We start from the raw sequence: 72,089 nt of genomic DNA on the forward strand, positions 1-72,089 counted from the left end.
TATATTATTGTGCCAGAAAGTAAGGAAGTACTCAGAGTGGTAAGGGCACATCAAAACAGAAGCCAGCTTTAAGACAGCACACAATGGAAACATAGAACATTCAAGTACCAAAATAATGATAGTAATAGATTATATACCATTGAATAAAAGAGGAATGAGTCCATACAGATACAAACAATAAATGGGTGGGGGGAGGGGGAAGAATGCCAGAATATAGGAGTGCACTAATAAACGTAGAAGGAATTATTGAAATTGAAAATCATCCCTTGGCAACCATTATAATATTAATTAACTCAGGCAAGAAACATCAATAGATACTAAAACTAATGAGCAAATTTTTGACGAGAAATAGGATATTTACAAACGTTCAAAATATCTTGCCATTAAAGTACTTATGAAATACAAAGGGACAAAGAGCATCTTTCCACGGGAGAAGCCTGGCAGACACCACTTTCCTTAAGTGGTCAAAGTGGACATCACCAGTCATGGGACAAATTGACACCCTGTACCACCTCATGAGACACAGTGAGAAGAGCACAGCAGCACTTCTATATTTCTTCCATCAGTGCTCCTGTTTCTCAGGCCTTACACCAGTGAACCAGTGTTCTCCCATTTCCCTCCAATGACAGCACACTGTGGGACTCCAAGGCCTCCATAACCATGAGCCAATTCCCATAATAAACCTCTGTCTATCCAGCCACTCGCCCACCCATGCATCCATCCATCCTACTGGCTGTTTTTCCGGAGAACCCCGATTTACACAAAGCCCATGTAGAGAGCTAATAAAAGTGTAGGATAGAGCTTCTCAATCTTTTCATCATGGCAAACATACTTGTACAACACACTGGGGAAAACAGATGGGGAGTTTTGGGGTTATGGTTGAGGAAGACAGGTTCCCTCACTGCCCTGAAGACCACCACACAGGCTGGAGAAGGATCACTATCTCTGAACATCTATACCCATTGCAAGCTGAGTTGGGAAATTGTGAAATAGGAAAATGAGGAAGGCCTAGATCAAAGGCAACAAGAATGGAAAACTAAGTTTGTCTGAGACATAAGGCAAAAGTTTGGGATGACTGCTTTCTAATTTTTGCTTGTAGAAGACAAGTTAGATCATACCTGTTAAAGGATCCATTACTATTAAGATGGCCTCTTGTCACAGTATTTCAAGCTCAATGGCAGAGACCATTTTGGCATCTGTTGCACTACTCACATGAAGCAGCACTGCATGTAATGCAGTTTGTCATCACTGTTTCTTTGGTCCTTTCATCCTCCTCTCTATGGTGAAAACATTACTGAGGGGCCATTGCTTTCCAAATCTAACTACATCACGATAACTAACTACAACCAATTTGTCATTATCATTATCCTTGTAGTTCCCCAAACATTAAAAGTGCTGTATCTTTTTCCTAACATGTCAAGCTTTTAGTCCCTACCTCATCATTGTCCTTCCCGTCCTCCCATCCCCAAACAACACACACACAGTCCTGGAAACTACCCTGCCACCCAAACAAGTCCATCTGCTATCCTCCTCCCTCAAGGGTTCCACCCATTCTCTTCTTCCAGGCAGTGGTTAAAATGCTTCCTCTATCTGCCCCAACCTCCACCCCAGGGCCCAAAGATTCCCAGATGCATTCATCTGACTTCTGTTTTGGTTGATTTATCACTATGCTAGGTGCTTTTGACAGTGTGTGCAGTGCTGAATTCCATTTTCTTACTATCAGAACAAGAAAACAGCATAGCAACAGCTAAGAGAAATCTCAAAGTAGTCACTTAGACATCACTAGGCTAGCACACCAGGCAGACAATGTTCCTTCTTCTGTGAGTGGAGATACTGGGAGTGCTAACATTCCTCTGGAAAGAGCCTGTGACAGTCATACAGAAACCAAACTAAAGCTAAGACCTGAAGTTAAGAGTCTACGAATGACAAAACAGGACTAAAAAGCATCACATAACTTGTGATGGACTAGTCAGTTTAGGACAGTGGTGGCAAAATTTCTCTATTAAGGGCCATAGAATAGGTATTTAGGCTTTCCAGGTCATATAGCCTTTGTGTCAATAAATGTGAATCATAATTTTCACATGATAAATTTTTAAAAAATCCATTAACAAAAATGAAGATGATCTTTGCTCATGGACCATACTACAGGTTGTAAGCCAGACTTGGCTCATGAAATTGTAGTCTGCCAACCTCTCTGGCTTAGAAGAACAAAATGGAAAATGGACAGGAGAGGATAACTGAAAGAGCATGTGCCTGAACCTCATGGTTAGGGAATATGCCAAAATAGACTTGGTCAAGAAGTACTCATGCCCTGAAATTGCTTTTGGTTGAATTAATTTGTAGCAGCTTTATGCCCTGAAATTTACTTTGGGGTTGAATACTTTAGTGGCAGCTTTATGCTGGCTGCTAGAACACGCGCGCACGCGCACACACACACACACACACACAAATAGGAATTCTACTGTAATCTCTAAAAGCCATCATGACTTCTGACTTCCATCCCATCACCATTATGTGTTGGTTGAGAAAAGAACCAGGGTACCCAAGAAAAGCAATCTAGTGCCTGGTCTCTTATATGCTATATTCACCAATTACTAAAGAAAACAGAAGTATCAGTGATAAAGGCATTGTCAACTTTCAATCTAAGATTGTATGTGAGAGAATCACTTAAAAAATGAGAAATGCAATGTTGGATGTATTGAAAATATTTTATAATCAATTCTCTAGAATCCTAGCCATCTAGTACAGGAAAAATATGGTGGAACACTTCAGTATTTTTAAACAATGAAAAGAAATATTTAACTAAAGGATGGCATAAGAATTTTACAAATATGAATTTAGGTTTCCTCACATTTTCCATAGAGCAACTAAACAGTAAAAATATTTCAAGAAATAGATGACAGTATACCTCAAATGCAAAATTCCAAAGTCAAATTAGCCACTTACATTAAGAGTTTTACCAAAACTGTTTGTAAATTAAACAATAACAGCAAAAGGCACAAAAAGCCTATTTCTTTTATGGAGTCTTAGTTGATTCTTTAAGAAGCAGATAATCAGGGTACTGTAAAGAATGGTCAAAACTTGGTCTGAGCTGTCTTCTGGTAACTGTTATCCTACTATCTGTAGTTTTGTTGTCCAAGACAAGAGCTCCATGCCACCAACTTCTGCTGTCACCTTCTGGAGAAAAGAAGCGGCTGCTGCTGGGGTATTTTTGTTCTGTTTCCAGTTTTCACTATGCTCTGAGCAATAGGTAGCAGATAGAATGTCATAAATAAATGAGAGTATTCCATTATCCAACCAGAAAGCCACCCCTTTCCAACCCATTGCTCTGCCTTGAAAGATGAACATATTTACGAATTGTTATTTTATTCTCCTGAGACATTATGCATGATCCATTATAAAACATACAGATAATACAAAGTCCAAAAATCTGTCATTTTTATGAAATAAACATGAAAATTAAACATGATACATTGTGAGGGAAAATCATGGTTTCATTTATTTTTATAAGAGACAGGTCATGAGTGCATAACGAAAAAGCTTAAAAGTCATCACCAAACTGTGCTATGGATATTGCAAGAGATTATGCAGGGAGAAATCTGTGCAAATTCAACTTCTTATTCAGTATCAGATGATAAAAAATTTATCTTTAAATAGTCCTGCTTATATTAAGGAAAACAGATTTGAAAAACTGAACAAGTAGACATCTGCCCCCTCTTTATGATGACATAACAATGCCAATGAAGAAGACTGCAAAGAAAAAATTGAGACTAAAAAAAAAAAAAAAAATCCAAATAAAGGCCAACATTGCTATTAAGATTTTTCTTTTAATATGCCATGAGATATCTTGATTGTATATTTTCCAACGTACTTTTCCAGCCACATCTCCCAATCCATCCAAAAGATTTTGCCAGTCTTTCCAATGCAATAAAAGGTGCTGCATTATAGTTCTGTCCACTTTCTCTTTTTGGAAGCAATATAATACTAATGACTTTAATGGTAATACATTCTTAGCTAATAAAGAAAAACATTTACAAATATCAGAAACCCAGCTTTGAAACATTTGCAATAATTCTGAACCGAATCAGCATTTTGTGGGTTTTTAAAAATGCAGCAGTTTGACTCACGACTTGCTGATAAACACACTTCTGCTGAGGAAAGGGGAAGAGAGAGAAAGAGTGAATGCTGCATTTCTCCACTGGCCCCCAAAGTGCTAATTTTACAAAGGGATACATCAAAAGCAAACATGCAATGGTTGGTTTAACACTTTTACTGCAATATAACAATGAAGTAAACAGTAATTAGAAACCTACCGATTTTTCTTCAAAATAAACAAAAAAATGTAAACAGGAAAATAACTCTGCCTATGCTTGTATAGCTTCTCAAATCATGTTAGAAGGGTCTCACATTCAATGATCAAGAAATTTTAAAATAGCAGTATTTTCATTTTAAGAAAAGGTTCCCTTTCTCCCTCCCCCAACCCAAGTATTTAACATGAAAGAATGGGCTTCCTTACATATTAATTTTATGCTATGTAAAGCAGCAACAATAACCATCAATAATTTGGCATGTTTGTTTACAACTGCTCCAAAAGTTTTTTCAATTTCACAATGCCATTATCCAGTGTTGCCATGAAACAGAGACTGTAAATTTCTAGGTAGCAAAGATTCTTTCTGGAACCAATGTTAAGTCAAAGAAATATAAAGCAGGGCATTACACTAAATTTCTGGATCTAGTACACTAAAAAGAGTGAAACCTACGAAGTTACCTACTTTTTTATAGAAGAAATAAAGATCTGCAAAAGCTGATTTTTGGTTGTATAATATTTTACACACTGTGTGGATTTGCGGCATCTGCTAATTGAAGCAGACATGCACTGTATTTATCCCTGCCCTATGTCCTAGATCCCTCCCTCCCCACCCCCACCAATCTACTACCTTATACCAAGTATTGTGGATATGAGCCCAAGTCATCCCAGACAATCCAGTGAACAAAGTTAGTGTAATGCACTGGTGTGAAGTGTGAGATACAAAAAAGTCCCTTTCAATCTTCATCAAAGTTCTGCTGTAGAAGAAAATTGGCAGCCAAATTCTCATTCTTCTCACAAGCAAAATATGCTTGTATCACAAGTCCTTCAGGAAATCCTAATGCCTTTAACTGGAAGAAAAAAAGGTAAAAAAAAAAAAAATATATATATATATATATACATATATGTATATAAATTCAACCCAATTATGGCATATTTAATTTTATTTACATATTAAAGGTTAAAGCATAGCACTATTGACAGATAATTAAATGAAAACATACCACACAAAAAAGCTCTTCAGAATTTGACATAAATTCATCCCTATCTGAATATGGATTTATTGTCCAACCCAAGAGTCTAGATTCCATCTAGTCCCATTCCTTTTTTTTTTTAAAAAAGATGATTGGTAAGGGGATCTTAACCCTTGGCTTGGTGTTGTCAGCATGCTCAGCCAGTGAGCTAACCAGCCATCCCTATATAGGATCTGAACCCGTGGCCTTGGTCTTATGAGCACCGCACTCTTCCGAGTGAGCCACGGGCCGGCCCTAGTCCCATTCCTTTAACAGCCACCTAAAAAAAGTCTTTGTTCCTAGTTAAAGCTATTAGACTAACAGATACTATGCAAACAGTCTTTGGCATTTAACACTAAAAATTAGTTGCTCGCTGTCCTGGTTTAAAAAGAAATGAAACCTACAGAAATTTGTAAATCAAACAACTTTTAGTATATAAAGAGTGAAGATAAGGAGAACACCTGGGGAAGAGTTTGAGTACCTCACCTACTTATTTGTAACAGCAAATTATGTTTTATTTGTTAAAACAACTTGTGTCTTTCACTCGGATCAAACTTCACTCTCAATCTCCTTGCCTTATTCAATACTTCATACTAGGAAGACAGATGATCAATTATTAGCAACATTACATGATATATTTTGAAATCAAGACATAGTGTTCTATTTTTATCTTAACATTTATTGCATGTTTTCCAGTCCATAACACTGGGAGGACTGACTGGTTAGCTCAATTGGTCAGAGCATGGCGCTGATAACACCAAAGGTCAAAGGTTCAGATTCCCCTACAGGCCAACTGCTCCTCCCCCACAAAAGAAAAAAGGATGGTCACAACACTGGGGGAGAGAAATAGCATTTTAAATGGTGATACCAGCTATTTCATTTTCCTAGTCTATTAAAAAATAGTTTGTGACTCAATACTCACTACTTTTAAGTCTTTAAACACCAAGGTCAATTACCTAACTCACTAGATACTATCATTTGTCAGCCAAGTGTTATTTATGAATACACTCCTCAATTGTCTCAATCACCTTGTGGTTGACTCTATCTAGAAATGACCTTTGAAAACTGGGCAAAAACCCCAATTCAGAATGATAACTATTCATCTGTGAAAGGAGAAGTAAGAAACTAAAAAATGAGTTTGTTATCTAGGTCTTGTCCAGATTAAAGCTAGGCTAGCTGAAGTAAAAGACAGACAGACAGGGCACAACCCAACCACATGCTTCTTCTACAAGACACACTTTGGACTCAAAGACACAAATATGCTGAAGGTAAAAGGACAGAAAAAGATATATACCCTGCAAACAGCAACCAAAAGAGAGTTGAAGTAGTTACACTATATCAGACAAAATAACTTTTTAAGATTAAAAATTGTTACTAGAAACAAAAGATATTTTATGATAAAAAAGAGGAAGATAAAACAATTATAAACATGTTACAACAGAGCTCCAAAATACATGAAACAAAAACTGACAGAAATGAAGGAAGAAATTAACAACTCAACAATAACAGTGGAGACTTCAAGGGGGTACCCACTTTCAATAATAGACATAAAAGCCAGGCTGAAGACTGATAAGGAAATTAAAGACGTGAATAGCACTATAAACCAACTAGACCTAACAGAAATTATAAAACACTTAACAAAAGCAGATTATACATTCTTCTCAAATATACATGAGACATTCTTCAAGAAAGACCATGTTAGGCCATAAAACAAGCCTTAATAAATTTTAAAGTATTGAAATTATAGAGTATTTTCTCTGGAATGACGTTAGAAATAAACAGAAGAAAATTTGGGAAATTCATAAATATGTGGAAATCAACACAATCCTAAACTAACGGATCAAAGGAAAAAAATCACAAGGAAAATAAGAAAATAAGATGAATGAAAACAAAAGCACAACATATTAAAACTTATGCTGCTATAGCAGTGCTTAGAGGGAATTTTATAGCTGTAAAGATCTATATTAAGAAATTTCATCAACCAGCTACAAAAAAAAGATCTTTAATAATCTAATATTCCACGTTAACAAAGTAGGAAAAAAAAAGAGCAAACTAAATCCAAAGCAAGCAGTAGAAGGGAAATAATAAAGATTAGAGAGAAAATAAAATAAAGACTAAACAATAAAAACAACAGAATCAACAAAACTAAAAGTTGGTTCTTTTTAAAAAGCTTATGCCAAACAGCTTCACTGGTGAATTCTATCAACTGTTTAAAGAATTAACACCAGTTCCTAATAAATTATTCCAAACAGAAGAGGAGTAAATACCTTCCAACTCATTCTATAAGGCCAGTATTACCCTGATACCAAAATCAGACAAGGACATCACAAGGAAACTACAGACCAATATTCCTTATGAATACAGATGCAAAAATCCTCAACAAAATACTAGCAGACTGAATCCAGTAATGTATTAAAAGGATTATATATACCATGACTAGGAATACCTTGCCAGGAATGCGAGGTTGGTTCAACATACAAAAATCAATCAACATAATAAAGCATATTAAAAGAACTTTAAAATTAGACAATCATCTCACAGAAAAAGCATCTGGCAAAATACAACACTCAAACAAACTAGGAATAGAAGAGAACTTCTTCAACCTGATAAAGGGCATCCACAAAAACCCCATAGCTAACATCATGCTGAATGGTGAAAGACAATGCTTTTCCCCTGCTAAGATCAAGAACAAGACAAGGATATTGGCTGTTGCTACTTCTATAAAACAATATATTGGAGGCTCTAAACAGGGCAATTAGACAAGAAAAAGAAATAAAGGGCATTTATATTAGAAAAGTAAAAGTATCTCTATTTGCAGATGATATAATCTTGTTTATAGAAAATCCTAAGGAACACATAACTTATTTGAACTAATAAGTTCAGGAAGATTTTAAGACATAAGATCAATATACAAAATTGTATTTCTATATAACTAGCAGCAAACAATCCAAAAATGAAATTAAGAGAACAATTCCACTTATAAGAAGCATCAAAAAGAATAAAAATACTTAGGAATAAATACAATAAAAGAAGTGCAAAACTATTACCCTGGAAACTGAAGAACACTGTTGAAAGAAATTATAGAAAACCTAATAAAGAAAAAAAAAATTTTATGTTCATGTCTTGGTAAAACTTAATATTATTAACATGGCAATCCTTCCCCAAATTCATCTACAGAATAAGCACAATCTCTATAAAAATCTCAGCCAGCTTTTCTGCAGAAATCAAAGAAGTTGACCATAAAATTGGTACAGAAATACAAGGGGCTCCAGAATACCCCAAATCATCTTGAGCAACAAGAACAAAATTGGAACATGCAACACTTCCCAATTTAAAAACTTATTGGAAAGTCACAGTAATAAAGACAATGACGTATTGACATAAGGATAAACATACAGATCAATGGGACAGAACTGAGAGTCCAGAAATAAACACTCACATTTATGGTCAATTGATTTTCAACAGGGTGCTGAGATAATTTAATGAGGAAAGGGTAGTCTTTTCAACAAATGGTGCTGGGGCAACTGGATATCCACATGCAAACGCATTCTTTTGTATGCCAGACTCCTGCACCTCACACCATATACAAAAAAGTAACTCAAAATGGATCACAGACCTATATGTAAGAGATATAAACTCTTAGGAGAAAAGATAGGAGTAAACCACTTGACCTTGGATGAGGCAGTGTTGTCTTAGATATGACATCAAAAGCACAAGCAAAAATAGAAAAAATACCTCAAACACAGAGATCAGGAACTGATAACCTTAACCTCAAAAGAAAAAACAGTTGCTATAAAATAACTGAGGTGAGTGTTGTTCACTCATTTGTGTTAAGGGAGAAAAAACACCACCACAATATATAAAATATCTTTTAGGAAACATGTACATATAGTTCTCATATAATTCATATACATATTTACTTTACATTTTAGTGACAACAGTGAAGTAAAGTTTGAACTATAAATAAAAAATGAGTAATCTAGAATCGGGTATACACTTTACTACTGCCAGTCCTTGGTTTAACAAAGAACAAGATGGGGGAGAAGGGATAAGAAGAAACTGTCTTTACTGCAATCTCTAGGGCAATGCTCTGTTGGCTTTGCTCAACAGAACCACCACCAATAAATGGAAGAGCTCTTTATCTGCTCTATCCCATAGTAGCCACTAGCCCTATGTGACTATTGAGCATTTGAAATGTGGCTAGTGTGACCAAGGAACTGAATTTTTTGTTTTAAACTCACCCTTTCTATAGCTTCTTTTTCCTGAGGCGTTACTTGAATGTAGTTCATATGACCACTTCCAGCTTCTGCAATTCCTCCACTACCACCTCCACCCCCTCCTCCTCCTTGACCACCAGCTTCTTGAACCGGTTCATTTAACATCTGAATAAAATGCTCCTGATGCTGGCTAATTTGCTGTGGTGATTTGAAAGACAGAGGCAAACAATATATTGATATTAAATATCTTCATAGAAATAGGAATTTAAAATAAAAATAACAGAAAAAGCTTTAACTTTACAATTGGAATATTTCAGAGTGATTCTGGATTATTAATTCTTTGAAAGGATGGATTTCTTGTATATTATTAAAGATACAGTAAACAGTGAAGAAAACTCAAATTCTCTTTCATAAAGGCCCCCTGCTCCCAATCAATGTTAAGAAACTATTGTGGAACTATAAGAGATAGAATTTATTCTTTATATCTATCTATCTATCTATCTATCTATCTATCTATCTATCTATCTATCTATCTATCTATCTATCTATCTATCTATCATGTTTTAAACATCCACATTAATAGACAAAACAATGCTGTACAAAATTCACATACTTGGTGATCTGAGCATTAAATAAACCTACAGCTATGTTTTCTAAGAGGCAGTGCTCCAGTGGTAATAAGCTTGCAAAAAGTGATTTTAAAATTTTGTTAAGCAGTTTGTTAAATAACCTCTCAGATTCTTTAATATTCATGGGAAATCTCCAAGAAGGAAATATAAAGTGTTTCCAAAACATTATTTGACCAACTTATATTAATCTAACCTCTGCACCCCTACTCTTTTTTTCAGTACACCTATCTAGAGCATAACATTCTACTGAGTGTAACTTGGAAGAATGGTTTAACCATTCTCAAATAGAGTTGCAGGAGACTGGAAGAGGAATGAAAGTTCATGGACTTTTTCAATATGTGATATACACTGTAACCCCACTTTTGAAATTAACACTGATTAAAGAATTACCTGCAGTAACTGAGGATTCTCTCGACCTATCTGTTGTAGCAATGCTGGAAGCAGGGAAGGATTCTGTTGAATAATTTGTCTCATCTGTTGAAACTGAGGCTGATTCCGTAAAAATTCAAGGGGATGTCCTAAAATACACAAACATTTTTAAACAAAAGCAGTAAATAAATATACAAAGAGCTGGTTAAATCATACATTTAGACAGCAAACATTACCATGTAAAAAATGATTTGAGTTCTCAGATGTAATAAAGTGAAGTAAATAATGATGAACTCTTCAACCAACTTGCAAGTCTTATACTATAGAAATTACTCCTATTAGCAAAGGTGGAGAGTGCAGAACACTGTAAAAACCAAGCTTTCCTAAAACTGCCCTGGGCGCTCAGAATTAGTGAATAATACTAAAAACTTGTGCCCTGCATGTGTTCTATAATAATAAAAAGTACTCAAAGGTGTTCCTGTTGCTCAAAAGTTCCTAAGAAAAATATATACCAGGACTAACAAAACCAAAATACCCATTTACTTTATAATACAACCCCAAACCCTCAAAACCAGAATCTGAGCTTGAATTCTTGGGAAATGCTAAACCAAAGAAGTGGGAGAAAGATATTTAATACTTAAAAGTTAGAGTTGAAGTCTGCAGATCAGGAGGAGTTTTAATACAAACTTAATTACAATTAGAAGACGTTTGGTTATTATCATGATCTATAAAAACTTGAGACAAGCTTCAAGACAATTTAGTACTAATACATCTAGAATTCTTTAGTCTAAGATCCCTTCACAATAATAAATAATAAAACCAAATAAGGCACAAAATACAGAACATGTAACTTTTTGGGCATGCTGCTGCTTGTCTAGTTATGCTATAGGAAACTAAATATTATATACACTGGACAGATCATCTAGGCAACAAATCAACAGAGTGATCATTACTCTTTCAGAAGGAGAGAAGAAATCTAGGGTTATCAGCAGGGCTGGGGTGGGAGGGGGACAAGGAGAGATTGAACAAGAGGCACAAAAAATAAGGATGATTTGTAACAATATATATGCTAGTAAATATTGATTTGATCAACATATGTCAATGTTGAACCCCCAAAATATGTATAATCATTTATGATTCAATAAAAAAAAAAAAAAAAAAAAAGAATTTTGGGGCTGGCTGTTTAGCTCATTTGGTTAGACTACAGTATGACACCAAGGTCAAGGGTTTAGATCCCCATACTGGCCAGTCACCCTCAACCCCCACCCTCACCAAAAGAATTTTGTTTTGGGGGTTACTAATGAGTAATGAGAACTTTTAGATGTATGCTGTCATTTTCTACATTATTCAGGAAGACAAGTTTAAATTAAAGTGGCTATTTATTCTTCTATGCATAACTAGTTTTATAGATGAAGACAATGAGACTCAGAGACTAAGTTACCTAATAAGTGCAGAATGAAAGAGCACCCCAAACCTGAATCAGAGAGGTGACCTTTTCTTCCCACTACCATGCTGAATCTCAATAAACACAAAGCTTGTTCTCCAGAAGATTGTACACAAAGTGCTTAGGGATACCTGTCAACCAGAGCTGACTGCCATAATTAGGTCTAGAAAATGCATGAAAAATGGCCTCTGCAAAATTAACAGTTTAAATTACTTTATCAATATACACAAGAAAGAATGAAGGAGAACACTATGGAAAGAATAAAGGTGGACACTAAGGAAAGAATGAAAATGAACACTGTAATTCCTAGGCCTACAACGGGCTCCAGGCTTTGCTCTGTAGTCAGACCTATGGCAATGAAGTGTGGGTACTGACTAGCAAGGAGACCTGAATTCAAGCTTTGCTTTCCCCCACAAATACAAGATATTAAACCTCTCGGTTTCATTTCCTTGGTTGTATAACTACTAAGATCCTGCTGGCTCTGAAATCATACATATTTTATAACAGGGAAATAAAGAGATAAGGAGAGTAAATCATTCTGAATGGCTTCAAAATGTAACACTAAATGCAAACTGGAAAACATTTTTCCCTTAAAATAAACTAAAAAGAACATGCCCTTGTCAAAACTGCAGCAGTGATGTTTGATATAAACATCCACTTAGTAGAATTCCGATTGGTAGAATCCACTTTACACCCACTATGTAGAATTTCTTTTCTCTCTCACTAACATTAATAAATAAAGGACTTTAAAAGTTTTCCAAATGCTTTGGGAACAACCCTCACTCCTAAAGTATTTCAGATTAAATGATTTTACACTAAAAATTCAGGACCATTTCCTCCCCATCCAAAGATTCCACTTTACCTCCAGAACTTGTTGTTGTAGTCGTTGCTGTAGTAGTTGCTGCAGCTGCAGCCACTGCTGAAGACTGAGGAGCCCCAGTACTAGCTGCTTGAGGGGGGTCAACCACAGCCTGACTTTCTCTATCTCCAGGGATTCCCTATAACACAATTTCCAAGCTTTAAGATATCCCATTATACAAAATTAGTTAAATATTATACAGAGTAAAAGATTTATAGTATAATATCCTTGTCTAATTTCCAAAAGCATCAGACATCTGCTTCAATTAAAAGTAAAGGATTATTAAGCTGCATGGATTCAAATTAAATAAGATATAACCAGGGAGTGTAGAAGACCCCAATATGATATAAGGCAACAATGTCCAACAGAACTTTCCACGAGCATGGAAATGTTCTCTACCTGTGCTGGCCAATGACACCTACTAGCCACATCTAATTATTAAAATTTTTAAAATATTGATATATATCCTATTAAAATTAATTTTTCCAAATACATGAAATAGATATCAAAGAATTTCAAATAATTTAACTTCTAGGTTATGTTTTTTGTAAGTTTGTAACATTTATCTTCGGAAATTATTATAGCTTAAAACTGCACTAAGACTTTATAGACACCATATTTTGATGCATATGATTTATAGACTTACCCACAACTATTAAAAAAGTCTGTATCAAATCCTTCAAGAGTACGAAAGGAGGAGAATGAAGAAGGAAATATTACAATTCAGTAAGGGATGGTAAATGCTTCCATTTCCTAATAAACCAGAAGCCAAATGCATAAACATATAATGAATGAAGGGTAATGAGCAGCAGGGTAATAGCTGCCTGCATCAGATGTCACTCCAGACATTATACACAAATGTTTTTTGAGAGTTCACCAATTCAAATCCTTAGATGAAGAGTTATTAAATGCTAACAAACTACTACTGGATATACATATTTAGGGTCCAGAGCTTCCATGAAATTCTCAAACAGATTTGTTAAAATAAAAAGTTAATCATCACTGCTATAGATCTACCTATAATTCTCACATATGGTATATATAGCCTCTTATTAGATAAGTGACCAACGTTTTTCTTTCCATCCATTCACCTTCACTTATATGTTAACTAGTAACAGTTAAGGGTAGCCTTTTTTTTTTCTTCCCAGTTTATGAAACAAAGAGTAAATATGTCAAAAATACTTCAAACTATTTCATAAACTCATCTCTCATCTATTTATTTGCATGTGATGCTACATACCAGTTTTAAAATCCAGTAACTTGGGAAATAGTGATAATTTTTTTTAACTTAAAAATTTCACGTCCATTAAGTAAAAGTGTTTTATACTATTAAACTTATGCAGGATTCCAAATCAGGAATAAATTAAAACCATTCCATAAAAGGAAAGACAACACTTTTACAGAATCTGTTTGGGAGGAGGTACCCTCAAACAGGTCCAAAATCATCAATCCAATATGATTCCTCAATTCCAAACAAATTGAATAAAAAACTGCCAGCATATAAATGCAATATGTTATCCAATAGGATAACAGAAAAGTGAATTTGGAAAGAAAAAATGATATGCTAAGAAAAGGTTTTTTGTATCTCACATGCAAATGCACGGGTAAATAACTAGTGGAGGCAGAACACTTATCTGGCTTATAACTGTGACTCTCCTGAAACTAGCTAGCTACCTGAGAAGAATTTTCTAACAGAAGTACAACCTAGAAAAAAAAGAATGGCTTTAACTGTGAACTGTATTCCCCACAGCGTTAGGATTGTGGATCTAGGATGATGTTTAGGGCAATTCAGACTGTGACAATACTCCAAGACACCAAAGACAATCGTAGAATAAAATTTCAAGACTAAAAATAGGTTAATCCAATGTTATTCCAAAATTTTATGTGTTGTTTTAGCCTGTACCACATCTTTACAACTAGCAGACTTTCTCATCTTAATAAAATATCAGGGGTTTCAATGTCCACAACAGCCTATTTCTCAAAAACCTTTATTGTCAGTTAAAATCCAAACCAAAACAAAACAAAAATACCTTATTCAAAAGTTCAACTGCTTCTGACTATAAACAAGCTAACAAATGCCAACGAAACCAGGCAACGGAATCATACATTAAAGTAGCATCACAAATTAAATGCATGATGCTATGCCATGTAACAGAGTCTGAATGCGAGGACACGAAATTAGAGAGTCCACGATCTAAATAAAACCATTCCTTAACCCCATGCAAAAATCTGGAATCAAGTTGCTCAGATAGCCAGAATCTAAATTTTAATGTAAAATCTCCCAATTTTTTTAAGTTGTCAAATAATTACAAAATTTACACAGTCAAGCAAATAAAATTTGGCCTGGGCTCCCAGCTTGAAATTTTTGCTCTAAATAATTCACCCAGGATCATACTGGCAGTTAAAAGGCTACTAAAATGTCAGAACATTAAATTAAAAATTTGCCCAGATGACACAATTGGGATATAAGGAACTAATTTGACGGGATAGCGAATTTTACAACTCATTTAGCCATTCTATTTTCTAACTAAAACCATACCAGAATGTTTTAAGAAAAGGTTACATTTTATCAACACAAAACATTAACATACTAGGAAATTATCTAGCATACATTATTCTTCTCCCATGAAATGTTAACTTTTCCTTTAAAATCTTTGTTCCTTTGAGATTTTGGTTTTAAACAACTAGCATGAAGAAGAGTAAAATATGTTTCTCACCATTAAAAGATACTCCACTGCTCTGTCAGGGTTGTTGAAACTGGCTCTCAGGGCTGCAATTACTTGCTCTCGTTCATAGCCCATTGACATGATCTCAGTTACCATATTCTCGTAAGACTGACCTGTCACTAAAAAAGGGGAGAGGAGGAGAAAGAAAAGGAACATTTAATAAGAAAAAAATTCTCTACACATTTCTTGACTGTATGCATGTATACAATGTTTCAGGCACTACTGTGCTAGAAATACAAAGATGAATAACAGTATAGATTACAAAATGTAGCACACAGAATAATGGTCCTCTAAGATGCCATGTCCTAATCCCTTAAACCTATAAATCTATTAAATTACATGGCAAAGGAGTTTAATTTGAGATAGGGAACTCATCCTGGATTATCCAGGTGGGCTCAATGTAATCATAAAAATTTTTAAAAGTAGACAGGGGGGGGGGCAGATGAGAGGTTCAGAGAAACGGAGGACTAGAGAACAAAAACAGGATCAGAGATGCTATGCTGTTGCCTTTGAAGATGGAGAAAGGGGCCATGAGCCAAGGTGCGCAGCCTTTAGAAGCTGGAAGAAACAAGGAAAGAATTCTCCCCTAGGGTCCCCAGAAAGGAACACAGCTTACCCCTTGATTTTAGCCTGACCTACAGTGCTATAATAAATCTGTGTTTACATCACTAAGTCTGTGGAAATGTATTATAGTAATAACAGAAAACTAATGTGTCATAAGTACAATAGAAATAGGTAACTAATGTGAGAGAATGAGGAAGTCAGGGAAGGCAACCTGTAAGAAGAGACAAATGAAGTGAATTTTGGGAATTTCAAGCAATCAACTCTGATATAACAAGTCTGCAGTTTCCCTTTGACACTTTATATTATCAACAGTGGGGAAAAAGAAGTTAGGAGCTAGAAAGTTAGAATCTCACCAAAGCTGGTACGATGCCCTAAGTCACTTCCCACTGGCTCTTTCCAATCCTCCCTTCTCAGCTGAAGACTTAACTTTTCTTCATAGAAAGAGCAGAAAATACAAAACACTGATCGAATGAAAACTGCTTGCCTTCGATAAATTTTCCTCTCTTAAAATTGTCTTTTCTTCCACTTGTATTCTGGGTACCACTGCCTTTCTTGCCACCTCAAAGAACTGGATTTGGTTATCCTCTCTCTACTCCACCTTCCACCCTGCCCTCTCTACTTAATTATCCTGATCAGCAGCTATGTACCATATATCATCCCAAAACAAAAACAAATCTCCCTTGATCCCATCCCAGTCCCTTTTTCAGGAACTGGTTCATTTATCTGCCCTCTTCCCTTCACATCCATAGCTATCCATACGTGCTACATGGCCACTTCCTCACATTCCACGCACTCAACTACTTTCAATAAAGATTTCCTGTTCAAATGTGTCCCACCCTTATCTCTTTTCTCCCTTTCCATAAATGGCACCTCTATCCACCCAAGTGCTTGAACCAGAAACCTTGGTGATTTCAATACCTTTCCCCTGCCTTTTATATCTAATCTACCTTCCTATCTGGAAAGTACTATCTCTAAATTATATCCTAAGCCCATCTAGTTCTTTCTTTCTCCACTGCCATCACTCAAGACCAGCCCACCACAATCTCTGGTCTGGATTATACCCTGCTTCCACTCCTGCCCCCACACCTACGATCCATTCTGCAGTCAGTTGCAAATGTGAGCTTTTAAAAAAGAAAACCTCATTTCAGAACGCCAGCCTTCAACAATCTTTTACCCACCACACTATCTTCTTTGGGTTACTTCAATGAGTCACGCCTTTTCCTGGCCCAGAGCCTGTACACATGCTAGCCTTCTCTGTATGGCTCGTTCCTTCACATGCCCCAGTTCTAAATTTAAAAGTTACAGTCTCAGAGATGTATTGCCCGGCTATCCTAAGCAGCCTTCTGCTTTTCTTTATGGAAGCCCTTTGTATTCTTAATATCACTTATCATGACTTGCAATTTATGTTTATTTTTTTCTTTCCCCCACCTGAATGCAGATTTGACTGTTCAGAAGACCACACAACATGCTATTTTGCTATTTCCCTGATACACAGCTGATACTTAGTATCTGTTGAATAGTTTGTTTTGTAGAATTTTCAAAAATAAAGATATTTAATAACTAAAATACTCCAAAATATCACTGAGCAAATTAAGCATTTGATATCTTGCTAGAAGTAATAACCTTTCTTTTTCTATCCCATAAAACACTTTTTAATATTTTTAAATTATCCACTGATATAATTCTAGCACAAAGCCACTCAAATGGCAATATATACTTTAAGTAACCTAGTTCCCAAATACAGAAATCAGTATCAAAATAAACAAAAGCTGTAGAGGATAAGAACTATAGTATTTAAAAACAGTGTTTCTCATTTAGGTCTCACACAACAACCTTATGAGAAAAGTTTATTTTCATCTCCTTTTAAAAATGAAGAGGCTGAGGCTTAGAGAGATCAATAATTTGATCAAGGTATCAATTGCTGGTCAAGTCATAAGGCAGTGAAACACACATACAGGCTTGTCAGAGTTCAGAGTCTCCACACCTAATTATTATACATGTCTCCTAAAAAATCACATTTCTAATTAATCAAGTTGTAAAAACTAAAAAGAAATACCCATAAGCAGTTTGATCTTTTCAAATCTTATAAGTACGAGGGCAAATGACCTGTAGATAAACTAGAAAGGATGGACAAGAGACAGAGCTAATGGGGTTAAAGAGGTAGTGATGAAAAGCCTTATATATGTCATTGAGTTTTGAACTTATCTTCTAGGTCATGAGGAGCTATTAAAGGAACTAACGATGACCCCATTTATTTGCTTTTTGGAAATTATGCTCTGGCAGGGAAGGGACCAGATGGAAAATAATAATGTCAGAGTACAAGTGAGGTAAGGACCTGAACTATGGTAACTAAGTGCCAGTGGGAACAAATATTCTAGAGACTTTATGAAAGAGAATCAATCAGACTCTCTGGGCTAAGAGAGGCAGGGGGACAAGGATAATGCCAATGTCTAGGTAGAAGGTGGATGATCGAACAAGAAAGTAGGGGAACAAAAGAGAAGAACCAAATGGGGAGCAGGGATAAAAGATGAGTTGATTTAAAACTTAAGAAGTTTGTGGAGGTTGTAGGTTTTTCAGTTGGCAGTTTAGAAAAAATGAGTCTGGAAGCTTAGAGAGAGATATGTACAGGAGTTATAATTTGGGAAATTCTTACAGTCTATGCATTGTATTGGCCTTTCCTTTAAACTTTGAACTATGGCCTAGAGCAGAACCATAGATAACCCATATATACCTTTAGGGATCAGGTAAAATAAAAAGAATTAACTAGAAAGTCTGAGAAGGAATAGTATGAAGTATGGATAAGGAAAAGAGTGCTGTCACAGAAGCCAAAGGAGGAAGATTTAAAGAAGCAGGGAATCAACACACTCAGAGACTGGATAAATTAAAGAGTAAAGGGATCCAACCATAAAGTTGAGAATGGGGTGTTTTAGGAGACATAAAGATGTAAAAAGTAAGACATACTATCAGAGGTAGAGGTTTAGGAGTAGCAGCAGCAGCTACAGCCATGGACTCTTGGGCTCCTGCTCAGCAGTATCAATGCATTCCAACTGTCACAGCAGTGGTGACAGCCAGAGCCTTCAGCAGCATTAGAGGCAAATGCCAGGTGGCTCCAGCCCTGAGCCTCCAGGAACAGTTTACTCATCTCTAAGTAATCCTCTTCTCCAGTCTTTCCAATACCTTTGTAACAATTTCCTAAAATTAAACCTTTTCCTATTTGAAATAGCATGATTTCTGTTTTCCTGACTGGACACTAACTCATACAGTATTTGGCAGCAGACTGGTCCCAGGAAACAGTTCCTCAAAGATGAAAATCTGGATTTGGTCCAAATTCAGGCAATCTTAAGTTGATTATTTAAACAACTATTTTGCTACTACATGTCATTTTCCATGGCGATGAGGGCATTGTGGAGTTCAAGCCCAATTAGGTCAGAGGACCAACCCCAGATCCTAAGGGGTGCTACTGCTGTTGGAACCCTGATGCTGCAAAAGCTAAGCAGAAATCCAGAAACCCATACACCAATTAAGCTGCTGTTACAAGCCTTCTAACTCCCTACCATTTAAGTACCAAAGAGTAGGAATGGGTTGACTGCCAATAAACCAATAATTAGCAGGAACTGTACCAGAGATGTTGCAACAGAAGGAAAAATGCAGATCAATTTTGATAGATGAGGGGTGAAGGAAGATGGAAAAGACGTTATTCAATAGGTAAAATGAAAATTAGGATGAAAGGTCATTTTCACTGCAAGCCAGTTCAAGCAACAAGATGTAGATGGGAACCTATAAAGTCAACAAGATGTAATGAAGACAGGTGAATAAACATAAAGTGAGGCAGATCTAGGAAAATTTTATACCAATTTCAAAAATGCTTTACAATAAACCTGTATGCGAATCAAACCTTGTTAAGACCAAATTTAAAATTCACATTTGGAAAATGGAAAACTACTTGCTTTAAAGGAAAGGAGTATGCTTAACTCTAAGAGCGAATTTTAAAGGATTCAGTATATAAAATATTAAGTCTTTAGTAATACTATTAATTAAATAATCATCTAAGTCAATCGTTTTATAGCTCAATTATAAGCAACCATGAAAATTAACACATTATCATGATCTAGAAAAGTGAAACTTAAACCTCTTCCCTATCTCTTAGTTTATTTTACAAGGTAAAATAGATACTCACCAAGTGCACTTGTTGCATCTTCAAAAAGGTTTGACCGAGAAGAATCTCCTGATGTACTGTAAAAAGTTTTTAGAAAAATCACATTTCAAAAAGTATGTAAAATTTAATTTACATTAGTTTAGTAACTACATGATTTATAAGGAGATTCTTTGATTTTCATTAAAGTCTGGCTACAGTGTTTAAAGAGTCTCTTGTAGATTAAATCCAAAATTTATGGTTTTGGAAAAATTTCCGATCTGAATAAATACTACTGTTCTGAGAATCCCTCATTTTAAATGTCCAAAGACATAAGATAACATCCTTACAGACAGCTTACTATCTACCTAAGGAATACAAAAAAGATAATGTATAATTATTTTCCTGAAGAAATTTACTTGAGAAGTTAATCTATAAGTCAAGTCACAGCAGAAGAAATACCAAAAGCAGTGTGTGATAAAACAGCACACATAGAAATCAAATTAGGCTGGGATGTCTTTACATAGTGAGGTCTTACAGATTAAGTTTTGAACAAGGAAACTGAAAGAAGACGTTCAAGTCAAGAAATATAGCATATGCAAAAAAGGCAGAGGTGGGATAAATCCAAGTTCTAACCTAAAAGACACCAGTTTAAAAAGACTAAGTTTCTGTTCGGGAATTGAAAGTGATTCTGTGATTAAAAAACAAAGACAAGATTATGAAAGACCATGAAGAACAGTCCAAAGAAAAATAAACGGAAGTTTACAAAAGCGGTAAAGGTAGTAGTTAGAAGTTGAAATTAAAACACACACACAACACATACCTATGCCTCTATCCCAGTTTTAAAAACAAAAACATATTATACTCCAGTTCTGAGAAAGTCTTCTGCAGCACAGCCAGAGCGAAGGAACCCCAGTTTGAATTTATAAACTACTTAAACTTTCTAAGCCTCAGTTTCTCCATCAATACAATGAAGTCAACAATAGTATCATATACTCTAAAGTGCTGTGAGTAGAAGCTGGCATCAAAACACCTAATATGACTAATATGATTAAAATAATTCTTTGGTAAAAGTTTTTAAGTTTCTTCATCAATGAGATAGTAAAACTAACATGTGACAAAGGTAAAATTGTCAGAAAGAAAAATATATAAAAGCTAAATAATTTTCCTGCCCAAAACCCCACCCAGGGACAACCTCTACGAATAACAACTTGTGTCATGCTTTTTTTTTTTTAACTTAACAATTATTCCATGTCAGCACAATCAAATCTACCTCAATTTTTTTTCCCACAGACATACAGTATTCTACTTAACAGACCAATTCGAGCTCTTATTAAGGAATGTGTAGTTTGGTTTCCAATTTTAAAATTCTTTCTGTAGTCAAATTTATCAGTCTTTCCTTCTATGACTTTTTTGGGTTATCTTGCTTAGGAAGAACTTCCTCAAGTTAAGATTATTCTGACTTTTTCCCTTGTTCTCTACTAGTTTATGGCCTCACTTTTGCATTTTAACCATCTAGAATTTAGCTTGGATAGGGATCCACCCTTTTTCCCTCCAGATGGTGAAGCATTTACCCCAACAGTATTTTTCCCAATGGTCATCTGAAATTACATATTTATCTTACATGAAGTTCCTTTATCTATTTGGGTCTATTTCTAGACTACTGTCTATTTTATTGAGCAAGCTTTCTAATATTAAGCCATTCCAAACTTACTCATTGCTGTGTATAATACGTTTTAATATCTGCAGCACTAATTACCCTCAAAATAATTCACACTACTTTCACACATTGTTTTAAAAATTTTTATTTAAGCATTACAGATAAAACAGAGGCATACTTAAACCACCACTCTTCAATCTGGACTCTGCCTCACCACTTCTCCCCTCATCACAGAGGAAACCACTCATCAGTTAGTTTCACCCTTTACTACATTCCTACACATACATTAACACACATACCCACAGAAATGAACAAGGCTGTTTTATGCTTTTTGCTTAGGTTACAGTTGTTGCCTACGCTATTTCGTAATCTGCTTTTTTCATTCAATAACAAAGCTTTGAAACCACATTCACTTAATATGCTTATATACTACAGGCTTTAACTGTCTCTAATATATGGGTTTATCAAATTTGAGCAAGCCTAAAAACTCACAAGGAGAGCTTGTTAAAAATACAGATGTCTGGGATCTACCTCCAGAAAATTCTAATCGAGAGGACTGTGGTGGGGCCTAAGAAATCATTTCAAACAAACTCTTCAGTCATTCTGATGTTGCCTGTCGACTACCACACTTTGAGTAGTGTTGCTCTACAGTCTGAATAAACCACATGTCAAGCTGTTCCCTTACTGACAGGTACTTAGGTTGAATCCAATTTGTACTCGGCTACAAACAACAGTCTTTGTGCACAAGAGCAGTTTCTCTAAGGTAGATAACAAGTGAAATTCGTACTGTGATAGGTGGTTTTTAAAAACAAAACTGATCTAAAGAAACAGATCCTTAATAATAAAATGTCAGGCTAGTGGTGATGGACAAACTTTCTGACACCCCACAAATTCATACCAACATATTTCCTGATAATTATTCACTTAAGTTTTGAGCTTTGCAGGATATTCTATGTTTCAAAACAAAGATGAAGGGACTAAGGCATATTTAAGCAGCGTGTTTTCTGAGCTTCTCTCATCCTTCTCTTCCTGTGTTATCTTTCTCTGAGATGTATAATTTTGAGAAATAAGAATTAACTGGTGGACAAAGTCCAAATAAATAAAAGACTCTATCTTCTTTCCTGGATCACTGACCATCAACTCTTTAATGCAACCTCTGTAGGACTGAAAAGTCAGTAATCCTGACTCTTTAGAATAGGTAAATAAAACTGTACCCCTAGGAAGAAAAGAAAAAAAGAGATAATAAAGAAACATTTAAATTGATAATATTAGTACATCAAAATATATTGATCAATTTTCAAATTCTCACACTGTGAGCTTTTTTAAAAGCTTAAAGCATTTAGGAAAAAAAGATATACTGTACAGATTTAATTAGGCTTACAGTATCTAAATCGTTTGGGGAACCAATATCTTAAATTTGTAAGTTCCCTCTCACACACAGAATTGATCAACAGCCCTTTGATGTAATACCTTAACCTGACTGGGTGGTCTCCCACTAAGTAAGACAGTTTCCAGCTATATATGGGAGAGATGGATCAAGTTAGGCAATGGTGTCTCATAGAATGCCTAAATCAAAGAGTTCTAGGCAAGCACAGGGAAATATTTCATTACTTGAACCTGTGCTGTCTTCTCAGGTTAATCAATTTTTCGGAAAGAGACTGAGTGAGCGGTGAACCAAGTGACTAAGACTCCTCCACAAATGGTTGACTGTGTCAGACACAGAAAACACACTTAAACGCATAACACTAACATGAAAGATCATAACTGTATTCTCTCTGATCATTGTCATATCATAAACACACTGCCATGTCAGTAAATATTTCCAGTTACTGCACAATTTGTGTCTGGTTCTAATTCCAAGGATCATAAAACTACTGCCACCGAGGTCCTGAGCTGCACTAAGTCATAAAACACAAATAGCTCTAGTACAAGTGAAGGCAGGCCATAATATGACTCATGCTCTTAGATAAAGGTGGGATTCCCCTGTATAACTTCCAGCCAAGAGAACACCAATAAAGCATTTGCTTTGGTAATTTTATTGATCATTTGGGGAGAAAAAAATCTTTGTCATAAACTGCTCAATAATCCTACCTACCAACTTTCAGCAAGAAATTATTTCTTTCTCTCCAAACATCCCAGCAATTTTTTCCTTTTTTTCTAAAGATCTATACAAGTACACAAAGATATAGAAATAACAGTGAAAAATGGAAACAATCCATAGGTTCAATGAAAGATATGGAGTGAAATATCAACAACTGCTCATACTTCCTCAGTACTTACTGTGTATCATGTGCTATTTTATATCTCTGACACTTATTATTTCATTTAATCCTTACAACAACTTAATCAGACAGGTCCTATTGTCACCTACATTTTACAGATGACGGAAAAACCCAAAGATGTTAATTACTTTTCTAAGGTTACAAGAGCTAACAAATGTCAGAACCAAACACGACGCTATGCAGTGACTGGAAATATCTATGGACATGAAAGGATGCTTATGATATATATGACAATGATCAGAAATAACAGATATAGATCAAACACAGATAACAATGACTAGAGTAGTGACATCATGTTATTTTATAATCACTGTTCTTTTTGGTTATTTGTATCTCATAATGTCTCTATTCAAAATGAATAATGACTTTGACCCTCTCCCCCCGCTCCAAAAAATTAATGCAGAGTGTAGAAATCTGAATTATGGAAATTTGTACCTATATTCTCCTCAGTAAACTATCAAGATAGACACAAGGATATGTTTTAGAGTGCAAAGTTCAGAAAAAGCTTAACATAATAGATAGTCTGATCAAAACAATAACCAAAATAAACATATGCATGAAACTCTTGTTATACACATATTTTGAGATACAATTTCCTAGAATCCAGTTCACACCTGTCAGTTGATGTTGGGCTAGTAGCCACTGGTGTCTCTGCTGGCTTTTCTGCAGGCTTCTCTTGTTTAGTTGCACTAGCAGGTGCAGGTTCAGAAGATGCTGTCGTTGATGCTGGAGTGATGGATGCAGCTGTGGAAGTGGGAGCCAAAGCAGGGGTGGGGGCTGGGGCCTGAGCCACAGCTGTTGCTGTGGAAGAACTAACTGTGGTAGTGGTGGCAGAATTTGATTGCTGAGTTGTAGCTGGTGCTGTTGTTGTCACTGCTTTGGGCTAAACACATGAAAAAGCAAAATAATGAACTATGACAAAATACTACATTATATTACCTGATCTCTAATTAGGCTGTATTGTTACAGAATGCTACAAACAAATGTAACATCAATACAAACTTGTAATCTGAAAATAACTTGTAAATTGACATGACAAATGATTGATATTAGCAATCTTAATCACTTTATTGCTACTTGCAAAGTTCATGAGAACATATATGTTATCTTAATATCAACCTCATTTAGCTTTAGCCAACAATTCAGTCTTCATATCAAATTAACATAAAAAAGCAAAAGAAATCAATATTTAAAAATATACAGAATATGTATCTAAAAGAGGAACCACATAATTTTCCAAAAACAAACTTTATGTACCTTGGTTATAACTTTAAAGGGTCTACTGCCATTTAAAAGTATTAACAAAATAATTTTTTTGAAATGGAAGTATAAATAGAAGTGTGATTATTAATGAACAAAGCTAAGTATTCTGTTGCATTTTAGAAGCGGGAGGAATATCCCAATATTGACTATAAACCAACAGGTACAAGTATAAAGAGGCTAACAATATTCTGAGACCTATATGTAAATAGGAATAAAAAGTCCAAATAAAGTTATAAGCACATGCTCAGCACTACACAAAGATGAAGATTTAGGTTTTTAAGCACCAAAACTTTATAATAACCAATCTAGATTAAAATGTATTTTAAATGAATAACACCTTAATATTTTCCTTATTTGTGATCAATATAATATTGTAATGTACCATGTTTCCAAGGTCTCTATTGCCACAAAGAATTATTTCAGCCTTATTCTGAGTAGTACAGAGCCCCTCTGCTTTTTGAAGTTCTTCTTGCTTTTGATCTTCACAGGTTTTCCCTCTCTCTTTGTTATAAGGTCATTTCTCATTGCTTCCATAATGCCTAGCTGAAGCAGTCCTTTTCCCCTTCTAATAGTTGGTCTCTACTATTAACTTCAAAATAAAACCACCATGGGTATCATTAAAATCCTATATAAGAATAAACAGACTCCCAAGTATCTATTCCTCAAATAATGTACCTACTCTGAGAACTTTTCTGCTTATTTCTTAGTTATATTCTCAATAGTCAAAGTTACCATGATATTAAAGGAAAAAAGACCAACAACATCCAAATATGTGGCTACCACATTTTCCATTATTAACAATGTACGATAAAACTAGATGAGAAAACGAGCCAAACAATACTATATTTTCTCATCTAGTTTATTCAGCCCTAAAAATGAAGAAAATTCTGATACATGCTAAAACATATGAATCTTAAAGACATTATGCTAAGTGAAATAAGTCAATTACAAAAGGACAAATACTACGGGATTTCACTTATGTAAGTAATCTAGAGTAGTCAAATTCACAGAGACAGAAAGCAGAATGTTAGCTGCCAGGGGTTGGTGTGAAAAGGATGGAGAGTTGGTATTTAATGGGTATGGAGTTTCACTTTGGGAAGATGAAAAAGTTCTGAAGTTGAATGATGGTGATGGTTGCACAACAATGTGACTGTACTTAAGGCATTGTACTATACACATAAAAATGGTTAAACTGGTAAATTTCATATAATGCAAATTTTACAACTGGAAGAAAAAAACAAAAACAAAAACAAAAAGCCTCACATGACCCTGCTTCCTTATATTTAAAGTTTCATATTTACTAAGTACTTAAACATAGCAAAATCAATATGGTTCTTATTGGAATTAAAAAATGTTTAAGTCCGATACATATAAACTGTTTAGCTGGTTTTTGTTTCCCAGTACAAAAAGTACACAGTAATTAAAATTCATTGCTTCAACTCTATTTTCTACCACTATGAACTATTTTATGACTTTGAAAAAACCCCATATTTACTCCACTTCTGATATTTGATGAACTGGTTTTTATTACCTATTCAAACCTATTTTCAGTGCTACAAGTAATACTGTTCTTTCTCAGATTATGACAATTCAATCCTAAAAATTAATGACATGAGTACCAATCACCACTTCTCTATTTGTCTTAACTCTCCACTTCATGATTATGGACTAGGTGACTTCAAGATGTTCGTGGAAAACTGAAATTAAAAGATAATACAAATCTTAACAAGAACTTCATTTTGAAGATCTCTTGTATTTTTAAACAAGTATATAAATAAAGCAGTCTCTTAAAGACTACGTTCATTTTCTGCTTTAGAGAAAAATTTTTACTTTTATAAATCATCCCAAATATACTTCAATAAACCACAAAAAAGTTCCTATTTAAAACTTCATAAAAATCAATTCACCATTTCTTTAGTTGCTTTTCCTTTTTTTAGTTTCTAAAAATTTATTCCTTCACTAAGAAATATCACTGAAATAATAAGCTTACATGCCTTTTCTGCCTTGAGGAATTTGTCAGGTCTAGTACATAACTTAGAAAGTTCCCTTAAGGTGCGCTCATTAAAAACTACAGAATAAGAAATACTTATTTAATTTCTGAGCACGTTTTAAAATGATTACATAATTAGTGATTTTACCACCCCAGCAAAAACCATTTTGACATTTTATATTTCAATTATCTTAACTTACATGAAGGTAAAACTTCAAATGTTGACCCAAAGTTAATTCTTGAAATCTTTAGTAACAATCAAATGCATGTTGCTATGGATGTGTACAAACTGTGTGTCCACTGTGTGAACTTGGGATCATTGTCTTCAAAAAGAATCACATGTATAAAGATATACAGAATGAGACTGAAACTTACTTTTGTCACCATAACCACCACAAAGTTTTTCTCATCAATTTTATATTCTTTGAGAGCAGTATCATCATTGAGGATTTTGCCTAATACATTGAGAGAAACAAAATGCTATTAAAGGCACAGTATCTTTGACTTACACATAACTGAAGTTAAAACAACTTTTTATTAATTAAAGAAAAACATTAACCAATCAGCTAAGATAAAGATAAATGGAAAAGCCTTAGTTAAAAGGGCATAAGCATTTGACTAAAAGATGCTCAACATATATACGGTTATGTAATGCCAAGCAATTTTAAAAATGTATTACTTTATTTCATATATATATATATAAGATGTGCTGGACAAGGAAATATGAAATAGATCTTGAGAAAGGGAGATCATGAAGACAAAGTAAACTCAATACTGTGATTGCTGAGGGGTCTACTGAAGAATAACCTATATTCTTTCCTGATGGGAGGAACAAATTCCTGCTCCCCAAAATACCACACACATGACAAATGAGAAATGTTCCAATGCTATGAAAGTGAGACAGTACAAAGCACTTCAGAAAAATGATGTGGTATACAAGAAAAGGTAAGATAACATAGAACTCAGTACTGCACAAAAAAGTACACAAGACTATGGTCATGCTGAAGGCCAAATATTAGGACTCCTTGAGGTTTCCCTTTCCTTGACTTAGTTTTCCATTTTTAAAAGTTATTGAATCAAAATCTGTAAGCACTAAAAAAGAAAATCTACTCTGTGTGAGAATGAGAAAAGAGGCCAAGACTATAAGCCAGAAATTCAAATTTTATGTCAGCCTCTTTAGGCTTCGGAATCCTGACCTAGAAAAATGGTGGTGTTGGATCTCAAAGCCAGTGTTTCCTCTAAACTATCTCAGTCAAGGAAATACTACTAAATCTCTATTCAGGAGAAGATAAACCACAGGCAACCAAGGACCCACCTTACTGATATCTGCAGTGACAGTGTTCAATATTTCCTTTGCAGAACAAAGAAGAGAATTTTGTCTACTAATTTTGGATATTTATCAAGTCTTTTTTTTTTTTTTTTGGCAGCTGGCCGGTCTGGGGATCTGTCAAGTCTATTTTTAACATACATTTTCCTGGTTACTAATGAGGCTAGTTAAATTTGCAATTTCCTGTTCATATCCATTGCTGCTTTTTTATTGGATTACCCTTTCCTTATTGATTTCTAACACTTCATATACTCTGAATATTAATCATTTTTTCTTCTGTCATTTATTTATATTGTCTTTTGACAGGTAAGGTTTCCTGTATTCTTCTATCAATTTTGGTTAAAATTTAATTTTAAAGGAATGATTCCAAGTACATTAATAAACACAATCAGTATAAATGCTTTCAATTCAATAGATTAAAAAGATACTCAGATTAAAAACACAAAAGCCAATTACATGATGCTTACAAAAGATAGAACTAATAACATCATTGGGTGAAAAAATATATAGTCAGCCCTCAGTAACTGGGCATGATTGGTTTTAGTATCCTCCCCTCCCCAGCCCCATGGATACCAAAATCCCAAAATAGTACCTTATATAAAATGACGTCCTATACGCATATAACCCATGTACATCCCCCCATATACAGTACTTTCAATCATCTCTATACTTATAATACCTAATACAACGTAAACAGTTGTTATACTGTATGAATTCTACAAATACATATATAGGCAGCTGGCCAGTACAGGGATCCAAACCCTTGACCTTGGTGCTATCAAGATCATGCTCTAACCAACTGAGCTAACCGCCAGCCTGTATTACTATTATTTTTTTGTCTTTTTGTGGCCGGCCGCACCGCGCTCAGCCAGTGAGTGCACCGGCCATCCTTATATAGGATCTGAACCCGCGGTGGGAGCACTGCTGCGCTCCCAGCGCCGCACTCTCCCGAGTGCGCCACGGGGTCGGCCCTGTATTAATTTTTAAATATTTATTTTTTCCCCAAAACACATTTTTTTTGGCAACTGGCCGGTACAGGGATCTGAACCCTTGAACTTGGTGTTATAACACTGCATACTAACAAACTTAGCTAACCAGCCAGCCCTCCCCCAAATATTTTTGATCTATGGTTGTCTAATTCTGTGTATGCAGAACCCATGGATATGAAGGGCTAACTATATAGGGTAAATGTGAATAAAGAGAAGATTGAATATTAATATCATATTCAAATTGCTGCTCTTTCTCTACTTCTATCTGTATGACCATGTTTCTGATGGAATCAATGTGAATATACTACAATTTGTAAGATAACACTTCTAAAACTAAAAGAATATCACTGTAAGCAAGACATGGCATATTAATTTCAATATTTAATTCATACCTGCGTAAATTAATTTTTGACCTGCTACTGGAAAGGCATCTTTCCCCTTTTCAGATTCAATCTTCTCTTTCAGTGCTTTTACCTATAGGAAAAATTAAAAAAATTTTGAAAGACTAAACAAAAAATGACAATCCAGAATCTGAATGATGCAAGGTAAAATTTTTATACAATTATTAATGCTTCCAAAAACCCAAAGACCACGTCTTTCTAATATTATATCCAAAAAAGACTTATGACTGATCCACATTATTAGGTACAATAGGCATAAACTGTTTTAACACCATGTGTTACATACACATAGATTTTTAAAACTTTACTAACTTGATAAATTAATTTAAAATAAAGTTTTCAACATCAAAAAGTTTTGATTTGCATAGAGTTTATGGGCTTATTTCCCACTGAGTAAGTAAAGGAAAGCTCTCTAATCTAAAAGGGCTACGAAATAAAACACTTTCACCAACAATAATAATAATAATACTTCAGTGTTAAGGGCCAAAATGTAAATGTTAAAAGGCAAATGATTCATTTTAAGAGTGTGGTAATGTTTCACTATAATCACCCATCGGGGATTTACAAAGACCAATTAAAACAATCTGTGAGGGTGGGGCCTGAAAATCGGGATTAAAAAAAAAAAAAACAACTTTAAAGGTGGTTCCAAAGTTCAGCCAAGGCTAAGTACTATTGGACTACTTAAATTATCTTAAACAAGGAGCTTGGCTTCTCACAGCATCAGTCTCATCTATAAAGTAAGAGGGTTTGGAATAGATGACCTTCACAGTCTCTTCAATTCCTAAAATTATGCGACAACAGGCTCATTAGAAAGTACTCAGAAAAGGAGTCTAATCATCTCTATATTAAAAAAAAAAAAGGCCAGGAGACTTGGCTTTCCCATGCGCCCTAACGGAACTAACTTTTATTACTTTAAAGGCACAAGAATCAAGGGGGAAAATTCCATTTCCTTCAATTTCCCAGAATACTTCTGAAAATTGTCTAATTTGACTATTCTGAGCTTTACGTGAAAAACTGTGACAGAAAAGGATAGAAAGATAGGGTTCTTTTGTACAATTAAAGTGATAGTGTATCTTCTAAAATAAAAGAAGTATTTACTTAACGTTAAGTATATCAACACATACAATTTTACATAAACCTTAACTCTGAGACCAATGGAAATATCATCCAATTTGATAGATGAGGAAATGGAAATAAAGAGGTTAAATCACCTACCCCCAAACACACTGCTACTTAATGGCAGTGAGAACTGAAAACCATCTCTTATAATGCCAAGCTTTAGAGCAGAGTATTCTGCAAATACCACATAAATCACCCTTCTTACACTGATCTTCCTGAAATGGGTCAGTAACATCACTGCTATTCTGATGTTCCCCCAAGGCAGAAATCCATAAATCTCTATACACTATTTTCCACAGATCCAAATTTCAAAGGTAAAACTAACACAAGTAAAACTTCTTTAAAAAGAACTCAAAATCATCCCAACATCAGTAAACTCAGGACATAAATTACATGTCTTTATCCAATTCAGTATATTGCTTTTCCATTAGATGATAAGACTCTATGCTAACTATGGTTCAGAATAAAAGCACAGGGAGTACACAACTTCTTTTACAACTCTAGGATTCACCCTGTGGTAAGACCCTATCAGGTGATCTGAGAAGACAAAAGTCATTATTTGCTTTTTCACTCTCATTCTCTCAGGAGTATACAGTGCAGTTTTCCAGAGGCTTTATTTTATTTTATTTTTCTTCTTTTACTTCCAGAAGTTTTATGATATCACAAAAAACCTAATACAAAAGCACACGAGACTCCAGCTATCTCCTATTAAGCCAATCATATTTGCAAAAAATAAAATAAAATAAAACAATGTCAATCTTCTCACTACTTTGTTGTTGTTTCAGAAAATAGTTATTTTTCACAAAAAATTAATTATAACATTTAATAAATTCATTATTATTTTTCTTTTTTTTTTGGTGGCTGGCTGGTAACAGAGATCTGATTATTTTTAAATGAAGTTTAAAAAAATTACTCAGTTTTAATTTTCAATATGGTAAATATCAATAAATATAAGCACACAGACAAAAGTTATTTTGGTGTCCTCAATAATCTTTAGGTGTAAGAGTTTTGAAACCAAAACGTTTGAGAACTGCTTGTTATCATACATGCCCAAAGTCAATTAAGTGATGGCAGATCATGGGAGGAATGCTCTGCGGTGAATGGTAAATTTCTTTTCAAATTTGTTTATAGAGGGAGAAATAAGATGCAATATTTGAGAGTGTGATTACTTTGTGAAAACCACAAATGAATTACAGACCACATGTGTCACTATGAGTGAATCCAGTTTTCAGAACAGTAAATAGTGGATGCTCAATTTTCATGTGCTGAATGAATAAAGGAATATAGCACAGAAATATGTGAAGAAAAAATACATGAACAAAAAGTAAAAGATAAGAAAAATAAGCAGGAATCTCATTCTTGAAAGGTTAGAATGAACGCGGTAATTAAAACAGATTAAAATATATACATACAGTTCTCTATCCAAAAGAAATTATATTTTTGTTTCCAGCACTCACAGAATATTTATTTTTTAAATAAATATTTCAAGTATGTCTAATATTCTTAAATTTAGATGATTTGAAACATTTCACTATGTTTCAAAAAGCAGACATACTTCCTAGCTTTGTATACCAAACAGAAGGGAGAAGGGAACAACAAAATCCCTATAAGTTAGGAAAAATAGAACAACAACAACAAGATACCTCAACAGAAGACCTCCAGTCATTTATCACTAAATAACTTTTGCTTCAAAGATATGAAAACTGTGATTAAAAAATATTAAGAACATAACAATGAGAACTCTGCACAAACCAATAGTTTTATGATTTGGCTAAAGAAGTAATCATAGACTAACACTAAAAATGTTTATTATTAAACAAAGAAGAAAAATTAATAAGCAAAGCATGCAATTCAAATAGAAAAAACAAGACAAAAAAGCAAAATGCAAATAAACAAATTAGAAAAGAGAAAAGGTTCAAAATGGTTCTTGTGCCAATAAAAAAAATGGGCAAATGACAGGGGCAGGCAATTCACAATTACACAGTCAATAAACAGAATAGTTCAGCCTCATTAGTAACCAGAAACACAAATTTTGATGTTACACGTTATTAATCCAATACACTGACATACTGGAAAAAGACTGTTTTGAACAATTCTTGGTATTAACAAGTGTGAAGAGAAATTCTCAGGATGAGAGTATCAAATAATTACAAATTTTAAGGCCAATATGCCAAAACACCTCAACATTTTGAAGGGAGAGGACATTCGACCCAGCAATACCACGTATAATAATGTATTAAAGAAAATAACTGGACTAGACATTGAGCCGGGTCCAAAATTCTGGACATTGTTCCTTGTTCCTTAACTTCAACACAACCAATGATCTTTACTTCCAATCCATTTAAGTTATCTAGTCATGGGACACAGGATGAATTCTGTCATCCCAAAACTGTTCTATCTGTGCAATTATAAATGACCAATCCTCTATTCCTAGGAGCTCTCAGTAACTGTTCACTACACGTGGTCTTGAACCTCATTAAGACTGTGGTCCCTAAAGTTTCTACTTTAATTTCCATCTTCATCACCAGCTCTATGCAGCTTAGATGACACTGCCATCACTTCTATCACCTTCTTCCTAATATCACAAACTCCCTTGTCTTTTTGCTGCTCCTGCCAGGCAAAATTCCTTATTTGGACTAACACAACTGAATTTATTTCCGTCAATACTCAACCACTAAAATTTACTTCAACCATTCCGTGGTGTCAGTGTCCTACCTCACTTAGCCAACAAATCTTCCTCTTTTATCTATCTAACTGACTGCCTATCTACATTTATATCCAGTCTTCACCTGGAGAAAAGGAAAGATACATTCAATTTTTTGTTCCCCTTGGTTAGCCCTCTCCTCCATTCTCCGAAAGGATATTTCAAACTAGCACTCTCCTCTAAATCTGGTTCTTAGCACCCTCCCTCTCTCTGTAGACGACCGATTTCTACTTTACTCAAAAAATAAAAGACATCAGAGGAATTCATCTTCAACTTTGTTGCATCCAGATCCACCTACTTTCCTTCCTGCCTATTAATGAAAGAGGCATCCCTTTCAAACAATTCTTACCATCTATCCTCTGGTTTCCCCTGCCTATGTTCTCCAGTACCTTGCTAGATTCATTATGTTTTCTACCATCCCCCAGTATCCCTAGCTTTATTTTCATTCTCTCCCTCAAAACCAGCTCATCTCCATTCACACTTAAAAAGACCCAAATATCTATCTTCTTAAAAACAAAACAAAACCACTTCACAACTCCTTGTCTCCTCCTAGCTACACTCTTCTCTTTTATTCTCAAGCATTCTTCAAAAAACTAAATACATTGTCTTTACTTACCTGCAACCCCAAAACCTACTGTACAGAAGAGCTGACAAACAGAAACAGACTATATTCTCATTTTACTGCTTATTTTCTCCAGTAGTGCCTACTCCCAAAACTCCATTATTAAGACTGCTCTTACTAACATCACTGAATTTTACATCATGATCAGACACTTTTTCCTTCCCTACCTTACTGTCACACTGGACAGTACTGACCTGTCCCTGTTTCATACTGCCATCCCTTGACTTCCATAATGCCATACTTTTCTGGTTTTCCTCTCTCTCTGTTCATTCCTTTGTGAAATCCTCTTCCTTGGCTAGCCCTTCGAGTGTTACTTAGGGTTATACCCAAGGCTGCCTTTTCATCTACACAGATCTCCAGGATAATCCATCATATCTACTCCTACTTTAAATAACCATCCAGATGTCATCTGTATTTCTAGCCCACCTCTCTCGCCCTGACTTTCAGTTATGCATACACAACTCTCTACTGGACTATTTCACTGGAGGTCCCACAGACATTTCAACCATAATGCATATATAGATTAGTTTGTCTAAATCTTCTCTAACCCAACCAAATTGAACAAACTTTAAAACAGCTTAGAAAGAAAGGCCTTCTTCTTTCTGGATGCTTCACACAAGGAAGAAGTAACAACGCTGCACAAGGTTTCTCTGCAAAAGGCTATGGCCAGTAATGGATGCAATTATGATGTTGAGCCTCGTGCCAATGCTCCCATTCCCATAAGTCATCTGAACAGAATGGACATAAAACCCAGCACTAAAGTCCTAGTAAATAACCAGGGCTACTTTATCTAAGGCCGATAAACAAGAAACAAGGACTGAACTTTCATTTTGCTGCTTACTTCTCCCCTACATAAAGAATGTGACTGTATCATCAACTCAACTAGAGACAAAGCATGATTAACACTCCAGAAATCAAACTTTTTTCTAGACACACACTTCTCTCTTAAGAAATTGTGTATTTTAAAACAACACAGTTGGCATGGCTTTTATTTTTTCCCCTAAAGGGAGACAATCGTAATAGTCTATTTAAAAGTGTCAACACAAAGCTAAACTTAACATTTAATTATTTTCTAACGTGAACACAACAATGCATTTCCATTGGCACTACTCTAGTTCGGGCCAACAACCATTAAAAGTAGTCATTTCTGTTCAACAAATTTAGGCTGTATGTTTGAAACATCAAAATAATATCTTGTAAATGATAGTCCCATGACAGTAGTATGATGTGCTGCCATGTCACTCTTCTTACATAGCACTTTACATAAGACTTCTAGGGCTATTGCTTGTTGATCAGGCCAGCAACTGAATAGTCATATAAAAATTCAGCTTTCTCAATGTTACAGTATATTTTTCCTTATCACTTTTGTGACTATATTGCTCCTTATTACTGTTGTAACTATGTATAATAAAAATAGTGTAAGCTTTAATGAGAATATAGAGTCTGAATGAGTAACAGCTAATGTGTGCTGTGGACTTGCCATGTGCCAGGCAGTGTACTAAGAGCCTCACAACGATTAACTCTTAATCTGCACTACATCTCCATGAGGTTGTAATAGCCAGCCTCCAATATGGCCCCCAATGACCTCCTGGAATTCAAGCATTTGTATACACCCTTCCCATACTGAATTATGGTCAGTCCACAAGAACAATAAAATACTGCCGAAGTGAAAGTGTGTGACTTCCGAGGCAGGTTTATAATATAAAAGCCGTTGCTTCCATCCTGCTCTCTTGGGTCACTCACACTGAGAGAAGCGAGCCACCATATCATGAGGAAACTCAAGCAGCCTGGGGAGAGGCCCATATGGAGAAGAAGTGACGCCTCTAATTAACAACCAGAACCAAGTTAGCCATGCGAGGGAATCACTTTCCAGGGGAATCCTCCAGCTACAGTCAAGCTTTTAAACGACTGTAGCACTTATGCAACTTCACGAGAGATTCTGAATAAGAACTACAGAGCTAAGCTACGCCTGAATTTCTCACTCACAGAAACTATGAAATAGTAAAAATTCATTGTTGATTTAAACCACTAAGTTCTGACATAATTCATTACACAGTAACTAGTACATAGGTAAATACTATTATTATCCTCATCTTTTGATGGGATACTAGGTACATGAAACAGAAAGGTTAAGTACACAGGCTCTGGAGGCAGGATGCCAGAATTTGAATCCCGGCTAGTTATTCATATAGAAGTTGCTATCTGTGAACAAGAAATACTGTTAATATTTCTGAGCACTGATTCAGGCAATTTTAAGGCAATCTGCTAGACTTTGATCCAATAATTCCACATCTAGAAATCAATGCTAGAGAGATGCTCACATATTACTTCAAAGACAGATGTATAAAGTATGCACACTATACCACTGTTTTTAATACTAAAAACTGAAAACAACAATAAAAAAAGATAAAGAAAAAACCAAAAAAACAGAAAGCAACCCTAAACATCCATCAAGGCAAAATGGTAAAATAAATCAGATATATATATCATTTGAATACTATGCAATATAAACAAATGAATGAAATATTTACAATTATCTTTAAGGAGATAAGGTAGGTGCTAAACAATTCATTTTTAAAAAATAAACAGTGTAACTGTGTTTATGTATTATGTGTAGATGTATTTTTAAAAATGACTTGAAGGATTTACAGAATCTACAGTGATTACTTACAGCAGGGGCAAAAGCCTTTCACTTTTTACTTTATATACTTTATTCACTATAACAAGCCTGCACTATTTTAGTAATTTAAGGGGAAACTGGAGTTTAAAAGAAAAAAAAAATCTTATTGCATCCCCTGCACCAATGCTTACTAATATTATACAAGAATGTACCACAATTTTGAGAGATTTCATTCCCCCCCCCCCAAAAAAAAGTCTGAGGCAGTACTTACACTACATAGCCTAGTTAAATTAAAAAATAATAATAGCAATTAATTTTGGCAACTAACCAAAGCAAAGAGATTCTCAAAGCCAAATATGTTTACAAAAGGATTTCACAGATTTACAACAGAGGCAAAGCTTTTTCCTTTTTGGTTCTTTGGGTAGTATCCTTCCATTTGAGAAACAGGCACAAGGCACCAAGGAGCATTTCCTAAATTTCTCCCCCAATGTAGATCCTGCTGGTTCTAGAAACTGAATTGACTATAAAGATGTCAGCTGACTTCAACGCAAACTGGAAAAGTCTCCCCACTGGACCCAAAGAATGGAAGAACATAGTCCAAAAAAAAGGGGAGACTTCAAAAAATCAAAATAATAGAAAAAAGAAAAAAAATCGAAATAATAACTGATAGTATATTAATTATGTTAAGAAGAAACAGTAAACAAAGGTAATCCTCAAATTGGGGTATGACCCAAAAGGTTATTATTTTAAACACACAATTTAAAATCCAGAATCCATTTTTCCCACACAAACTATGTAAAATGGTATTTAGGCTCCTAAGCCAACCTACACATGCCAATTTAATCTATTCTAAAATACATTCCAAACAGTATGGTTTCAAGAAAACCAAAATAAACACAGGAATTGGAGACTGAGAAAGTATTACTCCCAAGATAGCTTTTAAAGTTTCTATACAAGCAAAGAATGAATCTCTCCAGTTCACTACAAAAAATAAGCTGCCTACCTAATTCAACCAGAACTGTGTGGGGGAGGAGGGGTGACAACAATTTTTATCTACCTGCTGAAACATCTAGGACCTGTTCGTGTATATTAGTTATTTCTTGCTGGGCTGACCTCCTACTAGGACAGGTTTATGTAACGTTTAAAGGGTTTCTAAAGTTCATTTAGTTGTAAAATTAGCTTTCTGAGACACTACACAAGGACTTTATCTAAACTTATAGGGAACAGATAGTGTAGTGTACTTTGGCAGGATTCACTGTGCAACAGCAGGCTTAAATTTAGCACATTTCTTTCAATTAGTAGAAATTTTAAAAGGTGAAAGATTTATGCGATCTGAAGAGAAAACATAGTATGGAATTTTACATATTATCTATCAAAACAACCTCAATTTTCAAGCCAAAATGGCAGGACCATGTTCACTATTCTTACACACTCAAAATTACTGATTATGTCAAGCTAGGAGAACAAGACTATCTCATTCACACAAACCTTTTTTAGAAAGGATAGTGAAAACATTAATCAAAATAAAGAAAAACTGATAAAAGCAGGATTTTTTAAAAAAAAATTTATAATTTCTTTTTTTTTGCATAATTTATTCCTAATTTCACAATTCACTAAATATTTTCAGGCCCGTGATCTCACCTGATCACATCAGCTCTAAGAAAGGCAAGTCAATTATTATTACTCCCATTTTACTAATGAAGAAAGAGATTTAAGTATTGTGCTTAAGGACACAGGACAAGTACAAAATGGAGGGGGAGAACTCCCCTCTAGTTAAGGAACAGCATGATGCATTTAATGAGAAAGATGTGGAAAAAAGTCAACAGAATTAAGAGATAGTTTTGCATGAACAGTAGCAAGGAAATAGGACAGCAGCTAAAGAGTGACGTGGAGACAAAGGAAAGTTTTGTTAAGATGGGGGGAAAAATGTCTGTATACTCTAGAAATGGAAAAATCAATGATGCAGAAGAGAAAAAGGGATCTGATAGAGTGGATGTCCTTCACAGATGACAGGGGATGTGATAGAAAAGAGGAGAGTCTGGCTCTAGATATATCACCATCCACAATAGACAGCAATCTACAGTAAGAGGCTAGTAGGTAGGTAGCTATGGTAGGAACCTGTAGAAGTTCTGTCCTGAGTGTTTCTAAATTATCAAAAGAATAAAAGCTAGGATCATCAATTGAAAATAAGGAGAGGAGATAATATGAAATCTTCCACGGACTAGTGAAATGTATGACTGTCAGGAAATACACACTGAGGACCCAATTAAGATTAACAGATTTAAGTGAGTCAAATCAATGTGGGTATGCATTTGTCTTTGGCTGCACAGGTGCAAGCACAAACATAGAGTTGAATTTAATCACACTTGGGGTTTTCCAGATAAGAACAATGGAGTGAGAATAGGACCTGTTGCCAAGCACTATTACTGTCCTAAACATTATATACATATTATCTCAAACTCATACAACTTTCAAAACTCTATGAAGTTAGTACTTTCAGTACTAGGATTCTCATTTTACAGATGAGGAAACAGGCGTATAACTGGGTACTTGCCCAAGGCCACAAAGCAAGTGGTACAGCCAGGAAACTCAGGCAGCCTGGCTCAAGTCATGCTATGATGACTCTTCCAAGAGAGTGACTATAATCATTGACCCTATTTTAGCTGCCCAAGGGTAGAAGTAGTAACACGACGGGAGTGAGGACCAGTAAAAGATTGGATCAAATGGATTATAGGTCTCATTAGAGTTGGAATCAGAGGAAATGTAGAGCGGGATGCTAAAAACAGATTACTGGGGATGGGGGAAAGCTACAGTTACTAGTAATGATAAGGGCTAGTTACTAGTCATGGGACTGAATTATTGAGGTAGAGTAAAGGAAGAAAAATCACTGGATAAGAGGTGATTAAGGAATAGAAGGCAAGGGTATAGGCAAGACCACCTTTCTTTCTGAAAGATATTAAAACTACCTGGGCGAGTTATAAGTCACCTTGGTTTTCATTTCTTCTTTTTAAAGCATACACTATTATATATTTTTCACAATATGTAGCATGGGTTTTTTTTTAAACAAGGCCTACCACATACTATGAAGCTCAGAACTATTGTGATCAATTTCATATTTTTATTCTACAGATAAGGGCAGCTGCAGCAGGAAAAAGGATAATGTCGAGGATAACTAACAAAATATGTCCACAGTTACTATCTCAATTTCCTCACTTCCCATGCATTCCTCAATCCACTTTCTATCTAGCTTTCTGGTCTCACCTATACTAGGAGACAGCTCTCATCAGGGTCACTAATGACCTCCAAGTTGCCAAAACCAAAGGTTATATCCGTTCTTCTTATTTTTAATTTCTCAAGCACTACACACATTTGACTGTTCCTTGCTTCTTGAAAACATTTTCTTTTCTAGGGTTCTTCCTACCTCAAAGGTTGCTCCTTGACTGGCCTTTGTTCAATCTTTACATGTTACGGCATCCCAGGATTCAGACCAGGGCTGCATTCTACTACGTAGCAACATTCTCACCAAGGTTCCACAATTACAGAAGCACAGAAGCTAATTAATTACATACAATAACTTAAACATTAGGGCTCAATTTTCTCAAGGAGCAGGAACTGAAAAAGACTACTAGATGATGTCATCTAGTCCCGTGGCTTGAAGTTAACCATATATGCAGGCTATTTTCATGTCTCTATCTCCAGCCCAAACTCCTCTCTGGAATCCAGACTCAACAAATCTCGTCATCTCCACTTGACTGTTTAATGTTTAATTAGCATCTTAAACCTAAGTCGTGAGTTCCCATCCAACCCTCAATCCTGCTCTTCTCTTAGCCTTCCACATCTCACAAAAGAACAAGTATTGACACATTTATGCAAGCAAAATCTAGGCATAATCTTTGATTCCTCAATTTCCCTCACTCCAACCTATCAAAAAATCCTCACAACTCTTATCTCCCCACACATATCCCAATTCCATCTACTTCTCTCCATCTCCATTCCTACTGTCCTGGTCCAAGCTGCAACTGCTTAAAACTACTGCACAAGCCTCCTAAACTGTCTCCCTGCTTTCACCACCCTATCCGTTCTCTGCAGAGCATCAAAGCAACCTTTTAAAATCATAAATGAGATATTTCTCCCCTCTTACAAAGGCTTCCATTTTACCTTGAAAAACCATAGCCTACAAAGCCTACAAGCCCTGGCCACTTGCCTAATTCTCTAATTTCTTCCTCCTCTTCCCCCTCACCTCAGCAATACAGGCCTTTTTTTGATTCCCAAAAACATACTCTTAAAGGTCTTTGCTCTAGCAGTTCCCTACAGAAAACTCTCTCGCCTCTGAACGCTCATTATTATTCAGATCTCAGCTTAAATGTCACCTTATTCAGAAAGGCCTTCTGTGAGTAGTCAATTTAAAAGCCACTCGGTCAAGCACTAATACATCACCTGACCACCTGACCCTATTTCAATTTTCTACATAGCACTTTCCATTACCTGGTTTTTTAAATTTGTTTTTTGGACTGTTTTATCCCACTAGAAAGTACGCACCATGACAGCAAGACCTGACATCCAGTGGATACTCAACAGATATCTATTAAATAAATAGACATGCACACACTACATTGAGGGATCACTGACTTAGCTCACCAAAATAATGTATTCAATTCACGCAAAAGATTAAATGCCTCCTGTGTGTCAGGTATCGAAAGAGCAAAAGTCTGGCAGAAACTATACAGGATTTCCCAGTTTCTTCCTGTATTTTGTTCTACCAAAATGCCAAGAACCCTTAATTTCACCTCTGTGATACAGTATTTTAATATACTTATTACTTAATGCTTCAATAATATAGGAAACTTCTATGATAAGACACTACTATTGCACATCTAGCATGATTATATTGAAAAGACAATAAACCACAATAGGAACAATTCATTAATAAATGATGGCTAGCAAATACTGCATACAGAACAAACACTAAAGCAGTATTTTATAACAATTACCAACATGACAGAGAAACTACGACATGAGGTACTTGTTTGCAGATTATTGTACAGCAAACTAAATATGCTGTCTATAGAAAATAAAACTACTGTACCTTACAATTCTCTGATCAAAAATATCCAATGTATATACACAGTTTTAATGTCCTTTAAAGTCTCATTTCAAATTCACTGTTTTTTGGGTTTTTTTTTTCCAGCTATTTATACCACATAACCAGTGTCAAGGGTTAGCAGATTGCAGGATTACTCTCTATACCACACTCTTTCTTGTCATCATTTCAGTGATGCAATAAAATACTGCACTGTACTGCAATTATCTCATAATTTTTATTCTTTAATTTGCCTGTTCTTAATTAATGGCTTTAAGCAACAGCAATACAAAAAACTAGGTGATTTTGGACCTGAGCTCTCTAAGTGTCCATCACACTACCAAACTTCAGAATTTAAAAAAATTTTATAGTAGGCCTATTAGGCGTCTCAGAATGCTTTAGTGTGTAGGCTACTTCAATTTTTCCCCACAATTTTTAAACAGTAAATCATCTATTTAAATAGAACACCACGCAATGAAGAAAATCTCTTTTAGTAATGGTATCCCCACCCCACATATACCACCATCTCGTTTTGTTTCTATACTGTTTGAATATTTTATAAGGGATACAATACTATAAAAATAAAAAGAGCTTTGTAAAAGTTAACACTAAAGGAAGTGCACAGTAATGGTCAAATGATACAAAATGGTTAAGAAGTATAAGAAAGTTTTGCTAGTTAAAAAAAAAAAGTGGAAGCGGGGAAATGACTTTCAACTTTCAAAAACTAGAGCAAAAAAAACCCCCCAAAACAAAAAAACACCTTAAATACAAATTCTCTTGCTTTTTCCACTTTATACATACCCTACTCTACAGCCACTAAGCCCCGACTAGGTCAATAAAGCTCCCAGAAGACGCAGACCACGTCCTACATGTCCCTGTACTCCTCTAGTCCTGCCAGCAAAGCTCACTAAACATTTAATTGTTCAACAAACAATCACTCCCAAGATTCCCTTTATCTCTCAGTCCTTTCTCTCATTTTTGCTCATTCTCATCTCAAGCTCACAAGAGTTTCCATACTGGCTACCTTAAGTTACTTAACTTTCTTAGTTCCTTCTACATAAAAATCAGAGACAAACCTTTGAGCAGCCAAAATACAGGTCTCAGAGGACAAGATTGGTTCACTGTAGATATCCCTATAGGTCTCACTAAAATCCTATCTTTTCTTTATTTTAGATGTATTTCTAATATCCTCGGTTACCTAGATCTCACAACAAATTAAAAACAGTACATTTAGAATTGCCCTAAATTAATATGATTTTCATTTTTAAAAAAATTAATTAAAGCCCAGTATAAAGATGGAATTAAAATAGTTACCTTGAAAAGCATTCCTGAAACTTAAACTTAAAGACACTAAAATAAAAACTGACAAGTCATTTTAATGTAAATGGTCCAAATATCATAAGCTATATGTTTTTTCTTTATGTAATTTCTTGCTCTGGAGCAACAGTATTAGTTTTTATATTTATATTAATATCAACAAAATTATATTTACATAAAAAGTAACAAAAATCTGAAGAAGCCACTCTCTGACAATGAACTTTTCGAAAATATATTTCTAAAAGTATAACTTATTACATTCCCTTGGAAATAAAACGGAGAGCAGCAAATGCAGTTAAGAATTTAAACAAATACAACACTGCCTTTAAGATAATTATGTGTAAAGTGCCTATTGAGCTTATCAAACCTTATAGAACAAATATTTCGTTGGAGCTGTGGAGTCACAGCATAACTGCAATAAACCCACAGATATTAAAAACAAAACAAAAAACCTCCTTTAAGTTTCAATAATTCTTGAATTAATTCTGAGTATTATAAGCTGATAAAGTTACATTTATTACCACAAGGAACCAAAATCAAATATGCATTTTATGTAGTTTTATCTGAAATTATTGAATAGATAACTGCATTTTAATTTTCTTCCTTTAACTTATTGTAAGTATATACTAAGCAGTAATGGAATATTCAAGAAGAGTTTGATTCTACTATCAGTCTATTCTAACATCAGTCCACAGGATGTTGTCAATTACTTCTGAGGACATTGAAAAGTTTCTCATATATAATTGGTATCTCCTGTACCTTTAGAATTTATCACACAGCAAACATCTACATATCCTGAAATCAAATCATTTTGTGTCACAATTCCAAAAAAGCTAATTGTTTCTTCAACAATTAGAGATGTAGAAAACTTCGTAAGACTAAATGAGATATATAAAACGTAACATAACTTCACTCAAAGGTAGCCATTTATAAGTGAATGTTTCCATTTGTTGACTACCAACTAAATACCATTTAATCCACACATCTCTGCAAGGCAGATATTATCCCCTTTGTACAGAGTGTGAAACGGAGAGTAATTTGCCCAAGATCACAGCGAATGAGTTACAGAGCGATAAGTGGAACTCAGGTCTACTTAACACCAAGACCCCCGAACTCCACCCAAAATAGAATCAGCTGTTTTTAAAAATATAGATGGGCAGAAAATTGCTAGTTTAAACTTAGCATTATGACAATCTTAACGGTGTATAGCATCACAATTACAGAACATAAGCAGTAACTTTACAATCCTGTCATTTTTAGAATCCCCACATAAAGTTATATTGACTTCAACATAGTGTCTCTTTTTGCAGTCACAAATACAGAAGATGGCATGAGAATTTACCACGTGGACTTCCGAAGCGTTTAAGATTTTAACTGCAGAAGAGACTCAAAGTTTTTACTTTCTCCCCCCCCCCCCGCCCTTGAAATGCTATTTGGAGGATCGGAGGAGGGTGCAGGATTCCAACTCCTATAATTCCAATACCCGTTAAATCTGGCGTTGAGTTTGAGCCTGGATTTTAAGAGTTCTAATGCAAAAATCTTCACCACCAAAGAAGCCTCAAAGTGCAATCTACATACGAGCTTGGGTTCGGTGGAGGGAGGACGGCAGCAATACGATTCAAGACATATGCAAATAAAAGGGTTAACAATTATTGGGGGTAGGGGGCAAAGAATTCATTTCCACCACCACCTCTCACTCGGCGGCAAACAGAACCTGATACTTTTTTTTTTTTTTAGGTTCATCATCTCGGGTTACCACCAACTCCTAGACCTTAGCGCCTAACCAGGTCTACGCAGGAGTAGTGGCGACACCTACATCTCCCTCCCCCACCAGCGCACCCACACCAGAAAGCCTGGCTGCACGGCCGAGGCTGCCTCGACCTCCCCTCCCCCTCCGGCCCCACTACCACGAGCTCCTAGGCCGAGGCCTCCTGTGCCCCGCGGGCGTGTGTGCTCCACGCCATCGGCCCCCATGCCTTCGGCGTCCGGCCACTGCTTCCCATTCCCCCTCCACAAAGCCCGGAAGGGCCGGTCCGCCGCACGCTGCTGGGGCTGGGACCCGAAGCCCTAACCGCGCCGGGGGCCCGAGCCAGGTGCCCCGGAGGCTTTCCCAGCTCAGGCGCGCCGCCGCCCCCAGCGCAGGCCCGGCGGGCCCCTGGCGCTCCCCGCAGCCCGCACGCGGCCGCCCCCGCCCCGGGCCCCGAGCGCCCCGCCGCTCGTACCGTCTCCTCGGGGTCGATGTCGATCTTGAAGGTCTGCTGCTGGAGGGTCTTCAGGGTGATCTGCATGATGCCGCCGCGCGACTCCACTGCCGGGTCTGCGCCGGGTGCTGGCCGCTGGGCGGGGTCTGTGGCCTGGCCGGGCCCTGGGGTCGCCCGCGCTCCTAGCGCTCTGGAGAGGGAGGCGGTGGGGGTGGGGGCTCGTCACATTCGCCCTGCCGAACGGCCTCTCCTCCAGCTCGGGCCCCGGGCCGCGCCGCTGCCTCCGCGACTGCGGCCTTCCCCGCGAGCTCTGGCCTCCGTGCTTCCTCACGCGCCTGCCGCCGGCCCCTGAGTCTGCAGGAGGTGCGAGGGGCTCTGCGAGACAGAATCCACCAGCTCACCACTGGACGGTGGCCGCCATCATCGTGACTCACCGAGACGTGCCCCCTCCCCCACTCAAAAAACCTGGGGGATGGGGCCGGGCTGGCGAAGCGCGCAGGCGTAGGGTGCGGCGAGGCTGTGCGCAAGCGCGGCTAACAACTCCGCCCCGGAATTGGGGGCGGGGCGGATCGCGGCTCTGGAATGTCGGCGGTCTGGATCGGGCGTGCGCAGGCGCACACGTGGGCGCCAGGGGTTCTCGGGGCTTCCTCGTCGCGTCTGCAGCCTGGGTATTCTCCCCGCCCGCAGCTGCTCATCCTTCGTCTAGACTCCGCCCCGAGGTGCGCCATCCATAGCCCTGGGAGCGCTACGTGGAGACCCTACTGGGTGGATGCTGAGCCCTGGTAGACTGGGTCGGAGTTTAAGTGGAAGGATCGCGGTAACCACAGTAATGGGCCGACACTTGCAGGGCGTTTGCTGCGGGTGAGCCTTTGTCGGGTCGCCTGATTTTTTTGATCATGAGAGCGCAGACTCCAGCGCCGGGCTGCCTGGGTTCAAATTTTGTCTTCTCTCATTAGCCTTGGGACCTTGGACCTAAACAGAAGGATCGATTTAAAACAGGTCAAGTTTTGTCACTCAGGGCCGAACTGTCCAGTGGTTTCCCGTCTCACCCAGAGTAAAAGTCAAAGTTCTCAGAGCTTGATCCATTGGCCCTCGCCTTTCCCTCGGCGTGCGGTCGTTGGTAATGTTAGGCGTGTGCTCCCGCCAACGGGCCTGTTTTTGCATTAGCTGTTCCGAATGCCCATCTTCCAATCTTTGCTCACATGTCACCTTCTCGGTGAGTTCTGCGCTGGCTACCCTACTTAGAGTTGTAACTTCTCTACCTCCGTGATCCTGCTCTATTTCTTCTGCAACATTTATCACCTAATTACCATATAATGTACATATGTGTTATGCTTATCATCTTCCTTCCTTTCCTCTAGACTACACATTCCTCTAGACTTCCTTCCTTTCCTCTAGACTCCGCAAAGGCAAAGATTTTGCTTTTTTCGCTGATGTTTCCCCAGTACCGAAGAAACGTGCCTGCCACGGAGCAGGCACATAATAAATATTTGTGGAATGGGTGAATGTGCTTCTAGTTCCTCAGCAGTAAAGTGGGGATAATAATGGCACTTAATTCATTGATGATTGGAGGGGGGAGCTGGATAATGTATGCTTAGTAACAGAAACATAAGCAGTCCATGAGTGATTAGCTATTAGTATGTCTATTTACAGATGAGAAAACTGAAGTACAGAGATGTTGAGTCACTGGGTGTCCTGAGTCACCCAGCTAGTAAGTAGCAGATCCAGAATCTGAACTCAAGCAGAATTATTCCAGAGCCTGGAATAATTATTATTTCTAGGTGCCAGGCTGTTCTGCCTCCTAATAGAGTTCTCTGTGGCATATCTGAGTTAAAGTGGTTCAAGTATAAAACACAGTTAGAGTCAGGGCCAGCATTCTTACTGATACAGTGTCACTGCTTGGTTTTCCATTGAATTCTAGAAGCTCAGATATAAATCGTTTCATGAAACTTTCCCTGAGCAACCTCCCTCTCCACTAATCTGGTATTTCCCCTTTCACAGCACATATCTCCCTGCACTGTAATGAAATATCGAATCCTCTGCCCTCTGTCTTCCTGTATGTCTCTACTCTTAGTCACCAGGTTTTCTCATCTTGGCCCTTGTTTTGAATTATCTCCAGCCTGGACCTCACCTCTTAGCTATAGATAGAGTTAGCCAATTGCCTAAGCAGTATCTTTACTTGAAATGTAACAAGACTTTGAAACTTAGCATGGCCAAACAGGACCATTGATTTTCCTTTGGATGTCCCTTTCCTCTGCAAACTGCTTCTCTCCCAGTGTTCCCCGCATTAGTTCATGGCACCACCATCTACCCCGATGCTAAGACAAAAATCTGGTCTTCACCCTTGATAAGTCTCTTTCATACCTCCCCCAACCACCACCACATCCAATCCATTATTAAGTTTTGTGAACTTTATTCTCCAAAATATATCCCCGATTTTGCCATTTTTCACCCTTTCTACTTCTATAATCCTAGGTTAATCCATCATCCTTCACCTGCCTCCCAACTGGTCTCTCCACTTCCACTCTTTTTCCCCAACAGCATTCACAGAAGCCAGAATGGTCTTTTTAAATCATAAATCAGATCATGTCACATCTATGCTTGATACCTAATTACACTTTAGAATAAAACTGAAACTCTGCCTGGCCTTGGCAAGCCCACATGATCTGACTCCTGCCAAACTCTCTGACCTCATCTCTTTACTTCTCTCTCCCTCTCACTCACTATCATCCCTCAAATAGGCTAAGCTGGTTCTAGTCTCAGGGCCTTTGCACTTGAAGTTTCCTCAACATGAAACTGTCTTCCCAGATCTTTGAGTGGCTAACTTTTCATCTTCAGGTTCCAAGTCAAATTTTACTTCCTAAGAGAGGCCTTCTCAAACAAATTTAACAATATATAATGAAAACATATTAAGCCTTTTCTCTAGTGGGAGGCACTTGCTTCTTCGGGAGAGGAACTCACTATTTTATTCAGGACCGTTTCCCCAGCATCCAGAACGGTGCCTGGAACATAGTCAGTGCTCAGCAGCCTATGTTGACTGACTCCCAACTCAATAGTAAGCTCCATGAGGCCGGGTGCTGTGTCAGTCCTGTTCATCACATTCTCTTCCGAGTTTAGCACAGTGTGGGAACCCCACATATGTTGGTCGAAAATATGTTGATATTACTTTAGTTATAATTTACAACAGTTGTAAGAAAACATAAAAATATTTTAAAAAGTGGAATATGCTGTACAAAGTTATAATATTAAAGTCTTCCTGCTACAACTACTATTGTCTGTCTGCAGAAACAAAGGACAGGGAGAAACGCCTTTCCATATATTAGTGGCAAGAGTAGATTTTAAGTGTCAGTTAATTAAAATGTTTATCCAATAACATTTTCCAATGTACAGTGTTAAGCTAAAATTGTTTTATTTTTTTCTGATTTCTAGAAAAACTGCACACCAGACATACCCATTTGACCTGAAAGCACAGATTGGACCAACCGTATGCCTCCTTGTAGGATAGAATTGCTTGACCCCAGAGTCCCAAAGTGTACATGCTAGATGATAGGACCCCACCTCTACTCCCCAGCACAAAGGCCAATAGGGTGAGGCGCTTGTCAGCAAGGCCTTGTATGATAGGCCTTGGGCCTCCTGTCTAGGGCTACTGGGCCAATATAAAATATGGGAAAGAGTCACTGATTCCAAGTGCTTGGCAACAAGCCGGGGAATTTTACCTGCATTTCTGGAAATCAGTCAAATGATTTCAGCAAAGAGGATGAGCAAGAGGAAATGCAACAGTTGCTGACTTAGAAAATAACACGGTAAAAATGCTAGACTTCAAACAATTCATTCATTCGACAAATAGTCCTTGAGACTCTCTCTGTGCCAGGAACTATTCTGGGTGCTTGGGATACAGTAGAGAACAAAACAAAGTCCCTACCCTAATGGAATTTATATTCTAGTGGGATAATAATAGATAAACAGATAATAAAGTAAAAATAAAAATTTATAATACCTCAGGTGATCGTGTGTATATATGTGTGTGTGTATGTGTATGCATGTGTGTATATGTATATATATATAGATATATATATACACACACACATGCATTTTTTTTTTTAGGAAAAAGAATGTTGTTGCAGAAAATGTGCCAGATATGTTTCATTCCCACCCTGCCTCATTGTTCTTTCTTATCCCTTCTTCCCCCAGCAATTAGTGCCAAAAAGGCTGACCTATATGGGCTACCTCAATTGGCCTCCTGGGGAATCTCAGCAGGAGAGTGAAGTTAGGGAATTTATTACTCTTTGTGGTTGGCAGTGCCCTTTATACCAGGTCATTGATTCTACAGGGTGGCTCCCCTCCAGGTGATTCTCTTCTTCTGGTTGCTAGTAACTGCTCCTACCTCACCCCTTCAGGCCTAGAGGACCCTTATTTCTCACTCCAAGATACTGGACTCTTTCTATAGTTTCCCTATACTCTCCCCACATCATTGTTAAGAGTCCCTTTCTTGAATCTTCCTGGAATATATATTAGTTTCCTAGGCTGCCGTAACAAAGTACCACAAACTGGGTGGCTTAAAACAACCAAAATTTATTGCCTCACAGTTCTGGTGACTAGAAGTCCAAAATCAAGGGGTTAGCAGGGCTGTGCTGTCTCTGAAATTCATCAGGAAGCATTCTTCCTTGTCTCTTCCTAGCTTCTGGTGGTGTTTTTGCAATCCTTGATGTTCCTTGGCTTACAGCTGCAGCATTTCAATCTCTGCCTCTGACATTATATAGTGTTCTACATTTGTATGTCTGTGCCCCTGTGTCTCTTCTTATGAGGACACCAGTCATATTGGATTAAGGGCTTACTCAACTGCAGTACAACTTCATCTAATTAATTGCATTTGCAATGGCCTCATTTCTAAGTAAGAGCACTTTCTGAGATTTGGAGTTTAGGTCTTCAACATATCTTTTTTGGGGGGGGGGGCAATTCAACCCATAAAAATAAATAATTTGAATATGACATCTGTTTTTCTGCTGGGACCCTGATTGATGTATGCGTTAATCAGGAAAAGTCTCCCTGATGGGGTGACATTAGAGTAGAGAGATGCAAAGCCAGCCATGCATATATCAGGGAAAAATCAAGGGAACCGAATAGAAGGAATAACAATAATAGCCATAAATGTTCATACTCACATAGCATTTATTATATGCAAATGCAAGGCCATGGGGTAGAAGCACCCTTGGCATACTGGAGGAATATCAAGGAGATTAGATGAAGGAGACAAGAAGCAAGGGGGATGATGTCAGAGATGTAAGGGAGGTGGGGCATTGGGCAGAAAGCCATTGTAAAGACTTTAGATTTTACTGGGTAGCAGGGAAAGTCATTGGAGAGTTTAAGGGAGAGAAGTGACAGGCTCTGACTTATATTTTGAAAGGATTGGTCTGATTGTTTAATGGAGAACTTCCTGGAGGGGGGGAAGGATGAATGCAAAGAGACCAGTTGGGAGGTTATTGCAATAATCCAGGAGAGAGTGGTGACTTTAATCAGGGTGGAAGTCCCACAAGTGGTAATAAGTGATTGGATTCTGGATTTATTGAAAGTAAAGCTGACAGGCTTTGTTGATGGAGTTGATGTGAGGTGTGAGAGAAAGAGGCTCATTGAATGTAAGTTCATGTTAGGAAACTTCTTAGGAATTCTCTGGTCCCTCTCACTCAAGAGTGTCTACCCTGACTGATGGTGTTCTGCAGGACACCAATCTACCCAGCAAATGTTCTCTGAACACCTTCTCTGTGCCAGGAATTGGGTTGGAAATACAATGATGGGCAAAGTTCCATTCTGGATCCTGTTCAGAAAAATAGCAGTGTTTCACCTAAACCCTTCTGTGGGCAAGACACATGCTGCCATAAATTTGTTTGATGTAGTTGCTGTCTTGGCATCCATTTTGAGGACTGACATAAGTTGTTTGAAACCCAGTTGTACCTCGTTATCTTTGGCGTAGCTAAAACTTCCCATCCCTAGGTGGTTGTTGGAGATTCATCCCTTTTGTTCCTCATCTCTTAAATCCAAAACCCAGTACATTCTGCAGCTGCTGACCATGATAAAACCTAATGGTCAACACCAGAATCATGTCAATAAGGTCCCTTCTTCACATGTGTTTTCTTTAAACTAGCCAATCCCCAACCCCCCTTGGGAAAGCCTGAGGGATAATGCCATGAACCTAAATAAAGGTGCAGGTCCAGTCTCCCTTCTTCCTCCACCCCTTTCCTCACCCCCTGGTTGAGGTCCCTGCCAACTTCAGACTTCTCATCAGCCCCCTCCTTGTCCTTGGCACTCCTAACCTCTCTGGGATCTGTAAGTAATAAATTTATTCTATTTTATGCATTTCGATTTCATTTCCTCATTGTATCTACCCTGTTGGACACATCTGAACCTAACTTTCCCGTGGTCAGGGCTCTCCTAAAGAGTGGCTGTCTTGGCATATTGTCACTCTCAAGAGAGAGAGACCTTAAGACCAAATTAGAAAGAAACCATAACAATAAAAATCACAACTCATGTCTATCCATTGAGCTATGGCTCCCTTCCCCATTGTTTATAAGTTGATTGGGGAATTATGACATAAATTTTATGTTCGTAGAGCCTCTTTCCAAATTCTAGACATTTGTGGTGTGGTGACATTTTGTTAAGTACAAAAATATTTCCTTATTGTAATACAGTTTTCAACTCATTATTAAAAGCATTTCAGCATACCACAACTAAAAAATACTTTTTAAAACAACTCTAGCCTGTACCAATTGAGCTTTAAAAATGTCTTTTGTCTTCTAGCTTAGACTTCTGGCTTCCTTAACCTCCATCCAGCTCCCCACACCCCAGGTTTCTCAGCCCTATGAATCTCTTATTCATTGGTCAGTCACTAGGTCCCTGGGAGCAGACTGTGAAATGGAGTTAGGAATCTGGGTTGTTTTTTCATTTTGTTTGTTTTGTTTTGTTGATGAGTATCAGCTGTGAAAAATAAAAGGGAGGACGCAGGATTTGGAAGAGAAAGATTCAGACTGTGATGCAGATCTGATAAAGTTTCATTCAACCCAGTGGGCAGCTCTGGAGCAAAGATTGCCCATTATAGCAGTCACTGTTTGGATGAAATTACTAGACTCTGGTCCCCCTGCCATGCGTAGTTAGTGGCTGCTCAGGAAGAGCTATCAGCTAACTGCACTTCTGACAAGTTCTCACAGGTAAGTTTTTCTTGAAGGTCAATATGAGCAGTTCACTTCCCTGGCTGCCACAGGCATCTCCTTGTACCATGCAAACTCAATCATCCATATACAGTTGGTTAACAGCTGCTCCATTGAGCCTCTTACTAAGAGGACATTTAGATGAGGGAGCATAGTGGGACAAACAACACACTCTGTATCAGCATTTGGTCTCAGTGTCCATACTAATACCCATCATTTCCCTCCTCCACAGTTTGTACTAAATTCCCCTTACTCTCGGCTGTCACCTCTGTTGGTCTTGGTGTACTACTTGGTGGCATGACCCAAACCTTTACTACTGAGGGGAATGAGCCTTTGATAATTACACTCTTCTCAGGCCACAGTTGCTACCCCCGTACATTCACAGTCACAACTGGGCAAGGGAGTAACAAGAGGTATCCAAGTGAATTCCACATATATTCCTTCTTGTCCTCTATGTGTAACAGTGGGCCTACCTCTTCCTGCTAAGAAGGATCAATTTCCTCTATCAAGTTCATGACTTTTCTTGCTGGCTGGTCCCTTGAATATAAAAGTGGCATCTGTAGTCTGTAGTTCGATGAAACCATTGCTATGTCCCCTGGAGAAGTGCAGCCCCATTGAGGACCAGGACTTTTAACTGTACAGGGCCTAGAATTGTGGGGAGAGAAAGTTCCCCAGTAGGTCACTGGGAGTGGTCAGTCTGTAGGGTTCTCTGATTCATGTGTACATAGCATCCTGGAGAATGAGACCCTGTTCTTGCACAGTATTGCCTCTGAGATGGGGTTTCAGCTGCGCCATCAGCAGGCTACTCCATCGCTCTCTTAGGCTGGCTGCTTCTGGTTGGAGTGGTATGTGATAAGACCAGTGAATTTCCTGATCATGGACTCACTCCCAAACCTCCTTTCCTGTGAAGTGGGTTCCCTGGTTGGATGAGATTCCATGCCTGTGGATCAGGCACTAACTCCTGTATAGTGGTACAGGCTGAAGCTCTGTGGGTGGGAAATGTAAACCTGTACCTGGAATTGATGTCTATTTCTGTAGAACAAATCGCTTGACCTTCCTGCATGCAAAGGGCACAATGCAGTCAGTCACCTAGCCATCAAGGGCCAGTTGATCCCTCAAAGAAGAGTGCCATATTGGGAATTTAGCATTGGTTTCTGTTTCTGGCAGGTTGGACATTTAGAGGTGATGGTAGGTATATCAGCATGGTGAGAGTGCATGCCGAGGGACCACACACAGTCTCCATCTCTGCCACCATGGTCACTCTGTTTATGGGCCCATCATACTTCTACTCTCACCTCTTTATAGTCTGTTCTAAACACAATAGCCAGACCCTTTTAAAACATAGATAAATTCACTTATCCAGTGGCCTAAAAGGTTCTACATGATTTGTTTTCCTCCCTCCTCCCCTTTCTTTTCTTACCTCATTAACTGCACATTTCCCCTAGGTCACTCAGCTTCAGTCGCTCTGGTCTCCTTGCTGTCTCTTGATCTGGCCAGGTCCACTCCCACCTAGGGCTTTTGTTCTCCCTTCCTGAAACACTCTTCTATAGCTATCTGCCCTATCCTTCACCTTCTCCAGTCTTCGCTCAAATCCCACCTTCTCAATGAACCCTACCCTGATCCTTTGACCACACTATTTAATATGACAAAATGCCCCAAACTTCCCAGTCCAGAATTCTCTAGTGTCTCTCATCCTGCTTTCCTTTGTGTGTGTGTGTGGGGGGGGGGGGGGGGTGCTGGCCATTGCAGGAATCTGAACCCTCAAGGTTGGTGTTATCAGCACCACGCTCTAAGTGAGCTAACCAGCCAGCTCCTGCTTTCCTTTTATCCCTGCTTTAAACTTACTATCTTCTAACACACTTCCTAATTTATTTATTTATTATTTATGGTTTAGTGTTGTCACCTCCGCTGGAAGACAAGGATCTTTGTCTATTTTGTTCACTCACATTCCTTAAACACCAGGAAGTATGCTTGGAACAAAGAAAGAGCTCAATTAATAATGAAAGGAAAAGTTAGCTACCCATCAAACAAAGTAAATTGAAACAAGATAATATTGTTATATATTAAAATTAAACGATTAAGACTTAATAACCTCCAATAATATCAAAAGTGGATAGGAATGATGTTTTCATAGTTTGCTGGTGAGTTTACATTTGTTACAATAGTTTGGAAAGCCATTTAGCCGTATAGGTGGTTCTTCTAGGATTTCAACTTTTGTACCAAAGCCTTGTCCATTCTACATGAATACTCCTAAAACTACTTTTCTTGGCTTAACTACCTAACTATGATTTGGGAAGTTGGTTTCATTGTACAGTCAGTGAGCTACTGGGTCAAAGACCTGGCATTCACATTTCTTAGGTTTAAACAGTACGATTTATGTAACTTAACATTCCTTTTTTTCATTTGAACTGATTTTCTCATTAGTTTTGCAAGAGAGAGTAGAAAAATTGTTAGCAATAAATTGTGAAATAGATCTTTTGCTAAACTTCAATGTGTTTAAACAGTTTCCCTCCAAATCAGGTATTCTCATTTTCAGCTAAAGCTGATTTCAAGGCATGACTTATTTCGAGTATACCTGGCTTATCTTTTGAGCTAAAAATCATAACTGGCCTTTTGTTGGAATCATGTTTATTTGTTAATTAATTTATTATTATTTATTCTCCAACTTTTATTGGGAAGTGGTTCCATCTCAGGCCCTATATTGTATGAGTCTCTGGACCTCTGCCCTGAGGAGTTTAGCAGGAGAAATAAACAAGTGAAATGTTTGTGTTATGTACTGGTATTGAGGAGTGTTCCAGAAAGCCCATGAGGCTTGATTGACTCTGGGTGGGGTAGGAGGTGGATAGGGGAACTCACCATCTTTTAACTCTCCCTATATTTGTCTTTCACAGCTGGTCATCTAACCTATGTATTGGCCAAATGTCCTGAAACTTGTATTAGAATATTATCTCGTAAAATAAATTCTGAATAAATTAATACAATTCTGTGGGATTCCTGGAAGAAACTTTATATAGAGCATTTAAAAAAATTTTTTTAACTTTAAATACAAGGTGTAGGTTCCTTTTTCATGTTTATTATTTGTAATTTTGCAGTACAAGCCTGTCTGTGTTTACTGTGTATTAATTAAGAAGAGCCCCAGGACCCAAAGTGTTTGAAGTTTAAATAGCAATTGTCCCACTGATACATCTTTTCTTGCATAAATTGGTTTTATAGTTTCTGGTTCCCATTGGTATTTCCAATCTGTCTCATTCTTTCATGAGTTACTTTCTGGAGTTCCAAGTTATTGTAAAGTAGATGTAACCTACATCATAATTTAATTAAAAATAAAATAAAACCAAAAAACACAGGGAGCTGTGAATGGATGTGCTCTTAAACATAGCAAAAATTGTACCTCTTACTTTTCCACTTAGCTTTCATGACAAAACCAATGTCTCTGAGAAAGTTAGAAATAAAGAAGACTCTGGTGGTCAGATTACAGATTTTGGGCAAAGGGAAAAAAATTGATTGTGCTGTTGCATTATATGTCATTTTTAAAAGTCTTCATATTCAACTACTTGTCAAAATTGTTATAAACTACTTCACGATGTATCACCCCCTTGGTATAAGAATAGAAATAAAAGAGTCAAAAACAGTAGCCTGAATGAGACCCATATATATATATTCATTTAACATAGGATTTGATGGTGCAATAAAACATTATCTAACAGTCTTTAATAGGGAAAAGTATGAGTACTAGAATAATTTGTTAGTTATTTAAAAACAGTTGAGTTGAATTGTGTCTCCTCAAAAGATACGTTCAAGTCCTAATCCTCAGTACCTGTGAATATGACTTTATTTGGAAATAGAGTCTTTGAAAATGTAATCAAGTTAAAGTAAGTTAATGCTGGATTGGGGGGAGGGGGGTGTCCCTAATCCAATTCCTGGTATCCTTATAAAAAAGAGAGAAATTTGGATACAGGGAAGAATACCATGTGAATGAAAGAGGCAGAGATTGGAGTGATGCCGCCACAACCCAAGGAACAACAAGAATTGTTAACAACTACCAGAAGGTAGAAAGAAGCAAGAAAGGATCTTCTTAGGAGAGCCTTCAGAAAGAGCTGACACCTTGATTTCAGCCTTCTGTCCTCCATAATTGTGAAACAATATATTTCTGTTGTTTTAGTCTACCCACCTTGTAGTAATTTTGTACAGCAGCCATAGGAAACAAACAAAAACTACCGATGTACACTGACGTAAATTCCAGACAGATTAGTAAATGTAAAAAGTCTGATAACAGAAATAGAAGAAATAAGAAGCACATGTTTGTCAAATTTCTGACTGGTGGTAGATATCCAAGTTTGGTGAATATCCATACTGGAATTTACTACGTAAATATTTTATCATCTCATTATCTAATAGGAGCATAAACAGAATAAAAAGCAAGTAACAAATTGAAAAAATATTTTCAACATATGACAAATTTAATACCTTTAATACTCACACAAATTGAAGCTAAAAGCATTAAGAGCCAATTAAGCAAAGTACAAAAGCTTTATACAGAAAATTCATGGACAAAGTACAATTAGCCAACATGTGGGCAAATGTTTATATAGTGCTTATTACATGCCAGGCTCTTCTCTAAATGCCTTATTATTAACTTTTTATTTTTTTTTGTCTTTTTGTGACCAGTAAGGGGATCACAACCCTTGGCGTGGTGTTGCCCACACCGCACTCAGCCAGTGAGCACACCAGCCATCCCTATATAGGATCCGAACCCGCGGCAGGAGCGCCGCTGTGCTCCCAAGCGCTGCACTCTCCCGAGTGCGCCACAGGGCCGGCCCTATTATTAACTTTTTATCCTCATGTTAATTATGAAGTGACCTTGGTCAAGTTGTTTGATCATTGTATGCCTCAGTTTCCCTCTTCTGTGCACATATCTAAGAATTTCTCCATGATACATACAAATAAGTGAGATTGCTGAGTCATAGAGAATGTGTACTTTAAATTTAATATATTCTACCAAAACTCTATCCAGATTGCTGTGTCAATGTTCATTCCTAGCAACACTATTTGAAAGTAGCCTTTTCCCCCAATCCAACACTTAATAGGTTCCATAATTTTTTTTCTAATCTGATAAGCAAATCACTCATGTCTCTCAAGAATTTAAATCCTATGCATCCTTAAAGATACACTCAAATTGTATTTGAAACATATTACATCCATGTGAACATTAATAAAGCTATCAGAAGATTTCCCAGCAGAAACCTTGCACATCAGGAAAGAATGGGATATGTTCAAAGTGATGAAAGAAAATTAAAAAAACAAAAACAAAAACAACAACAAAAAACTGCCAACCAAGAATACTTTACCTGGCAAAACCGTCTTTCAGGAAAGAGAGAGAAATAGTTTTCTAGATGAACAAAAACTAAGGGAGTTCATCACCACTAGACAAGCCTTATGAGAAATGCTAGAGAGAGTTCTTCAAGGTGAAATGAGAGGCCTCTAACTAGTAACATGAAAACATATGGAAGTATAAAACTCACTAGTAAAGGTAATATATAGTCAGATTCAGAATACTCTGATGCTGTAATGGTGGTGTGTAAATCACTTCCAACTTTAGTAATAAATGCTAAAGCACAAAAGTATTAAAAATAACTGTAGAGGGCTAGCTGGTTAGCTCATTTGGTTAGAATGTGCTGCTGATAACACCAAGGTCTATGATTCAATTCCTATACTGGCCAGCCACCAAAAAACCCAAAACCCCCAAAACAAAAAATTATAGCTACATTAACTTGTTAACAGATACATAATATAAAAAGATGTAAAGTGCAACATCAAAAATATAAAATATGATGGGGGAAGGTATAAGTGCAGAGATTTTGTATGTGATGAAAGCTAAGCTGTCAGTTTAAAATAAACTAGTGTAACTACAAGATATTTTATGTAAGCCTCATGGTAACCACAAACCAGAAACCTATAGTAGATACGCAAAAGAAAAAGAGAAAGGAATCAAAGCATGCCACTACAGAAAATCATCAAATCATGAAGGAAGATAGAAGAAGAAGAAGAAAGGAACAAAGAATCTACCAAACAACCAGAAAACAATGAACCCAATAGCCATGGTAAGTCTAGGTTCTCTTTGAAAATTTTCATTTTTTCTTCTTTCTTCTCATTTCATTTTATCCACTCATTCAAAAATATTTGTCGAACATTTGCTATGTGTTCTAGTCACTGAAAATAAAGCAATAAACAAATTAGGCAAAAAATTTCTACCTTTATTGAGCTTATATCCTAAGGAGGAATGCAGACAATAAAAATAAATAAATTTATAGAATATTAAATAATGATAAATGATAAGAAACAAAGCATATATGGGAAATAAGAAGTGTCACAGTGGGAAGAGGATTGAAATTTTAGACAAGGTGTCTGAGGGAGACCCTAGGGAAAAGAGTACTTGTGCCTTTTTTTAACAGCATTTATCAATTTCTATTCTAGGTATTTAAAAAAAATTTTATTGTAATAAAATATAAATAGCAAAATTTACCATTTTAATCATTTTTAAATGTAAAGTTCAGTGGCATTAAGTACATTTACACTATTGTGCCACCATCACCCACATGAATCTCCAGAATTTTTTCTTCATCTTAAACTGAAACTCCATATCCACTGGACAATAATTCCCTATTTTACCATCTCCTCAGCTCCAGTAAACACTGCTCTACTTTCTGTATATTTCTGTATATTTGACTACTATAGGTGCCTCATATAAATGAAATTATACAATATTTGTCCTTTTGTGTCTGCCTTATTTCATTTAGCATGTCTTCAGGTTTCTTTCATGTTGTGGCATGTATCAGAATTTCCTCCCTTTTTAAGGCTGAATGATATTCCACTGTGATGTATACCATGTTTTGTTTATCCATTCATTTGCTGGTGGACATTGGGTTGCTTCCACATTTTGGTTATTGTGAATAATGCTGCTGTGGATGTGGGTGTACAAATATCCATTCAAATCTCTGCTTTCAGTTTTTGTGTGTATATACCTAGAAGTGGTTGCTGTATCCAATAGTAATTCTATGTTTAATTTTTTGAAGAACTACCGTACTGTTTTCCATAGTGGCTGTACCATTTCACATTCTCACCAGCAATGCTGAAGGATTTTGATTTCTCCACATCCCTGCTGACTCTCGTTGCTTTCTGTTTTTGTTTGTTTGTTTTTGTTTGTTTTTTGATTATAGCCATCCTGATAGGTATGAGGTGGTATATCATTGTAGCTTTAATTTGCATTTCTCTAATGATTAGTACCGTTGAACATATTTTAGGTGCTTATTGTTCCTTTGGGGAAATCTATTCAAATCCTTAGCCCATTTTTGAATTGGTTATTTGTTTTTTTAAGTTTGAGGACTTCTCTATATTGTAGATGTTAATCCCTTGTCAGATATGTAATTTGCATATATTTTCTCCCATTCTTTGAGCCACCTTACTCTGGCGACAGTTCCTTTGATGCACAAATCTTTAACATTTTGATGAAGTTTATTTTGCCTGTTTTTTCTTTTGTGTCTGTGTTTTTGGTTCATATCTAAGAAATCATTTCCAAATCCAATGTCGTGAAGCTTTACCCTATGTTTTTGTCTAAAAGATTTTTAGTTTTAGATCTTCAGGTCTTTGATTCATTTGGAGTTAGTTTTTGTATATAATGTTAGGTAAGGGTCCAACTTCATTCTTTTACATGTGATTAATATGTGTTCATTTATGTTACAGTTGATAATTTTCCATATTACATGGCTTCTTGAGGACAGCACTGTGTCTTATAATCCTTTATATCCCTTACAATTCCATGCATTTAATAAGAGCTCAATATAACTTTTTTTTTTTAAAAGAATGCTTTGTGGTTACTGATCATTGAATTGAATTGAAAATATTAGTCTGTCTGAACCTTGATCATAGGACCCAGCACATAATAGGTATTTTAAAAGTATTTATTGAATTAAGGAATTGAATATATTCTTATTCTAAGGGATTTTATTTTCAAAGAAACAATATTTTTTAATTAATTGTTGACAGCACTGGAGAATGAGAAGATTACTGTAAATGTTGTATTACACAATACATATATGTAAAGAGAATGACACAAACACCAAAACATAATTTATTTAGCCATTTTCAAAACTGGACTTCCCCTTTAAGCTGATAAATTAAAACTAGGAATTCACCATTTTTTCTACTCTAAAATTTTTTGAAATGATTAAAAAACTAAAGAACCCAAAAAACAAAACAGGTCTTGAGCTCTAGAAACTAAAATAAAGTGATATGGTAGTTACACAAAAATAATCTTAATGAACCATGCTGGTTGGTACTTAGGCCTCTGTGTAGTCCCCTCCCATATTGAAGCTGGACTTTAACCAGTATAATACAGTGATGCTGTGTCATTTTGGATCTAAGCCTTCAAAAGCCATGGCACCATCCTCTTTTGCATTCTTGAAAGCAGACCACCATGTATGAAGTCCAACTATCATGCTGTAGAGAGAGGCCTTCTGTAGAGATTCTGGAGGATGAGATACCTCCAAAGGTATACCTGAGGTTGGGGAGAAAAGTCACGTGGAGAAGTACCAAGGTTCTAGACATGTGGAAGAAGTCATCTTAAAGTCCCCATGCAGTGGAGCCTCCAGAGGACTGCAGTCCTAGTGGCTATCTGACAGTAACTGCATGAGAAACCCAAAATGAGACCAGAAGAACTGCTCAGTTGAGCTCAATCAACACGTAGGATCATGAGATAATAATAAATTGTTGTTTTAAGTCAGTAAGTTTTTTGTGGATTGCTACTCAGCCATAGTTCTGGAAGATATAAAACATCTGGAAATGGATTGACAGAAAACACACACACACAGTAGATTTTCCTATATGAGTTCAAGTAAGAAAATTCCTCGCTCAGAGCTGAGGCACTGTTGTCAGGAGCCAGCCCCAAGGCAATCCACAGAGCTGGGAGGGGGAAGTAAACTAAAGGACTTCAGGAATTGCTAGCCTTTGCTTAGCTAGATGTACTTGCTAAGTAAAGGATTTGCCGCAGCCACCTTCAGAGTTGGATTGTAAGGAGTTTTGTGGGAGCAATGCCCCTTTAGGCTGCTATGATAAATTGAGCACGCCACCTCCACAGTTACTTCTTATATCATCCCTGGTATTCCAAGGACAGAGGCTGGAATGTTTGGCAATGTTGAGGGTGGGGTTCGGGGGAGACACATCAAAGCAAAGAATTTGGAGAACTCCATTTATCTTACTTGAGGGAGTTTCTGAACTGCCTCTAGGGAGGTGAGTAGCTGAAGATATTCAAAGAGCAAAGGTTGAGACTTACTAAGCCTGTTGTCCTCACCAAATAAAGGAAAAAGTGAAAACAAACAAAGACCATTAATAGGAGAAATCTTTTATCCAGTGCAATAATAATAGTTATCACTTATATGCCATTTACCATGTGCTAAAGGCCACAGTTTCAAATCACTCACAGCCTTAAAGAAAACTTTGCAAGGAGGTTTAGTGGTGTATAAGAAACAGCAGTCTGATCCCAGAATTTTCACTATTAACCGTTAGACCATAAAAACAGAACGTGATAAAAGTGTCATTTAAAATCCGTGTGAAAAGAAAAAAAATGCTCCAGTAATAGTAAGCTTCTAATGCGGAAATCAGGCCAGTTACAGATGGGGCCAATGCTCTAGCTAACTTTATTCATGAAAAAGGTAATTAAGAAGTAAAATGACAAAAATTAACGATGTATTATATTCATATCTCTAATTAATAGAAGGTGCTTACTAATCAGTAAGAAAAAATTGAGTGCTGTAATAGAAAACGTGCCAAATTATATGGACAGGCAACAAATAAAAAATACATGTGGTCAGTGTTCATACATTTAAAAAAAGTATTTCACTTCACTTTACTAGTATTCAAACTCAACACAAATGAAAACAACGTGAGATATTAGTTATCACATATGGAACTTCCCCCAAAATAAATAATTTGGGGTGACATGCCTCATTAAATATTTAAACTTAATATGAACTTTGAAGATGTCAAACAAAGTGATGCTGGGACTAAAATAGACAAAAGGATTAAGGAACAGATTTGAATGCTCCACAATAGACACTTCCATATTAAAAAAAAGTGTGATCAAAGTGATAACCCAAATAAAGAAAAGGAAGATTACTCAATTAAATTATCTTGGTACTATTAATTAACAAAAAAGAAAAAATAAAGTTAAGATTTATATGTCATACCATAGACTAAAATATATTCCAAATAGATGAAGGGATTATATGTGAAAAATGAAACATTTAAGCAATTGACAAGAAAGAGAGGTGAATATTTATCTTATCATAAGATGGGGAATGGTTTTCTGAGCACAAAAATAATCGAACAAATTACAAGGTAAAAGACTTAATAGCATCAAAATCTATAATGTGTCTATTTTTAAAAAGCCACAAACAAAATTAAAAAGCAAATAATAACATGAGAAAAAGTAGTTGCAATAATCTTTGATATATAACATATAATAAGATAATATCCTTAATTTTTATCTTATTAAGCAGTTCAGACATCAAAGGAATACAATTTTTGACATTTAATTATCCAGATTTTTTTTTTTTAAATCGCTATACTCCATGTTAGCAAAAATGCAGAGATAGAGATTTTCCTACACTGCTTATAGACATATTAATTGGCAGTATTTCTGGAAAGTTATTTGGCAATATATAAAAAAGTCTTAAAAAGTTTTATAATTTTTGACATAATTACTTCTAGAAATTATTTCTAAGGAAATATTCAGAAATACAAACTCCTTGTTATAAACAAAATTTATACATTGTCATTAATCATAATAGCAAAAATTCAAAGGTGGAAATAGCCCAACTATTCAACAGTAGAAGAATGGTTAAGCAAAATATGTCACATTCATTTGACAGAGTTGCTTACTCATTGTAAATCGTGATTCTGAAGCATATTTACTCACACAATGTAATGCCATTCATTTATTTGTTCCTGTACTGGTGACTAGCATATACCAGGCACTGTTATAGGTGCTGGTTTTCATACTGACAGTCCTGTTCTCCTGGAATACACTTTCTTGAGAGGACAGGAAATAAATAAGCAAGCATATATATTATGTCAGATGTTGATAAGTGCTAAGAAGGAAAATGAAATTAGATCAGAGGAGACCTAATACTGTTAACATATGATACAATGATACCATGTTAGGATATACTTATGGCATAATCCCAGCCCTGTTAAGAAAAAAACCACTACTGTCACGACTGTCACAATAAATACAGGTACATAAAGACATAGAAAAATGACTTGAAGAAAAAAAAATCAGAATGTTAATCATAGTTAGCCCAAGGTAGTAAAATGGTGATTTTTTAATACATTCCCATTTTTCTGAAATTCCAATAATGAACATTTATTTTTCTAGAGTAAACCACAATGCAAATTATTTAAAATTTTATTGAATTAGGTTTAAAATGAAGATATTGTATTTATACATGTTCGTTGTTAAATTCAATGGCTTAAAAGAATATAATAGCTATTATGATGCTGGTATGGGGATCTGAACCCTTGACCTTGGTGTTACAAGGCTGTGCTCTAACCCACTGAACTAACCAATTGGCTTCCCAGACATGGAATTTCTTTATTTTGGAAATATTCTTTATCTTGGCATATTAGTTTATTTTTATTGCTTGTAACAAAATACCCGGAACAGGGTAATTTATAAACAAATGAAATTTATATCTTGCAGTTTTGGAGGCTAGGAAGTCCAAAGTACAGGGAATACCTTCCTCCTGGAGGGGTGATACTCTACAGCAACTCAGGGTAACACATGGTGAGAATGGGCTGAGCAAGAGTGTTAACCTTCTTAGTTGCTCTCCTTATAAGGCCATTAGAACCACATCTGTAACTCTATGAAGTATCAATCCATTCATTAGGGCACAGTCCTCATAATCTAATCACCTCTTAAAGGCCCCACCTTTCAAATACCATAATTGGATTTTCCACCCTCTTAACACTGTTACAATGGAGATCAAGTTTCCAATACATTAACTGTTAGGGGACACATTTGATCCACAGTACTTGGTAAATTTGGCACAAAATCATGTTTCTGTCCTTCGAATGTTCAGAAACATGATTTTTCAGTATCACATGGTAAGCACAGCCATCTGTCAGAGGTGAACCAATATTTAGCAAGCTCATCAGACTGAGACATAAAGCCAGTGCTTGTTTATTATTTAGAATGAGAAAGATTGTTGTCACATGGGCTGGCATACGAGTTGATATAAGCAACATATTTTCTCTATGAAGTCATGGAAAAAGGCTTTGTTATCAGAAAGTTGCTAGGAGAGCCTGAAATTAGAGCAAGTAGGAGCTAGTTTTGTGATTTGATTGTCTAATAAAGTGTTTCTCAAAGTGTAGGTTCATAGGCCACCTACATCAATCTTATCAAGGATGAAATTTAATGAATATTAAAATGCAGAGTTCTAGACACTAACCCAGTTCTTCTGTATCAGAATCTCCAGGTATGGACCCAGAATCTGCATTTACCAAGTACCCAAGGTGATATTTATATGCACGAATGTTTGAAAACCACTGGTACTTGGTTCCAGTGGAACAAGGATAGATAGCAGCGATGCACTGTCTCTGCAATATGAAAGACTTTGCCAATAGGAAATCAGCAACCTGAGGATGTTGGTAAAACTTATATATTCTTGAATCTACTTGGAGAGCACTGCTGATTTCAAACTCTGAGATTCTGCTTTTTTCTGATTTCTCAACTATTTATGTTAGCTTCATTTACTTACTGTAAGTCATGGGAGAAAAAGTCATTCTTTTTCTTTCATATCTCTGTGCAGATTTATACACTTATTATGTATTTTACAGCAGTATAGTTATATACAGTGACAGTTTGATGAGTTTTGACAAATGCATACACACATGTAACCAATACCAGAATTGAAAAATAGAGTATGACATTATCCTAGGAAGTTCACTAGTGTCCCTTTCCATTCTGTCACTGCCCCTATATATCTCTACAACCACTATTATGATTTCTGTCCTCATGGATTAGTTTTGCCTGTTCTTGAACTTCATAAAATGGTGTATTCATTATGGGATAACTCCATAATGATAAAAGACAAAGCCACAATTTTTCCAAGTTCTTTCAATACGAACCACTTTAGACAACTCTTAAGAAACTCTAACACATTGCAATTTACTTTCTGTGAAGACAGAATACCTCAATTAACATTTTTTTTTTTTTTCGCCTAGAGATATAAACAGGATCCTGCTGAGGACTTTGGAAACTGTCCTTCTGCAGCTAATTAGCTAGTTTTATGCCTTTGACTAGATGTATTCAATTTTAAAATTCTGATAATAAAAGAGAATGTGCAGGTGATCCAAATGGAATCAATTCTTCTGATCCAAACGAATTATACCCTTAAATTCCTGCAAGAAGAATTTGAAGACCAACTTGCTGAAATGCTATTGTTAATACTTAGGAATAAGAAAGAAAGTTTGGAGATAGGCAAATGTATGCCACTTGATTCTCAGACTGTGGACCAGAAACTTTGATCCCAGACTAGACTCCAAAGAGGATCAGTAACATCTTCCCCAAACTTGGATTTCAAGTTTCTTGTCCACTTTTGTTCTACCTTTTCACCCTTCAATTGCAGGCCTTGTCAGAGCCTAAGGGAATGAAACATCATTTGAGAAATAGTACATCCTTTCTACCATCCATTATCATAAACCCCTAAGTCCTGTAACACTTTCTCTCGTCCTTCCCACTTTTGTATGCTTTGATTCTTCTTGAATCTTAACATTCTTGCAATTACTTGTGTTGCTTTTTGCTGCTCTCTCAGAATTATCATTTGCCTCCATTTTTTGAGTGTTCAGTCTATATCCTATCTAAAAAGGCTCCAGGTTGTCACTCTAGTTTCTTTAAGAGTCTCTCCACCCCTTTTCTCCTCATTGGAATTGCCTGAAGTCATGCTTCGGAGCATTTCCTATACTATCTTCTTTTTTGGAGACTTGTGGAATTATGCCATATTTTCTTAAAATATTTTGAAGTCTAGCTTCCTGAAGTCCTGTGTCCACCTTTGATCCGGCTCAACCTTGTCCTCCCCTGAAGATGAGGCCACATTCTCTAGGTTCTCATCCCTTCCACTCTGCCAAGTGGCTCCTTCGCATTGATCAGAATCAGAGTACAGTTATTTTTATTCTTTTATGTACCTTCTAGGACATGAAATTAGGAAGGCAAGTGTAAAACACTGCTTTTATCTGAATGAAGTATCCAGAATATGATCCTAACTGTGTGTGTTGTGCCAATGTTGTGGACTACCTCCATGTGGCCCAGCTCTGCTTCCACAAAAACATCACTTCTGTTCCTCTCTCCTTTCATCTTCAGCCAAGTGTTCAGGGATTCCTCTGAATCCATTGTCATCACAGCTACGGTGCCACTTCACCTCCTCCCAGCAGGTCTTCTGTGCACAGCACAGCCTTCTGTTGCTGTGTTCCCATGGATCTATTCCACCCCGCCAGCTCAGGGCTATCTATGAGGTCTAGTTTGTCACCCTGTGCTAGTCTCAAGGTTGCTATGTTGCTCTTGCTCTGTGCATGATATCTGGACATCTGCTGCCTATGCTTGTTTCTGATGTCCTTCCCCATTGTTTCCTCATTGAATTACTCGGCACCTCCCTCACTATTGAAATTCTTCCCAGGCCCTCCTTAATGTCATCCCTAGAAACTCATCTCAATTTTATCAAGGTATTTTTTTCTCCCTTCCCATCTGTTTTCCATTACAGCCCTTGTGGCCAGAGGAGTTGCTCTCTGACTAAACACATTCTTTTTCAGTCTTTAAAATATGCTCTCCATTCTTAGCCAAATACCCATCATTCCTACATTTGAAGTTATAGCCTTGAAATAAAAAACAGCACCAAGTGTGTACCTAGTCATTCATTTTTCATATATTTTTATTCTCGATATTTGTGCCCCTAAGTCTTTTATTTTCTGTCCCAAATTTCACAGTATCTCGACATGCTTCCATACTCTGTTTTGATGGGTTTTTATTTCCCTAAAACTTGACAGTTGATGTCTTTGATCAGGCTCAGCAGGTTCTGACACATGCTAGATTCATAGTCCCTGAAGATAACAGCCCTTCTTGCGTGGCTAGGTTGTGTCCGTTCACAACCACTATCATATCCCTCACAAGAGAGTCCCCAAGTCCCAGTGTGTGACTTTTCTTCCATAGCTTTACCATTTCATATATCTTCCTCCTTCATGGGAAAGTAATCTTAAAGAGGTGGTGGTTCTGATATATACTTCTGAGTAGCTAAAGCAGACAAATAACTAAGCAGACTCCGTGAGCCTCAGCTTCTTTATCAAGTGGGGCATAACACTGACCCTGCAGGGTTATTACGATGATTTAATAAGATACTAAACATGCAACTGCTTTGTACACTGAGTACTACAAACATAGGTTTTAAAAATAATCATTGGGTATATAGTTTTCCACAAACCTGCAGAGCACACGCACACACATGAAGAGTTGTCCAGCATTTTCCCCAGCTCCACATTAATTCATTTATAGAGCATGTCCTTTTTCCAGAGAATTATAGCGGGCATTGTGACAGTGTGTGCACTGCCCACAAACATCTGTGCCATGCCCTGTTCTTTGGATTTCAACACTGTGTGCACAGGTGTTTCTGGGCATTCTAGAGGTCATCCCAGTGCTGTGAAGAATCTGCTTATTTTCTAGAACCTTGGCCAGTTTGGACCTCTAGCACAGACAGGATCAACTACATGCTAATTTCATCTGTGAACTTGCCACAGAACACCCTTCTCCACCATAACCATGATGGGATGGCTTGGTTTCTCTAGTTAGGTGCAGGACAATCATCATAACTACTAACCATGATAATTGCAATTACAATTCTCATGTATTGAATATCTACTGTGTCATGTACCTCTTTATATACATCGATGTTTCTCAACCATTTATAAAAATTATTGCTCCTCTAAGAATCCTTTTTAGACTCCTTTTAGCCTATGTTATTCTTAATCACTCCCTCCACGAAATTTTAATACCGGAGATATACTGCGTATTTGTTTGAGTACTATATGTATATCTGCGCTCTATATATGATGGGTTTTCAAAAAATTCATGGAAAGATTCATATTTTAATTCTATTTTTTCCATGAACATTTTCAAGTACCCTTGTATAAAAAGATAAGGGGTTTTTTTAACCCTCTCCCCCAATAACTAATTTTCATCCCCTTGGGGGCAGTACTACCCCTGTTGAACATGCATGATATATCTATATCTCTCTATTTCTATTTTGTTCTTCTCTTAATCATTTCCCAAGTAATTGCTAAACTGTTTGCTCAGTCCCTGAACTTATTACACAACTACTGACCCCAGAGAAAGGAACCTTGATTCAGAGGTGAGGCCACACACGCCTTTTGAGGAAAGGCGGCATTTTCCATGCAGGTAGAGCCCAGCCGCTGGTCAAGCCTGGGCAGACCCCAGCTTGAAGTCCTGCGGCCTTTCTCTGGGCACACTAGTTTCTTTGTGACCCCCTCCCCCAGGACCATGAATGAGATGCTGGACATTCCTTCCTAGAAACCTGAGAAGGATGCTAAAAAGACAGCCACAGTTTTTCTACTGTCTGCTGCCAGGTTTCGTGGGGGCCCAGATGTTAGGGGAAGATTTTGTAGATTTGTTTTATGTTTTGAACTTTCTGAGATTTCAAATGCTTCCTTAGTTTTCTGTAGTGTCAAAGGGCTAGAAAGTGGAAATGAGGGAAAGTAGTGGTAGAGGGGTGGGTGAAAGAGAGAGAGAGAGGAGGAGGAAATGGAAGATGGGAGGAATGGAGGTGGGAGGAGAGAGAAAGAAGAGAAGAGAGAGAAAGGGTAATGGAAAGGGCAAGGGCCTGGGAATCCGACAACTGGCTTGGTTGCTTTGTGACCTCGGCGAGTTACTCAAACACCCGAGGTCATAATTTCCTCCTCTGTGAAGAAAGACAATAGTAATTGTTTTTCAAGGTCCATATGTATAATATCTGATACATATGTGCTCAGTTGTGTAAGCATTATGATTATCACAGGCCCTTATTGAGAATAAAAGGGATTATAATAAAATAAAATTGCCAGTCAGGTTTTCACATCTTAAATAGGGCTTATGTGTACCAATAGGTATGAGTGCAGCCACAGGGCATTCTGGGACCTCAGAAGCAAAGGCTGATGGCAGAAGACCATTTTGGAGTATCTAAGAGTCCCAATAAAGAGCACTCCTTTCCTGCATCCAATTGTTGAGCCAATTGAGAAATAAAGGAGTGAGTCAGCAGATGGAGGCCAATATGTGGTGCCTATTGCTGATCAATTCTACTTTGGAGAGTAGCTTCTGCCTTTGAACAAGTGCAGTTTCTGACAACTGAACTCCAGGATTTGGCCAACTTATGCATCAGCCTCGGGGAACAACAGAACAGGGCAGGCTTTCCTTCTGGAGAAACAAACCCTTCCTGTGGGTAGCTCCTAAGAAAAGAAAAAGAAAAAGAAAAGAACTAGGTTCTTCATGACCCATTTCCCCTTCCACACTCACCATTTACACTCACCAACCGGGTAAGTCAGTTTACCTTTTGAAGGAGAAATACAGGAGGAAAGCAGAAGAAGCCAGGTGTTATGCTAATGCACATCCATCTACATGGACAAGATGAATCAAGAGTAGGTTGGGTAGGAGCCTCCCACTCTCCAACAGTCTGAAAGTCAGTACGGGAAGTGAGCAGAACTGAGACTGTAGAACTGGCCCTAGAGTGGGAGGTATGATGGGAAATGTTTAACAGTTGGCTCTCTGGGAAAAAAAAAATAGATCAACTTATAAATTTTGTCGATCAAAGTATGTGTAGATACAATTTATAAATAATAATAAAATATACAATACCCTTTTTCTTAAAAAAAAAAGATGACCAGTAAGAGGATCTCTACCCTTGGTTTGGTGTTGTCAGCACCACAGTCAGCCAGTGAGCAAACCGGCCATCCCTGTATAGGATGCAAACCCATGACCTTGGTGTTAGCAGAACCACACTCTCCCGAGTAAGCCACAGGCCGGCCCTTACAATACCCTTTATTTTAAGTTCTGAATGGCCAATTTATTCTCTCAGAATGCTTTCATTGATTTTTGCTGAACTCTTGTCTCCATAGCCAACTTATAGTTGCAATTCAACCATGATTTGACAAGTGAAGTAAGTAATTTCCACCGTACAGATAACAAAAGATGTAAATAACCCTTGAGCATAGCCAATAGTAAAATGTAGTGTGATAATTAAGAAGTGATGAGTTTTGGATATTTAGGACCTTTGTTTTTAATGTAAGTTAATTGTTTATATAATTTAAATTTTAATAATGGCTGTGTTTGACATTAACAGTCCAACTTGCAAAAATCCTGAAAATTTATCAGTGGGCTCCTGTTTCAGCACACCACTGAAGAATACCTGATGGTCTTAATTATATTTTTTAAAGGTGAAGCAAATAGCAAATTACAATTCAGTCCCGTCCCAAGGAAATCTTTGGGTGCCCCACGTGGAGGGAGGGAGGGGCAGGCAGGCTGCCTACAGGAATCTCACAGCAGGAGGAATGGCATCCAGCAGGGGGCAGTGTGGTTCCAGGTGGTCTCATTAAGGAGCCAGACCTCAGCCAGTGGTTATTGGAGGAAGAAGGAAAGGGGTCACTTCTGGTGGCAGAAGGCTTAGACTCAGAGCTTCTCCCTGGTTGTGGACCACAGGAGCAATCAGGAAACCAAAACAGAAGTCCTGAGGTGTTATTGGAGAAGGGGCCAAGGGAGAAGAGTCCTGCTCTTTGTCCCCATCTGGCTACAGGACAGGATGTTTGGCTACAGGCTGCAGGACAGGCTATTTTCTGGAGGGAAGAAGAATCACCAGAGGGCAGATGATGAACTTGGGCTCAGAAGGTGAGTGGGGTTAAAACTTTACTACCTGAGATGGGGCTCAGGGCCTGTAGTTGGGAGGCCCAGGAAGGGGAGACCAACACTAGAAG

General features: G+C 37.0%; 1 protein-coding gene across 1 annotated transcript; it reads right to left on the reverse strand.

The window, feature by feature from the left end:
- Window positions 1–3,473: 3,473 nt before the first annotated feature.
- Window positions 3,474–46,306, reverse strand: RAD23B (RAD23 homolog B, nucleotide excision repair protein). Its single transcript, XM_063081916.1, has 10 exons — window positions 45,856–46,306; window positions 30,163–30,244; window positions 27,830–27,909; window positions 24,816–25,084; window positions 20,305–20,360; window positions 15,555–15,682; window positions 12,841–12,976; window positions 10,556–10,683; window positions 9,561–9,734; window positions 3,474–5,157 (listed from the first exon to the last, which is right to left on the reverse strand). Exons 1-10 carry the CDS (start codon window positions 45,919–45,921, stop codon window positions 5,044–5,046), a joined length of 1,233 nt encoding a protein of 410 aa, XP_062937986.1. The 5' UTR covers window positions 45,922–46,306; the 3' UTR covers window positions 3,474–5,043.
- Window positions 46,307–72,089: the final 25,783 nt, after the last annotated feature.

This window comes from Cynocephalus volans, chromosome 17, assembly GCF_027409185.1.
Source record: "Cynocephalus volans isolate mCynVol1 chromosome 17, mCynVol1.pri, whole genome shotgun sequence".
NCBI lineage: Eukaryota > Metazoa > Chordata > Mammalia > Dermoptera > Cynocephalidae > Cynocephalus > Cynocephalus volans.

Bases quoted from the DNA above. Each gene is read 5' to 3' on its own strand.
- RAD23B (XM_063081916.1), bottom strand. From the start codon at position 45,921: ATGCAGATCACCCTGAAGACCCTCCAGCAGCAGACCTTCAAGATCGAC. The intron at 15,683-20,304 runs GTGAGTATCTAT...CCCCTTTTTTAG, and splicing joins AGATGCAACAAGTGCACTTG to TGACAGGTCAGTCTTACGAG. The intron at 5,158-9,560 runs GTGAGTTTAAAA...TTTTTCTTCCAG, and splicing joins AAAAAGAAGCTATAGAAAGG to TTAAAGGCATTAGGATTTCC.